The sequence below is a fragment of the Psammomys obesus genome, unplaced genomic scaffold, assembly GCF_907164565.1.
Source record: "Psammomys obesus unplaced genomic scaffold, mPsaObe1.curated_primary_1811, whole genome shotgun sequence".
In the NCBI taxonomy this organism is placed as follows: Eukaryota; Metazoa; Chordata; class Mammalia; order Rodentia; family Muridae; genus Psammomys; species Psammomys obesus.
In genome coordinates, this window is record NW_026596040.1 from 6252073 (window position 1) to 6313630 (window position 61558).

The following is a 61558-nucleotide window of genomic DNA, read 5'->3' on the forward strand; positions in this document are numbered from 1 at the left end:
GCCTTCTGTGGCCCGTGGGGAACTTTTCTCTATAATCATTTCTCCACCATATCTGTCAGGGGCTACGAAGGTCAGCTGGTATATTTTAAACCACTTTTCTGAATTAATTTCTATTCCTTTCAGCCCGTCCAAACCAAACGCTCCCAGCTCCCAAGCAGCTGCGTGTTCGACCAACGTTCAGCAAATATTTAGCACTAAATGGGAAAGGTTTGAATGTGAAGCAAGCTTTTAACCCTGAAGGAGAGTTTCAGCGCCTGGCAGCTCAATCTGGACTCTATGAAAGTGAAGAACTTTGATCATTTTGCCCACTGTGGAAAGCACAACTTCACTTTTACCAAGATATCTGATGACATTGTGAGAAAAAAAAAATCCATGGCTGTATTAACAGATTGTGGCTTTACTTAGGTCATATAACTAACACACACGTAGAACGATATTTATCCTCCGACTCCAGCGTAGCCTGTCTCCTCCTCTGACCTGAGAAGCAGAATGAAACTGAGCGTATGGGTTTGCATTGTAAGAGAATGTCCTAAGATACAGTGTCTAAACGTTAAGCCTTGCACATTTATACAACCACCAGTTGTGAACCAGAAACATTTTAAACACCGCTAATGCTTGCAGTAATGTTTGTGGGTGCTGCCTAGCGTGCAAAATGCCTACCTGTTTTCTCTCATAGGAATACTAACAAGGTATGAGTTACCTATCTGAGTGTTCCACAGGTTCACGTCAAAGGGAGAATAAAATTCGAATAGTTAAACAGGCTTGTCTCATCTTCACAAGAGTCTAGAACATTCTTCCCAGTCAAACTTGTGGTTTTCAAGTGTGACACACCACTCAGAGAAACCTGTGAATAACAAATTTCAAGACACAGGAGGATTGTTCCTGAGGAGTGTGTGAAGCTCACAGCTCAGGCAATTCCTTCTGAAAATGACTTACACTTCAAAGGCAACCACAGTGACATCAGCTATAGCCCCCAATTTGTGATTTATGTTGCCCAGAAAGAACTAATTCAGTGGAACAAGCGCCATCTCTAAAGACCCATCTCTAAGCATTGTGTATCTAATGGAAATTTCAAGACTGTTGGGATGTTTTGCCTCTCATGTTTCCCATATGAAGTAACTTGCTGTGGTAGACAGTCCAATTTTGTGACACCACCACCCCCCCCCCGAGTGCGCTAGCGCAGGACGATACAAATCCTTTCACAAAACTATCTTAAGCTACAACAATGGCCTTTTCTTTGCCGTGGGTCACTAGTCCACTGGCCGTGGGCTTTGCACAGTCTCCTCTATTCCTTTGATGAAAGATAGATTTTGACCTTTGCTAGCGTGTGGCCTACTTTTGCTTTACATCTGCACATAAACAGCATTTCTCCACACCACTCTCCACTTCTTTCAGAGCAGTCACAAAAGAGGCTTTGTGCTTGCTTTCAGAAGAGCTCAGCGGCATTCTTTGTAGGCTAACCTAGAGAACTTTGGACAGAATTCCACTTTAGTTTCCTTCTTTACAGCCGTAAGAATCCCTCCTGTCCTCCATCCTGGTGGGTTTGGGCTTCTTTAATTCACAACCATTATTATTATTATTATTATTATTATTATTATTATTATTATTATTATGGCCCTGTTCTATAGTGTATTTGCAAAGCTTCTGGTTGGTCTGGGCCCCTAAAGACCACTGTCAACTACTGCAATGGCCTCTGCTCATATAACCACTTCCAATTTTTAGTGTATTTATAGATGGGGGCACAGGCATGGACAACTTAACAGGAGCTGGTTCTCTCTTCCTCCCATGTAAGTTCCAGAGATGTAACTCAGGTTGTCAGGTTTAGTGGCAAGCGTCTTAACCTGTTGAGCTATCTTGATTCCCAGCAACAACTCCTAAAAAAAAACAACCAGTTGTTGAAAGTAACAGGGACAGCAACGCATGTGGGCTGTGACTTTCAGTAAATTATTTAACCTCTTAGCACTTTCCTCAGGCTCTGGCTGAAAGTGAAATTAAACATACTTTAAATGTTAACAGTACTCGAGAAAGAGAAGACAGTTAAAATTAATTCTTATGACGTTCAAAGCCCAAACTTAGAAGCTGATGTCCAGATGAAGAGGCAAACCACCCTTGCATGACTCCTACATTCCCCCAGCATTCATTTTGTTAGGTCATGAGTCTGCCAGGAAAAGGAATCAGCTAGAATGTGTTTCCTAAACGAACTGGAGAGTTTACTTGGGCATCTCCAAGCTTCACCAGGCCCTTCTCTTCCTGGAGGATAGAGACCCTTTTTTTTCTGTTCTTACCCTCATCTGCTTCATAAGATCTGTTTGCAGAAGATTCTGAAATGCACTCATAAAGTGTGACCTTAGCCAAGGGCATTTGTATAGAATGAGGAAACAAACTTTAAAGCAAAGTTAGGGCTGGAATGATGACGTAGGGATCAGTCTCCAGACTTACCAAATAAATGAAAAGAAAAAAAAAGTAATTACATTTTCTTTTTAAAAAAATAATTTATTTATTTTTATTATATGTGCATTGGTGTTTTGTCTGCATGTATGATTGTATGAGGGTGTTGGATTCCCTAGAACTGTAGTTACAGACAGTTATGAGCCGCCATGTGGGTCCTGGGATTTGAACCCCAGTTGTCTGGCAGAGCAGGCAGTGGTTTTTATTTTTAAGAAAGATTTATTTATTTATTATGTATACAGTGTTCTGTCTGCATGCCAGAAGAAGGCAGCAGATCTCATTGTAGATGGTTGGGAGCCACCATGTGGTTGCTGGGAATTGCCCTTTGGGCCTCTGGAAGAGCAGCTGGTGCTCTTTACCTCTGAGCCATCTCTCCAGCCCTCAGTCAGTGATCTTAACCCCTGAGCCATATCTTCAGCTCCAGTAATTACAGTTTCTATATATTTTATTTCCTGAGTAAAATGCTGTTCCTTAATTAGAGGTAAACTATATATTATATTTCTTTATAGCATTTGCTTCTGACTACTGTAGTTTGTATATCTCCTCAGAGTTTATGGCTTAGAAACTTGGCCCCCAATGCAGTAGTGTTGATAGGAAGGTCTTTAGGGAGGGACTGGGTGGTTGGGAGCTATTTGGCATTATCGAACCTACAGGTATGCAGACTCAGTACTTGTAAATACATATCCTAGGGAAGCTCTTTGAGTAAGAACATTCTACAACCTGCCTGACAGAGGTAAAGATCTAAAGAGACACGTGAGTCTCTCAGTCTATCGGACTGTTGAAATAGCCTGCCCCACAGAAATGAGAATTCCCCCAGGAATTTCACTCTGAGAAAAGAAGGCCCCAGCTAGCAGGGAAGCTTGTCAGCCAGAAAGAGATTTCACACAGGTGTACAAACTGGTCACCTTACAGTAAGAGTCTGAAGCCCAGATTCTGACAGTAGTGGGGACCATACCTTGACCGGGACTGCTTAGGTGTGCATAACCTTGGTCTACTATTTAAACTTCAGTTTCACTTCAGAACCCCAAAAATGGAGTTGAGAGGGTCACTGAATCTCTTTGTCCCTCTTTCCAATGAGGCCAATTTGAATAAAAATCTCCTTTTCTGCTCTCTGCTAATACTTTGGCTCTTTTAATTCAGTTGTTGAGGGTGGTGCCTGGACCTGACAAGGGACACAGATCATGAACACCAAATTTAACAGTAATTCCTTGCAGCATTTAAAAATATATTTATTTATTTATTTATTTATTTATTTATTTATTTATTTATTTATTATTGCTACATCATTCTGCCTGCTTGTGTGCCTGCAGACCAGAAGAGAGGAGCACCAGATCTCCTTATAGATGACTATGAGCCACCGTATGTTTTCTGGGATTTGAACTCAGAACCTTTGAAAGAACAGCCAGTGTTCATCTTTCCAGCCTGTTGCAGCATATTTTTTAAAGATGTATTTATTTATGTATATGAGATATCTTATGTACATGCTCCATCTGCACGTGCACCTGCATGCTAGAAGAGGGCATCAGATCACACTACAGGTGGTTGTGAGCCACCATGTGGTTGCTGAGAATGAACTCAAGACCTCTGGAAGAGCAGCTAGTGCTCTTAACTGCTGAGTCATCTTTTCAACCCCGCAGCATTTTTTTTTGTTTGTTTGTTTTAAAACCTGGGAAAAGCTGAATGTAATTTAAGTCTGCATCAATAGGAAAAAGAACTTGCCGGTATTAACTTTTAAGTAGCAGTTAAAATAAATGGCTAAGAGTACAGTATAAATCAGGTAGATTATAAATTTATAAATATGTTTGAAGAGAAAGGGATTTATACAATGATGAGTAGAGGAAAATAGCATTTAAATCCTGGGCCAGGGAGACAGCTCCATAGATAACGTCCTCAGTCCTCCATTCCTTGATGGGTAGAGACTGGAGCAGGGCCAGAGCACCCACAAAGTGCCAAACGGGGATGTGCTGTGTGACAGACTTGTTCTGGGGTTACATAACACATATTTCGACTCATCGCAGAAAAGGAGCCCCTGGCAGACCAAAGTAAAGTTTGCATCAATGTCCAATTTGGTGAGACTAGTGAATTTTTTATGGGGTTATCAACAGGAGTTTGCGGGGAGGCTTACTTACGAAGGGCAGGGATGACTCCTGTGTCACCAGAAAACCCACCCCAACCTACATGATGACTCCCCCAAGCTGCAACCCTGGAGCTTTCCCTACAGCTCGGAGGCAGCTCTTCAGCTGGAACGTCTCTGGCTAACTGTTTTTCACCATTTGGCTGTTCAGAATATCCACACCAGCAACTGCTTACTCTTCATTATACTGTTGAGAGGGGTCTTCACGAATCTTCCAAGTTGCTTTTTTAATCATGGAATGCTTAATAAATTTGCGCGTCATTCTTGCCCGGGGCCATGCCCTTCTTCTCTGTACCCTTCTGATTTTAGTATAAGCTCGGCAGAAGTGAGCACTCTTCCAAGTTTTTGTTCTCTGCACCGGTGGCTTTTTTGTGACTTCTCCTTCCCTTTAAGAGGAATGTTTCAATACGGAAAAGGGGTTGCAATTCAGAAGAACAAGCCATACAGCAGCACAGAAGCCCACCCGTAATGCCAGAACTTGGGAGTTGGAAACAGGATTCCTGTAACATGCTGGTTAACCAGAGTATCACATGGAGACCCTGTCTCAATAGATGAAGATGAGCATGATCAAGGAAGACATCTGACATCAACCTCTGACCTCCCATATACTTGCACACTCAGTGTGCACCCACACATGTGAACACATATACATGTACACACACACGCATATATATACACACACCATACACATACATGTCCAAAAAAATGAGTGTTATACACATTCCTGACAAGCCATATACTGATATGGTAAAAAAAAAAAAATTAAAAGATACTTGAGAATTAGATGCAATAGTTTATAGAATGCTTGATCAAGAAACGGAGAGAGGATTAACTAATATTTTTTTAAAGTACATTATGGTGTTCTAATGGAATGGGGAGCATATTTTATAAATGCTAAGGCTAAATTTATACAGGTCTATGAAAATAGTCTGAAGTCTTTAGAATGGCATGCATAGATGAATGGTATTATTTTTATTGACAGGACTGGGACAGTTCCATAAACAAAACAATGATCTATTTTATTTAGGAAGGCTGGCACATGTTGGTTTACCTGGGTTACTCTTTGTTCTTGTTGTATGTAAAACGACCCAGGTCAGGTTTGCATGGCTTAGAAGTCAACTGTTGAACATTATTGAATGTCACATTTTCAAGTTACTATAAAATGTTCAAAATGAATTGAAAGCATCTTCTATAGTTTCTAAGAACTTAAAATATAATACTATAAGTAAAACCAACAGGGAAGAATAGAGAGGGAGGGGCCAAGATGGTGGCACCTGGAGAACACCATGTCTGAGAAGTGGGACAACACACTCCGTGCAGTGACCAGGAGACTGAACTCTGGGCCCTAAAACAACAGCGATCGATCGTGTTTCCCAGGTGAGGGGAGGCTCCCACGGTGTGGGAATCGGTCGGGTCCACTCTCGGCTGCCCAGCCAGAACCCGGAAGAGAACCCAGCAACTCGGGCTTTGGGTCTCCGGGCTGGTGCTGCAAGCCTGCTTGTCCCGATCAATTTCCCAGGCTGATTGATGGGCACAAGGGTGCCTGAGGCTGGGAGTTCCAGTCGAAAAAAAACCCCACGGGGAAGCAAAGTTACCAGACTGGTCACTGGTCACCCAGTCTTTCCCTGGAAGGTCTCTCCGACCGTGGCGGGTACGTGCCGCCATCACAATTGAGCTCCCACCACGCACAGATTTCAGCTGCGCGCCCAGTTCAAAATCCCTACTCCCTCTTGGGAGGAGGCAGGAGGCATCCAGCAGAATCTGCCACAGACCACATTGTCTGTACCCCAACCCGAGATCGGGGCTGAGAAAACCCAATCCTTTTGGGCACTCCCCCAAACGCCGCCATAACCCTGCCGCAGCAGAGCAGAAGGATAAAGAGGCGCACAGCGGCTTCACAGTGCTGGAACTCCAGTGCTGCCGGCCACTCCTAGCAAACAAACTACAGCTCGGGATCTGGGACTGTGGTCATTCTACACGTCCTGAGATTATCCAGGGTCCAGCACAATAAGGTCTAGCAGCAGGTTCTATCACCGGCGCCCCCCCCCCCCCCCCCGCCGACCCCTGGCAGAGAAACGCCGGCTCAGGGCTCAGGATCCGACTGAGAAGCCCCAACCCCTGCTGGCACTCCCCTGAGAGCACCTCCATAAGCTTGTCCTAGCAGAGGAGAAGGTCAGAGGGGAAGGACAGAGAGGCAGCCTGCCAAGGACACAGCACCCTCTCTCCAGCTCACCCAGCGGCCCCTAGCAGAGAAACCCAAGCTCTGGATCTGAGGACACTCAACCCTACCTGGCACTCTCTTGGGATCAGCAAACACAGATTTTACCGCTAGGCTGCTTCTGGCAGAGAGATCTGGGCCCGGGATCTAGGATTGAGTACACTCATCCTAACTCTTTCCCGCGCCACCCAGGGACCAGTCAACATAACCCCTCCTGGCAGAGGGAAAGGACAAAGAGGCAGCACACAGGAAAGGTGGACACCGAGTCCTGCGGCCACAGTGTCACAGAGCTGACTGTTAGCCTACCCGTGCACTTCCGCAGCAGGACCAAAACAGAGAGTAGTGAGCAAGGGGAACCCCTGTGCATTCCAACTGGTCCTGCAAGAGAGTGAGTGAGCCTTCTAGGGAGAGATTGCCCCAGACCCAGGGCCTCTCCACAGAAGCAACCAGACAAGATCCCTGCCACCCATAACCCTAGTGTGGTCATCATAGGGATTCTTGGGATAGCGACCCCAACATTGAAGCCTCTGCCTTGCGGGTCCACCAGGGTAATCCAGGCAAACAATCCCTGGATCTCAGACAGAACTGAGTAATAGTGGCTTGCAGGCCACTGCAATAGTCAGAGAATCTGCGCATGCACACTGCGCCCGCTAAAAGCACATGCGAATAGCGCCAGCGTCACATTCCTTACTTAGGCAAAACTGAAAACACACTGCACACTCCCAAAGCAGTGAACCTCTCTCATCTTCCTGAAAAAACAGTCCAGAAAATAGAAAGAGAGGATCATAGCCCAAACTACAATCTCGAGGAACAATCAGTGAGGATTATAAATAACCAGATGGCTAGAGGCAGACGTAAGAACACTCCCAACAAACATCAGGACATAATAACTTCACCAGCAACCCCACAAAACAATGGACACTTCAATTCACTAGATATACAAGAAAACGACCTCAAAACTATGTTTCTCCAGCTATTAGAGGCCCATAAAGATGAAATGAACAAAGCCCTCAGAGAAGTAACCAAAGAAATCGAGACTAACCAAGAGGAAACAAATCGTGCTCTCAGAGAAATGACCAGGAAAATTGAGGCAAACAGAGAAGAAATGCACAAAGCTCTCAAAGAAATATCCACACAAATGAAGGCAAATAAAGAAGAAATAAACAAAGCTCTCATAGAAATATAGGCAATTATACCCAAAGAAGTAGAGGCACAATTAGTGATACATAGAGAGGAAACGGACAAAAAAATAGAAGCTATCATTGAAAAGCAGGAGTCCACATTCAAACAGATGAAGGAAATGGTGCAAGACATGAAAACAGAATTAGAATCAATAAAGAAAACACAAATAGAGAAAAACCAGGAGCTGGAGAACATAGAGAAAAGATCAGGAACTACAAAGAAAAGCATCACCAACAGAATACAAGAGATGGAAGAAAGAATCTCAGGAGCCAAAGATACACTTGCGGAATTTGATATGTCTCTCAAAGAAAAAATAAAATCAGAAAAGTTCCAAACACAAAACATCCAAGAAATCATGGACACCATAAAAAGACAAAACCTAAGAATAATAGGAGTAGAAGAAAAAGAAGACATCAGGCTCAAAGGTCCGGAAAATATTTTCAAGAAAATTATAGAAGAAAACTTTCCCAACTTAAAGAAGGAGATGGCCATAAACATACAAGAGGCCTACAGAACACCAAGTAGACTAGACCAGAAAAGAAATTCTTCACGTCACATCATAGTCAAAACACTGAACCTACAAAACAAAGAAAAAATTCTAAAAGCAGCAAGGGAAAAAGGCCAAGTAACATATGAAGGTAGACCTATCAGAATCACACCAGATTTCTCAACAGAAACTATGAAAGCCAGAAGGGCCTGGACAGAAATCATACAGTCCTTAAGGGACCACAGATTCCAACCCAGACTACTATACCCAGCAAAACTTTCAGTCAACATAGACGGAGAATTCAAGATATTCCAAGACAAAACCAAATTTAAACAATATCTACATAGTAACCCAGCTCTACAGAAGTTACTAGAAGGAAAACTCCAAACCAAAGAAAACAACTACATCGAAGGAAACAGAGGAAATAGATAACTACACAACAAAAAAACCAAAAGAAGACAAGCAATGAAACTCAGTGACACCACCAACACCACATCTAAAGTAAGTAACAATTGTTGGTCACTAGTTTCTATCAACATCAACGGACTCAACTCCCCATTTAAAAGACACAGACTAACAGAATGGTTGCAGAAGGACCGAGTTCCAGTTCCCAGCACCCACATGGCAACCCAAAGCTGCAGCTCTAGTTCCAGGGACTCCAATGTCCTTTTCTGGCTTCTCTGGGCACTGCAAGCACTTGATTTATACCCACACATGCAGGCAAAACATTCACAAACATAAAATAAAATAAATGTTTAAATAGTTAAAAGAAGGGCTTTACTCATGCTGCATTCTTGTTCCAGTCTGAGAAAGATGCACTTCCATCAAGTCTCAGCAGTGGATTTAACAGCAACTTATCTTAGGAGATATTTGGCCAGTGGTGAAGCTAAGAGTTTCAGAACTCCATACTTGGCTCCTTTCCTGCCCCAAGTTCTGAGCAAGTATACCAACAAAATGAGGATAATGATACTAGCTGCCTAATCAGAGTCTCGAGGCACTTACAGGAATGAAGAACACCTCACTCAAATGAGGAAGACAATACCTTACTGAATATATATGTCAGTGAGTTGCAATAGCCAGAGACTTAGAAAGACAAAATTGGAATCTACATTCTCTGCTTTTCTCATTCCTTTTTTCGCTTTTTTCCCCCCCTCTGGCTCTTTGTTGTGTGGTTTCCTCTATTTGCATTACATGCATATACTGTAATGAGAGTTATTATCCATAAAGACTCTAGGTATATTTTCTTTTTGTATTTACAATCCATTTCTTGAAATTTACACTGTAAGGGCATACATACACACCAATAGACTGCCCTGTAGTCTTAAGTGAAGCAGTTAGAGAAACATAGGTAAACCAGGAAGCCAAATATGGGCTCTCTGACATGGCTGCTTCTCACAGAAGGTTGCATGAGGAGAAGCTGGGGAGAAAGCAAAGCCAGGTGTTTAGACAGGAACAAGGAGAGGACCCAGGAGGTTTATAAAACACGCAAACTAAAGGTATTTTTCTTCTGCTAAAAAAGATATTAATGGGATAGTTAGTGAACTTTGTATAAATCTATTGACTTATTCCATCTTATATCATGATCAAATGTTAAAATCAAATGTGAGTTTGAGCCATGGATGAGTTAGTAGTGTGTATAATTTGGAAATGTAAAGCGAATGAGCACCCCCTGCTGGTAACAGCTAAAGGAGACTTCTGGCTTTCTTAATCAGGAACTGGCTGAGTCTAGGCAGGGAAGGCCTCTGCAGAGAGAGGTGGTGTCCGCTTTGCACAGTTAGGGCAAACCAAGATGATTACCTCAGCAGTCAGCGATCTGGGGAGTATTTCTTGGTTTTTCTTGCTGTTAGTAAGTAGTAATTCTTCTGAAGAATTCAATATGCGCTAAAATCTGTAGTTCTAAAGAAGCTAAACAACAAAGAAGACCCTAGGGAAGAGGCTGAAACTTCATCCAGAAGGAAAAAAAGTATAGACATTGGAAGTAGGAGAAGACAAAGGACAGGACAGGAGGCTTCCACAGGGGGCCTCTGAAAGACTATACCCATCAGGGTATTGAAGGAGATACTAAGACTCGTAGTCAAATTTTGGGCAGAGTGCCAGAAACCTTATGGAAGAAGAGGGAGATAGAAAGATCTGGAAGGGACAGGAACTCCACAAGGAGCCAACAACAGAGCCAAAAAACCTGGGCCCATGGGATCCTGCATAGACCGCTACTCCAACCAAGGACCATGCATAGAGAGGGCCTAGACCTCCTGCTTAATAATATAGTTTCTAAGACTTTATGTAATCAACAAGAAGAAACTGATAAGAGAATAAAAACTGTTGTAGAGATTGAACTGCTGTTTTTTAAAAACAACATCGTCACTTTTTAAATTTTTATTTATTTATTTATTTCCATTTATTTACTTTGTATCCCCGCTGCAGGCCCCCTCCCTTGTCTCCTCCCAGTCCTACCCACCCTCCCTCTTCTCCCCCTAAGCTCCTCCCCTAGTCCACTGATATGGGAGGACCTCCTCCCCTTCTATCTAACCCCAGTCTATGAGGTCTAATCAAGGTTGGCTGCATCATCTTCTTCTGTGGCCTGGCAAGGCTGCACCCCTCCAGGGGGAGGTGATCAAAAAGCCAGCCACTGAGTTCATGTCAGAGACAGCCCCTGTTCTCTTAACTAGGAAACCCTCTTGGAAAGTGAGCAGTCTATGAGCTTCCTCTGAGCAGGGGGTCTAGGTCCTCTCCATGCATGGTCCTTGGTTGGAGTAGCGGTCTCTGCAGGACCCCCTGGGCCCAGGTTTTTTGCCTTTGTTGTTCTCCTTGTGGAGTTCCTGTTCCCTCCAGGTCTTTCTATCTCCCTCTTCTTCCATAAGGTTTCTGGCATTCTGCCCAAAGTTTGACTGAGTCTTAGTATCTCCTTCGATACCCTGGCCAGAACCTGGAAACAAACCAGATGACCCTCAACTGAGGAGTGGATACAGAAATTGTGGCACATTTACATAATATAATACTAGTCAGCAATTAAAAATAAGGAAATCATACAATTTGCATGCAAATGGTGGGACCTAGAAAAGATCATCCTCAGTGAGGTAACCCAGAAAGACACATAGGGTAAATACTCATTCATAAGTGGATATTAGCCATATAATATAGGATAAACATACTAAAATCTATAGTCCTAAAGAAGCTAAACAACAATGAGGACCCTGGGAAAAGAGGCTGAAACCTCACTCAGAATGACAAACAGGATAGATATCAGAAGTAGGAGAAGACAAGTAACACAACATTGTCACTTAAAAAATATCCTTAAAGCCCATCGAGGTGGCACACTCCCATAATCCTAGCACTCAGGGAAGCAGAGGCAGGTTGATCTTTGTGAGTTCAAGTCCAGCCTTATCTACAAAGCAAGTCCAGGACAACAGCCAAGGCTACACAGACAAACCCTGTCTCAAAAAAGAAAAGAAAATACTTTAAATATTAAATATTATTAAACTTTTCCTGATGTTCTTCTTCATGTAAAAGAATGTTGTTTACCAGTAGCTTAGTACTTCCTTGCTTTTGCATTTTTCCCATTGACTGCTTTCTTTCTGAGCACCTATCAATGCATGCAGATAAGATGAGAAGAAGTAAAAGGGGGTAGATAAAAGAAAAGGAGAGACTTGCATTTGTTTTGTGCAAACATATTTATAAATATGCTTTTATTTAACATGGCATTTGTTTTTATTTTATTGTGCTGTCCTGGACTCATTTTGTAGATCAGGCTGGCCTCGAATTCACAGAGATCTGCCTGCCTCTGCCTTCCTGAGTGCTGGGATTAAAGGCGTGCACCACTATGGCCAGCTCAATTTTTTTAAAAACCAAATTAGCACTACCAAAATTTAGGGGTCCCAGCATCTCTTTTTCTCTCAACACCAAGTTTCAATTTATTGACACTTATCAATCTAAGAGCTTTGAAGAATGAGACAGGGTGAGGCTGGTAAGCTCTTTGTTCCTATACCACTGGTCCACAAGAATCAACATCAGTTGGCTTCATGCCACTGTTTCACTGCTATGATTTAGACTATGCTAAAGCTCTAAATAGGACAACTAATAAAAATAATCACTATGGTACCACCTTAGTCAATGCAAAGACAGTCAGCACAAATAAAATGTGTATATATGAAAGTAGGACAACTGAGGGGTCTTATCTTTACCAAGCTATAAGATCTATTGTCCAGATTTTCTATTGGCAGCATCAGCATTCCTTGGCCAGAGGGCTTTTTTCTCCCACCAGAGCACACCTTGCTATGTGGCAGGCAGGGCACACATGTCTAGGTGCGACCCTCTACTAATGACTGATGATGGAGTTTTGTATATAAAATCCCCACGTCTTAGTTACTTTTCAATTACTGTGAAGAAACACTATGACTAAGACAATTCATGAAAGAAAGAGTTTATTGGGCTTTCAGTTTTAGATCGTGATTCCATGACCATCATGGTTGGGAGCATGACAGCAGGCAGAAAGTCATGGTGCTAGGGCACTAATCAAGAGCTGACATGTTGAGGCAACAGCCACAAGGGAGAGAGAGAAGGAGAGAGAAGGGGGAGTGGGAAAGGGAGATGGGGAGAGAGAGATAGTGAGACAGAGAGAGAGAGAGAGAGATTTAACTGAGAATAATGTGGGCTCTTAAAAGCTTAAAGCCCACTTCCAGTGGCATAACTGCTCCACCAAGACCACACCTCCCAATCCTTCCCAAGGAACTCCACCACCTGTGGATCAGGCACTAAAACATATGAGCCTATATGGGGGCCCTTCTCATTCAGACCAGGATACCCCATCTTCTTCAGTGGATTAAACTGACGTGTGCTTTCCACTGGTCTCTAGAGTTTATTAGTGACAGACTAAGTTCTAGTCACTCTTAGCATTTTTGAAACCCTTAGTGCCTTTATCCTTGACTTGCCCTCCTTGTGATGGTATGTGCTTCCTAGAATTGCTTCCTTCATACTACTTGAACTCAACTCCTTTTCCAAGGCCTGCTTCTTATGAAACCTAAGACTTGTATTGTCTGATGAATAAAGAGGATGGATTACTACAGTCTGTGCTTCCCTCATTATTCTCAAAACGATTTAGAGCCTGGAAGCATTTTTCTCCTTGGGGAATTCATTCAGCCAAAAGGAATGCACAATATGAAAATCTTCCTGCTCTCTGATTGCTCTAGGCTCCATTTTGTTGTTAAACGGGTTTCCAGCTATTGTACTAGATTGCTATGATCTGTAACTCTTCACTCATACTTGCAAGTAAGGCCTTAAAACCAAAAACCAAGGGGCAGGAAAATTCTAAGAGCTGGAAGTAGTGGCTACCTGCCATGAAACGTTAGTGGCTGATGGAACAGGTATAACACCCACATGAACTCACTGTGACTATGACTTCCTTCACAAGGCCAGCACAAGAGCAAGTCAGCTGAAATCACTGCTTGAATTTTGGGAGAGTTTAAAAAAAATCCAGCCCTATTTAAGAAGCTTCTTAGACAATTCATGGCTTCAGAGGGGAGAGAGAGTAAGTTTTAGTTCTGGGACACTGCCCCTGAAAGACTAGGCATGGTCCAGCTCACACATTCACAGGCAGCGCCAAGTGGACTCAGTGGATGTGGGGTCAGGGGGAAGACAAGAGAAGTTGCAAAGGAAATGTAGGGGAGCAATTGGAAAAGACAAATGGAAGGTAGATTTGTTGAGAATATATATATATATTGGTAAAATTCTCAATGAAAATTATATGAAATTGCTGGGCAGTGGTGGCTCATGCCTCTAATCACAGCACTTTGAAGACAGAAACAGGCAGATCTCTGTGAATTCAAGGCTAGCCTGTCTACAGAGTTCCAAGATAGCCAGGGCTACACAGTGAAGACCTGTCTTGAAAAACCAAAAATAAAATAAAAATTATCTGAAAAAAAAAGTCATAGATAAACCTGTTAGAAAACAACTTTCATTGGCCCATGAGCACTAGACTCTGGCTTTACTCTTAAATGTGTGTGTGTGAATATAGTTAAGGACATAGAAAATTAATATGGAAGCTGAAAACAAATTTAATACCAAAGGCAGCTGAAAGGGATAATAAAGGGACAACTTTAAAATTATTACTTATTCTCTGATGGATGAGAAAATATTACATCAATGAAGCAAAACTATTGCATCACAAGAAAGGGGCAACTTAAAGAACAAAAGAGAACTTCAAAAACAAACAAACAAACAAACAAAAAAAACCCAAGGCCCCGAAAATACAAGATGAATTTGAGAGATTCTCCAAGAAAGAGCAAAAAGATAAATTTAGAAAACTGGAGTGTGAAAGCGATGATTGCAAATGTTTTACATCTCGAGCCCAGGTAGAAGGGATCCCTTCCATCGGCAGTTGAAGAGGCTAAGCTGAATGATCCAAAGCTGAAAATTAGTGACCTGGTTATATCTGAATAAAATAAACAAAATGTATGCAAGTTTCTCAGGCCGAGAATGAATGTAGACATACTAATGTAGGCAGCTCTTTCAGGAGTGTAGATAACTCATGCAAAGCCAGACAGTGGATTGAACAAAAATTAATAGAAAAAAGGGGGAAGTTAAATGGTAGAGCAAACTGAACCTGTGACAGAGGAGGTGTGTTGGGTGGGGGTGAGATCTGGGGAGGGAGGGGTCTGACGTGAGAGAGAGAACAGATGGATTCAATTTCTCCAAGTTTCCAGAATGAATTAGACTCCATTTAGCAACATGAGCAATGAATGAGAACAGGCAGGCAGAAGATGTGTGTTTGAAGAGGAGGGTAGGGGGAGGAATAGAGATCACAAGTGTAATCAGTTGTCATTTGGTGTCAAATAGAGAGATGAAGTTCCTATCTTCATTGACAGAACTTGTTAGGGTCAGAGCAGCGCAGGCGAGGTAACAAGTGGCTTGTCCTCTACAGGCTAATTAAAGAAACAAGCAACACTGAGGCACAGGAAGGCGATGATTTCGGTGTATGCACCCTGGGAAAGGGAACAAATAAAGAGGTCCCTTGAAACGGTTCCCTACAGTCTACGTTTGGAGTTCTGACATGAGATTTAGATTTAAATACCTGAAGACAAGAGATTTCCACAGTTAAGTAGTCCTGGTCAAGGTGTGTGCTTATCACTCACTCACTCACGCATCTTTGTCTCAGAACCAGTCTGTCCTGCAAAGGGGTCCCACAAGTGTTGAGAATAGGAGCCTCTTAGTAGTAGAAAGAGCACAGTCAAAGGTGGGAATCTTTGCTCCTTCTAGGAGCTAGAGGTGAACCACATTAAAACACACACACACACACACACACACACACACACACAACATTGGTTAACCATTATGGCGCAGGCTTGTAATTCTAATCCTAACATTCAAAAGGCTGAGGCAGGAGTACCACGAGTGCAAGGCCGGCCTGGACTACGTGGCGAGACCCTATCTGCAAACAAAAAGGGGATTAATATCTCTTCAGGGGCCTGAGCCTTTGGCCTAGAGGTAATAAAATCAGTGGTGAGCTGTGCGCAAAATACTTGGTGACAGCAATCGCGGACAATCTCTTTTTTTTAATAAGTGCTCTGGGCTTGCCGCCAAAGACAAGAGATGCCTGTTCAGTCGGTGGTGGTAAAGTTAGTCAATGTGACAAAGCCCGAGGCGTCGGGGCGCGTGTGTAGAGGGGCGGTGTCTCAAAACTTCCTAGTGGTACAGAAGAAAGCGCACAGCACACGCAGGCGCAAAACCAGCCGTCTCAGCTCAAAGGCGGCGGGAAGCTGCTCTCGGGAGCAGGAACTGAGCAGCCTGCAGAGCGATTGGAGCCCACGGACTAATAAACAAGCGTCTGATTGGCGTAGCGTGCGCAGGCGCGAGTGCTCCAGCTCTCCATTGGGCCCTTCCTGGCCGAGGGGCGTGGCTCCAGGGCTCCGCCCCTCGCCTAGGCCCAGCCTCGGGGTCCCGGGCGGAGGACTCCAGTGTCCGCGGGTCCGCGTCTCCGTGCTTCGCTGTGGTGCCGGCTGCCCGGAGCCGGGATGCGCTGCGCCTGCTGCGGGTCCTCATCATGGAGACCAAACGCCTGGAGATTCCCGGCAGCGTCCTGGACGATCTCTGCAGGTAGGAGTGGCTCCCCTCCGCCTCCGCGTCCCCTCAGCCCAGGGGAGGGCCCGACCTCTGTTCTCCCTCCTCGGCTCGGCCTCCTTATTCCCGGGCCCCACTTTGCGCCCCAGCCTTGGCCCTCCACCAGCCCTGGGTCTCAGCACTGAGCCCCGGACTCGGCTCTTCCGTCTTTGCGCTCGGCCTTGACCTCCATCCCACTCCCTCCGCCCGGTTCCCGCGTCCTCGGCCTCGGCCCTGCCTCATTCCCGGGTTCCGCTTTGCGCCCCCGAGTCGGCTCTTCCCCTTTCCCCGGCTCCTTTGCGCCCCGGGCCTCGATTCTTCCCCATCCCTGGGTCCGGCTTTGCGGTCCGGTCCTCGCTTTTGCCCAGCCCAGGGTCTTCCGCAGTCCCGGTCCGGGCTCTCCCCTAAGTCCCGCTTTCCAGCCCTGCTAGCTGGAGTCCGACGCGCATCCAGTCCCCGAAGTCTTTAGGTTTCTCTTTCTCTTAGCCCCTCCACCGTGTAGCATTGGAATCCTTCATTACTTACGTCTTTCTTTCCTTTTCTCTCTTTTACTGGTTTTTCGAGACAGGGTAGCCTTGGTTGTCCTGGACTCGCGTTGTAGACCAGTCTGGCCTCGAACTCACGGAGATCCCCCTGTCTCTGCTTCCCTGAGTTCTGGGCTTACAGGCGTGTGCCACCTCCCCCGGCTGGAATCCTTCTTTTTTTTTTTTTTTGCCTGTGACTTTAATCTATGGTTTTCTTCCTCTTCCCTTCGACTTTTCTCCAATTACGTAGGTAGAACCCACAGATTTAATTTCAGTTTTGTGATCTCCCTGGAACAACACAGGGAGCAGTTTTCTGACTGAGGCTTTCTTCGCATGTTTGCCCGTGACATTTTCTGTAAAGAATTAATTATTCTTTCCAGAATTTTCCCGGATTTATCTTTGAGAATTTGAGGAGACATCCAAGACTTCCTTCCCTTTAATCTCTTGATTCTCTAATTTGCAAGGAAATATTCATCCCCTGGGTCTTCACAGGAGTGAATTTCTGCGGTCTTGTCAAGCTGTAATTGCAGCCGGCCAAAAACACGCCCATGGTATTTCCTCGGTCGAAGGAAAGTTCCTGGTACATTGTTACTACCCAGTCGTTGCTAATGCGTTTGGACTGTGAAATAATTTATTAGATTGTGAATGCCGGCCTGTATTCACTTCCAGTCACCGTATCTGTGCTTAAAAACGAAACAGGGCTGTGCCACATTCAAGCTGTTTGCTTTTTTATTTTATTTTTTTAAAAAGTTTATTTCTAATTCTGTGTTTTGCGGTTGGAGAGCACATATGTGTGCAGGTATCTGCCCAGGCCGGAAGAGGGTGTCTGTTACCTGGAATTAGAGTTGGAGTCCTTGTGAACACCTGAAAGTGGGTGCTGGGAACTGAACTTGAACTCAGGCACTCTGAGCCATCTCTGCAGCCCCTTGCACGGATTATAATTTTAAGGGACAGAATTTGTTCGTGAAGATTTTGTTGGTGTTCCCCTCACGCATATTGAAACAACTCTAGTTGGTGCGGGGATTTCCATTTTTCTCTGGACAGATTTGAGGATTGATTTATACATATATCCTAATTTTGGAAATCAAGATTTGGAATCTTTTTCCTCTACACCATGTGAATGTAATGAGAAGTCAAGTCAAGCATTTTAAACGTTGCAGAAGTACATGTAGAATAAATTCATAGACCAGTTGTATAGTTAATAAGCTCTCAGCACTCAATGCTGTTACTCAACCTGTCCATTTAGATACTCTCCATTTCCAGAGTATCTGACTCTCTTCTGAGCTCTGTGGGCACCAGGTACACGTAGTACAAACAAGCAAAAACTCTTATCGTGCATACTTTTAAAGAAAGAATTAATGTCATTGTAATTCTTTGGTGTTGGAGGAGTTACAATTTTTGTTAATATGGTATTTGTGTCCATAAAAGTTACAAGGAATTTATTTTCTGTAAGAAAATATTTTAGTAATATTTATTTTAGTAAGAAAACAACAGTGCAATAAAAATCATTGGAAGAATTTGAATTTAAAGTGGGATTACAGGGTTGTGATTTTTATTTTCTTTAGTTTTCCCAGTGTGTTTGTTTTCACAGATGCACACTTTATCGTTGGAAAAACCTAAGAGTATGGGAAAGGGATTATGTGTAGGTTAATAAGGATGTAAGTTGACATAGAAAAGGATCAGGTAACTTTACACTTTTTTACAAGCATCTACAACTAGTCTTCCTAGGAGTATTTAGGCTAGTCTGTGTATTACCTGGGATTACATCATTTGAAGAAGTGATATTAGCTGTTGTGAATATCGTGTGGCTTTGTTCACAGAATAATTACATTCTGATGTGCAAGGAGTGTGTTAAACACCTAATAAGTGTCAAAGTGGTTGGTTCCAGGGAATGCTTAAGCTACTTTCTTAAATAAATCGTATCTTTTTAGCAGAGTGTGGTGCTCAACTGTTAGGGCTAGATGGTTGATAAACTAGTAACTAAACCAGCTGACCATTTCTTTAAACTAAAGATCTTAAAGTAATAGTTTTCAGATTGCTGTTTGTCTCTTTTGATTGATTTGTTTGTGGTTATATGTTAAAAATTCAAGCTCAAGTGTGAAACGCAAGCCGTAAGAGAATTACTATTGGAGGAATTGGGTGGTTGTCACTGTGCATGGTGGAAAGTTGCTGCTGTCCTTCCATCTTTCCCTGGGTTCTGTGGATATACCTCAGGTCTCCAGGCTTGCCATGCAGGCCTAGCTATCTCCCCAGCCCTTTTGTTTGCTTTGTATTACAGTTGTTTGGATTGCGATTCTCCAGCATAGTGCTTTTCAACCTTCCTAATGCTATGACCCTTTAATTTAGTTCTCCTGTTGTGGTAACCCCCAACCATAAAATTATTTTGTTGCTACTTCATAACTGTGATTTTGTTACTGCTACCAACATCATAATGTGGTACTTGCTATGCGACTCTAAAGGGGTTGCAGCCCACAGGTTGAGAACTGCTGCCCAGCACATCGACCTTTCTAATGTGTCCACGATTGCAGTTTCTTGCATCCCCACCCTCGCCCCACTCGTTTCTCTACCATGTCCTTATCCACGCTTCAGTTATAAAATGTGCTGTGTAGGATCTTTTTTCTCTGTAAACTTTCTGCTGTGCTGAGAAAAGAAGTATGCCAGAGGCATGAGGATAAAGTTAGTTTTCAGCCCCAACAGACACAAATTTCTATTCAAGAAAATAATGCTTCAGAAACAGAAGTTGAGTAAAAGAGGTTGAGTTCTTAGAGGACACCCCCCCACACACACACACCTCCATGAAAGGGAATTGGAATTCTTTTGTAACAGTTAATCTTGGGTGTGCAATTTGTATGCTGTCCATATCTACGTGGATATTTTACTGTTTTACTGAGTAGCAGACTAAAGATTTTGAGACAGGGTATCGTGTTTGTCAGGGCTGGCCTCTGACTTCATGAGATAGGGTGTCAATTGTACTATGGTGGCCTCTGACATTATACAGCTAAGGATGAGCTTGCATTCCTCATCTTGCTGTCTCTACCTTTTAGGCATGTGTGCCACCTTGTCCCATTTATTAAGTAGTAAATTTTATAGCACTAGTTGTCTTTTGTTACTGGCCATCTGGGATAGGTCATTAGGAGTTAGGCTCCATGTGTTTTTATAAGACCATCACAAGCCAGGCTCCCAGTAATCAAGGACTGATTGTTAATAAAAGCCTGGCTTAAGAGGCTACAATCCGACAAGACTGTCCTCACAGCTGGTGGGTGAGAAAGCACAATAGTATTTGCTTATGAGAGCTTGAGTTATGAGTTTGGCTGTGAGAGTGTTAGGGGTGATAGGTTCAGGCTTGCTGGAAACGTGTGCAAAGAGAGGTGGTTACTTAAATAAATTTGGATGGAGTGGCTGGGTGAGGGTTGCCTTCCAGTGAGGAGTTGAGACCCAGCAGAGGCGTCGGTCATCTGCAGGCACTGAGCTGTGTTACCTGAGGAGATAGGGGCCTCTAGGAGATGATGTAGGGGGTGTAGATGTATATATGGGTTGTGAGTAGGAGTTCTTTTATGAGAACAGGCCATAAAGATAGGCAAAAGTAGGCTAGGGAGGGCCTAGAGAGATGGCTCGGTTGTTGAGAGCACTTGTTGCCCTTCCAGAAGAACTAGGTCCAATTCTCAGCACCCACACGGCCACTAATAGCTGTCTGTCATGCCATCTTCTGGCATTTGTGAACACTGCGTGAATGTGTACAGGCGTACATGTAGGCAAAGTACTTGTCCGAGCACATGAAGTAAAAACCCAGAAATTACTGCCTAGCCCACCAGTAATACTCTGTATCAAGAAATAAGCTGGAAAGTTGGGTATGGTGGTACATGCCTTTAATCTCAGCATTCAGGAAGCACAGGCCAGCCTGGTCTACATGGTGAGTTCTAGGACAATGAGTTCTCAGAATGGAAAGAAAGAAGCTGGAGAGTGACACCTAATGTCAACCTTTGCCCTACACTTTGCATGCACACCATCACTCATGCACAAGTCATAAGATGGAAGGCAGGTGGGAAGTTGGGATGATGGGAGTGATTGTGAAGATGAGAGTAAACCCATGCCCAGTAGGCACATGTTGTTTCAGGTAAGTGGTGACCTTGGTCCAGAACAGTCTTAAGTCTTCCTGAAGGAAATGCTGAAGATGATTTAACTAATTGGGGTTGGTTCCTGTAGAATGTCTAGGGAATGAGAGGTGAGGGCTTTTAAAATTATACCACAGAATTAAAAAAGATGGGAGAATGGATCCTGGCCACCCACTGGGGTCTAGAGGTAATAGAAGCTACAGGCTTACCCAGGTCTCGGCAGAAGAGAAGACAGATCTAGAAGTCAGTAGTTTTTAGCATCTGGGGGATGACACAGACTCTGCTGTTTGATTGTAGTTGGACGTATGAGGTGGACTTGATAAGATTCAGTCTGATCAGGTTCCAGTGGACTTTTACCCTATGAAAGGGTTTTTAATAAAACCAATTGTCTGTGTTAATGTGAGGCTGCAGCCTCCAAAAGTGAAGTTGGTCTTGGGTCTGTATTTATCCTCCTGGCCTGGATCACCTGAGTATGCCTGTGACAGCATACTCAGACAACATGAGGTGTTAGGTTTGTCTCAAGGAAAGCCTACTGCAAGGGATTATTTGAAGTGGCAGAAGTGGATTGTGGACTAGACAGTAATGTGCCAGAGGGGAATGGACTAAGACTGTTAAGTCTCCAGTGGGAGTTTAGTGAGAGATCTCTTAGGAGTTGGAGTAGCCCTTTCAGTCTTCCCAGCAGATTGAGGGTGGATACCGGGGGTGCCTGGCCATAAAACTTAACTTTGAGCTTCATTCATTCCCTGAGTGAAACAAACATGAAACACAGGCCACTACCAGATTACAGATCTGGGAAGCCCAAACCAAAGAATGATATGTTCTCTGAGGACAGTGGTTAGCGCTGACACCCCTTTGTTTTATTGGAGAGTGTCTGTATCCCTCTAGTGACTATGGGAAGTAATAAGAGACCCCAGTCTGGAGGTAGGCAAGTGAGATGCTTTTGCTCTTCTCCCCCTTCTGTAGCTCCTCTGTGCTACTGAATAAGCAGTAGAAGGAGAGGGTTAGAGGATCTTCTCAAGATTGGCTTGAGAACAGATAGGAAAAACTTGAGAAATGAACCTTCAAGCCTGAAGAATGCCTGTGCCTCCTGTGAGGAGAAACTCAGAATTTGGAGCGACTTTGGCCTCCAATGTGTGGCTTGATGAAATGTTAAGGCTCTTCTTCCATTGTCAAGACTCGGGAAACTAGCTTATTTTCTGGGCTTTGTAACCATTCTGCTGGGGTGGTCATGAATTGGATTTTCTAAGGGTTGTAGTGTGTGCATGGGATTGGGAACTAAGGGATCAGGGAATGGAAGCTTAGCTGCCTGTTGATCTGTTTGGGTGCTATCTTGATGGGCTTTGATATATGTAATGGCTACCTGGATTGGAAGCCAGAAGACTTCTAGGAGGGCCAAAAATTTCATAGGTGTCTTTGTTATTTTTCTGTTGTGATGATAAAAACACCTTGAGTTTTTAAATATAGTTTATAGAAGAAATTTTTAGCAATTATAGGAGAAAGGATTTATTTGGCTTACTGTTCCAGAGGTGTAATTGTTTATGATGGAGCAGTGGAGATGGCAGGTGGCAAGCAGTTGAGAGAAAACTTGAGGTGGCACGTCTTTAAACTCTCAAAACCTGTCCCCAGTAATATACTTCTCCCAGCCACAACCCTCCAAACCTCCCCAAACTGGGCCAACAACTGCTCACCAAGTATTAACTATCTGAGCCCATGGGGGACATTCTCATTAAAACCACCAGAGCACGTTTAATCATCATATTTGGGGCACTAAGAGGTTCTGTTCTCTTCAGATTGCTGTATGTACGTGTTCATATGGAAGGCCATAAACTGGATTATGTAATTATGGATGTTCTCATCCCTGCCCCAGCTGGAAACCCTGGGAAGAGCAGTTAGTTCTGCCATTGAGGTTGGTGTGAATTTACCCAGCCTTAGGTTTACTGTCACAAACCTGAAGATCTGTGTCCTGCTACCATAAAACACAAACATCTCAGGTTAGGAAATGAGGAAATGTGAATCAGGCAGGGTCTTGTCTCCATACAGGACTGCTCCATAGAGACCTTGGGGTTAGGATCTAGCAGTAAGGTGGCAGAGTTTAAAGTTCAGCAGGTTTTGTAGTCCCCTCTGAGTTTACCGAAGAGTCTGGAATTTATCGGCTCTGTTACAGGAGACCTAGCGGATGGCCCACTAGGAATTGAAAGCTTAACTCAAGATCTTCCAATGATAGCATGGAGATCATCATTCTGTCCTGGGGTTAGAAGCTTCCCACCATGAGCCACAGTTGCCAGTGCACCAAGGCAAGAGAGCTCGCCTATGCCCCCAGGTATGCTGACCTGAAAAGATAAGCAGCTGCACTCTTGGAGGGCCCCCAAATTCACAGCACTGAGTTAAAATTCTAGACACCACTTCTTGAATTCCCACAGATAGAAGAAATGGTTAGTAAGAATAGAGAGCCAAAGCTAGGGCAAAAGAAAGTGTTTAAGGAGGTCTAGGGCCCACACCATTTCAGAGATCCCATCTAATGGCTCTTTCTCTGGTTTCGTAGAGGGATTGAACTCATAGAGGGAATTCTTCAAAATTGTGCCAAATCTAAAAAGGTCTTTAATAGTTTTATGAATAATTAAAATGAGATTCTTGTGGTACTGGAAAGGTTCCTTGTGCCCGAAGCTAGTCTAATTCCTAGAAGCTGACCTCTTACAAGGAGATTGGAGCATTATGAGAAACCTTATAGCTACATAAGACCAGTTTTAGGAGGCTCAGACAGCGCTCTTCTCTGAGAGAGTATGTCAGGGCTATAGATTAATAGATCATCTTTGCGCTGAAGGAGGCTACTTGCAGGGGAGATGTAAAGGAAGACAGATTTGACTAGGCACTATCCAAAAGGTGGGAGCTATCCCCAAAACTCCAGTGTGCTGCCAAGTAAGCTGAGGGGGTGATCCTAAGATGAGGAGGAAGCCGAGACCTGAGTCTGGGGAAACAAAGGAAAACATCCTTTAGGTCTGGCCAAGAACTAGGAGGTGCTGGAGGGCATGCCTCGAAGACATAGCAAGGATTGGGAACTACAGGCTGGATTAGGAGCACAATCACAGTGTGCTCCCCAGGTCCTAGACCATTCTGTGGGGGCCATCTGACTTTACTGCAGAGATAGAAGTGTTAATGAGGAATGTCATGTAAGTGCAGTGGTCAATGAGCCAGGAATTTACCCATGAGGTGCTCTAAGCTTTTCTACACTTGAGACGCTAAAGGAGAGTTAGCGATCCTTCCTTAAGGGTTGTTGTGATGGGAGTGGCTGTTATTGAATGTACAGAAGTGGAAGTATCCCAGACTTTTGGATGAGGTAGGGTCTATATTAGAAACTAAAGTATGGATCTCTAATCATGGAGCTCTGGGCCTTTATAGATTAGGGGACTCCGTGTTTAGAGTGCCAGAAGTCTGCAGTGCTGTAGTCTGAAGCCTTAAGTGAACCAGAAGTTTAGACATGATGTCCCCTCCCTAGGAGGAAGTGGGTTAGGACCATAAAGGATGAAGGGAAAACATGGTCTTTTCTCCTACACTTAAGTGTGCAGATTAGTTGAGGCTTGCCATCAGTACCAGTAAAGATTCTGGAGACCAGAAGGGTGGTCAGAGCAGAAAAGTTACTTCTGTATCCATTAGGTTGTAATTGTGGTCCCACACTCAGGGTTACTTATGGCTCATCCATAAAGATGGAGTACACAATAGCCTGTGTAGCCGCAGAACCCTTCAGTCCTCAAAAGGAGCCCTCTTTCCAGATTGGGTTCCTCATAGTCCAGGAACAGTCAGAAGCCCTTTGTCCTTTCCTGGTTTCATGTAGTGTGTGAAGTTCCTGGATGAAACTGCCAAGATGAAGAGAGGGATACTCTCAATTCCAGTGCTTTTCCGCTTTGCCAGTTGGAAACGTACACCTCAGCAGCCTTGAGCACTCCTGCTGAAATGCCCTACCTGCAGTAGCAGGAAAGAGTCCTTTGAGCTGAGGCTGTTAGTTCCCTTACTCAGCTGTAGACTGTTCCCTGTTAGCTGGTAGACTAGTGAGGGAGGCAGGGAATGTGCAGTTGCTTCTGTCCCACACTGAGCTTAATGTTTATCTCTGTGTGCCTCCCAGTTTGGCCCTCCTGATTCTCAAGGTTTCCCAGTTATTTCAGTATTTGAAGGCCGTGTCTAATCAAGTGAAAAGAGGAGTCAGACCCTGGTCTAGTGTATGAAGCTTTTGTCTGGTATCTAGAGAGGTGTGGCGTGTACAGCCAGTATGGCATGGCCTCCTAACTCAAAGGTCAGGTGTCAGCATGGTTTCAGCCAACCTAGAGCACTAGTCTCAGGAGCTCCCTGTGTTAATCTTCCATGGTCTGTTACAGTTAACAGTTGTGATAGCTGCCGTTTTTGTTCTCTGATAGTCCTAGTGACTCACTGCTCTATTTTTCCTTCACCAGCTTAGCATGACTAATGGGCTTCCATATCAGGCATAGTCAAGGAAGTGTGAGCCTCTTGAACTCAGGTACTTATTAAAGTCCAGCTATGGGACTTGTGATGTGTGTAACCGTATGGTTATGATATACTTGTCTTGCTAGGTCAGAAGACACTGAGCTCTTCTGTGTCTCTAATGAAGCACCAGGGGAAGGAAGGAGGGCATCCTGGCTAGACAGACCTAGTTTAAATTGTATTGGGGACAGGTCAGACATTGGAAAGGGAGTGTATACTCAGGTTCCTGTTAGCCACTTTGTGAAGGGAACTGATGTTCTCTGAGAGAGAGGGGATGGCTTTCAGTTACTTGCTGAGATCTCTACGTGGAGTTGCTAAGCAAACATGAGGTATCTGGGTAAGGAGGAGCGATTGGGAAGTACTCAGCTGGTGGAGTAGAAGGAGAGGCAGTCAGTGGAGGAATGGCTGCCAGCAAGGAAGCCTGGGACTAAGCAGCCCCTTGTATCCTAAGGACGAGTCTTTAACGATGCTCTCATTTGGTTTTTGTTGTTGTGATACAAGGTTTGGCTCACAGTGTAGTTACATCCTTCATTTTGGGGATGTTAATTCCATCACATCAGCAGTCAAAGAGCAAGGAGAACAAACACACTTTTGCTTGCTCTTTCTCAGTTTTTCTTCACTCTTACCTAGTTCCCGGCCCAACCTAGAGAATATTATCACTTAGGGTAGGTTGGGTTAGTTAATAATCCAAGGCAGTCTCCCACAGACATGAGAGGCCACAGGCCAACCTGATCTAGGTATTTCATTAGCTGAGGGACTCTTCCCAGGTGTATCTAGGTTGTCCTACTGATAGTTGAAGCCAACCAGCACAGGTTTTGTACACAACTGAGCAGAGAACAAATGCAGGAGAATGTAACCCAACCTAGAGTCCCGTGACAAGGTCCTAAATCATGGCAGAAGAAATCTAATTCTTAAACACAGTTTGAGCTCAGTGGACCATGAGGTGGTCACTGCAGTGTGCATGGATTGTTACATGTTGAGAGTGAGGCTCCCAGAAGAAGGCAGAGTTAGCTTTTATGCCCCAGAGTACTGTAGCCTGTCTAGGTCAGGTTCCTGCAATGGCAAATGAAAAGTAACCCTTTCCACAAGGGGCCTCAAAGGTACCTTGTTCTATGCCCTAGCAACCATGAGACCAATCAGGACTGACCTCATTTGTATTGTTGTGGGATGCATGGTGAGTCACAGTAGTTTTCTCATTGTTGTGATAAAATACCTGCCAAAAGCAACTTTAAAAAAGTATTTATTTTGTCTGAAAGTGTGTGGGCAGTGTGACACACAGTCCAATGTAGTAGTACAGCATGAGGCTGGTCATGAAAGCACAGCGCTGCATGCTGGTGCTCATGCTTTTTTTCAATTCAGTATAAATCCTAAACTGAATCCTAGACTTAATCCAAGTGCCCACCTCACTTAATCTTGAATCAACATCACGTGTGCCCAGAGGTTTGTCACCAAGGTAATTCTAGATTCTGTCATGGTGTTAACTCTCATTATTAACTATTGCCATCACCCTAACCAAGAGACTACAGTTCTAAAACAGTGCAAGTCTCATTGTCTTGTGAGCGCAGTTCTTTTGTTACTGGCCTTGCCCCCCTCTCTCTGGCTCTGTGCAATAGACTTTCTGCTCTGGTCTGAAGGGTGAATGCTTTCACCCCCAGCCTCAACCATACAGATGTTTCTTGTTGACACACTTGTGTGACAGTGAGACTCCCTTGAGAACCCTGTACCCTACCTGGCCTGTGTACTGTTAGCCTTTTCTTGAGTCAGTTGAGTTCTCTTTACCCTACCCTTCTATATCTAAAATGTATACTATCCATAACTTCTGATTAATAAATTCACTAACTTTGCTTTACTCTGGCTAGTCATAATAATTTTTTCCTGTGGTATAGTCAAGGACCCAGTTCTCTGAATAATGACCCAGAGCGCGGATATCCTCAGGCTTCAGGTCCAAGGCTGTATCTGCCTTCAGCCCATTGAAATGGTGACAGGTACTGAAAAGAGAGAATGAGACAAGGCCAGTGACTGCAGATAATTGTGGGACAGAAGACACTACAGGAAACAATCACAGACCACCTTGGTGTGGCTCTAAATTGCATTTTCTGACTGTAGTGTCATGAGCATGGTGATCTTTTAGTAGATGACAGTCTTCTAAGGCCTTTCTTGCTTGCCTTTAAAGTAGCATAAACCAGAGAACTGGGCAGAAGATTGTCAGATGGGGGGGGGGGGGCTGAAGAAAGAATGGAAAGTGGTCTTTTTGTTTTGAAATTGCTCTCCTTACCAGGTATCAAGGAGAAACTTCCAGAAGACTAGTAAATTTATATCAGTTTACATATGGGGGAGCTTCATAATTTTCTCTTCCTTATCAATGAAACTGGTTCTTGACAGTTTGACTGCTACCTATCTCTTGATTTCCGGGAAGGTCAGAAAACAATGTGGTATAGATTTGGTGCTTCTGTTTCATGCATCCAGGCTGGTTAGTTGGGGCCTACTACAGAAGTTCAGTCCCAAACAGTGGTCTTCTGTCATCTATCCTTAGCACATCTGAAACAGAAAGTCTCTCTCTCTCTCTCTCTCTCTCTCTCACACACACACACACACACACACACACACACACACCCACCGTGTTTCAGGAACATTTGTCAGTATCTGGAAATGGTTTAGTTATGACATCTTGGCAGGTAGTATACCCAGATAAGAGTCTGGGAACACTCTGCCTTGTGCAGGGCACCCCTCTTATTGGAACGACCTGGTTTGAAATGTCAGCAGTGCCATGCTCCAGCAGTGGTGGTGCACACCTTTAATCCCAGCACTCTGGAGGCAGAGGTAGGCAGGCTGATGAATCTCTGTGAGTTCCAGACCAATCTGGGCTACATAGTGAGACTCTTAACTCAAAAACAAAGCAAATAGAAAAGGAAAGCTGGGAAACTAGGCATTGTTTTGTTGAGAGAATGGGAAGAAGGAAGTTGTAGCGGAATGTTAATTTAGAAAATGGCTGTTTTGACAAGAGATCACATCCAAAGACCTAGGTCCATGTGATCTGGCTGGCAAGATATCATATCCAAAGGTCTTCTAGATCTGGTGATCCAGCTGGAATACAAACACTCCTTTAATCCAGGAGACAGGCAAACAGATTTGAGTTCTAGGCCAGCCTGGTATAAAAGCAAGTTTTGGGTAAAGAACAGCTTAGTTCCAGGTTTGGTGAAATATGCCTTTAATCCTAAACAATAAAGGTAAAGTTTGTGGTTTGTAGAAGGAAGCACCCATGTTTGAAAATGATGCTTAATTGAGTGGCAGGAAAGGTGACAAATCAAAGAAAGTTTTGACAGAGTAGGATATGCCCAACTCTCACTAGAAGAGAGGAAAGGGAAGCTACTTAAGGAGCAATGAGAGAGACAGAGAAGAGGCAGTTTTGCCAGGACAGTAATAGAGAGACAGGTTGCAGAGAACTCACTTGAAGACTCAGTGAGCAAAAGAATGAGAAGGAGACAGAAGATTAGAGCAGATTGCTGGAGCTATTTTGAGGCCAAGCAGAGCAATTCAGAGGCTGAGAGAAAAGCCAGATTGAATCAGTTAGCTGAGAGAGGAGTTTGAGCCAGAACAGCTAAGTTAAACCAGCCAGGGCAGAACGCAGTAAGAACAAGAAAGGATGAGCTTGTTAAGCAGTAAGTCTTAGAGGGCTGAAAACATTCTAGGCCTATGTTAGATTGTATGGAGGCTAGAAGCTTCCGGGACTAGGCCTTAGTTAGCAGACAGAGGCAGTAAGCCTCCAAGACAACCAGTGAAACAGGCAAATAAAAGTTCCTTTTACAGGAAACAGCATGGACTAGGAGCAGGAGTAGTTAGTTGAATCCTCTTCTGCTGTGGAAGCAGTTTTGAAAAGGCCCCAGAAATGTCAGTTTGTTTTATTGACCAGGCAAGAGGACTAGTTTCCAGTGATTTTTCTCAGTTTACCCAGATTATAATAGGCTGTTCCCAGTCTCATCTGAGCATGTGCAGAATAAACCTCAATGCTCATGCACAGTTTTATGGGGCCATTTTCCTGGAATTTTCCTACTTCTGGACTGCTAGGCCATCCTGTCTGCTGAACATTGGAAGGACCTTGTCTTGTCAGGCGCCTTGTTCCAAGAAGAGACTTTTGGAGTTGTCTCCTGTGGCTGTTGCTTGCCTACCAGAGTCCCCAGTCTCAGTAAGGGTATCCTGAAGAGATTTCAACTTTTTCCAAGCTTCCTCCTTTTGTATGTATTTATTTTTCAGAGTCCTCTGAAATAAGCTGCTCTATGTATTCTGTCCAGGTTCTGTGGTTATATCTTGATGACAGGGACAGAGAATTACTCACTTTTTAATAGGAATAAGAATCAGCATAAACATTTAAAAAGGTAAATTACAACTATCAGTAAAACTAACATTTTGCTAGACTGGTAATGAAAATCTGCAGAGATAGCATATACCATCAGGGAACAAATTTGGACATTTCATGATTCTGACAGAGCATAAGTGTGCTCGGAGGAGTCTGGTACGCTTAAGTAGGATGAGTAGGAGTTAGTGGGGTATACAGAGGAGGTGAGGGTAGATAGGATGAACAGTGCACCTAAGAACAAGGTCTCCTTACACAGAAAGATCCTCTTGCAGGTCTACCAATCATTTTTTATACACACACACACACACACACATACATACATGCATACATACATACATACATACATACATACATACATACATACATACACACACATATTTTATGTGTTCGTACTGTTGTTGATTTCTAATTTGAATGTGGTGTTGATGTTAAATTTTAAAATATTTTCTTTTGATTTTATTTGAAAATTAGAACTAAAATAATAATTTAAAAAAGCACTTGTTATCATAGCAATTAAATAATGTAATCCTACTGATGAGTTGAGTGGTAGCTCTTTTTTAATTAAAGTGATCCAAAAGGCCAGTACATTTATTTTACTTAGTTGAATTTGTTTCTAATACTTGAAGGGAAAAAGGAGTACTCAAAATGCTCAACTGTGAAAGAAGCAATTAGTAGGTGTTTCGTGACTGCTGCCATTCATAATCACCTAGATTGGTGTATTCTAACCTGTAACCTCACTAAAGATGGTGCTTATATTCATCACATAGATAAAACTACGGTGTGTTTCTGTATAAAAAGCACACACACCCTTTTTTTTTCCTCAGTGTAATTTTAAAAGTCAATTTTGGATTTGACAAAGTATTTGGAGATTAGTGTGGATCAAGGCTCTGCGGCTGGGCTGTTTGGAAAATCCAGAGTGTTAAATAGAGAAACTGTAGTGCCCACTTCTTTCACCCATGGTTGTCTTTTGTGTTGTTTCTATCTGGGCGCCACATGGATGTCAAGCCCTTTTGCTGGATTATGATATTAGCATGTATTTTTGGACTTGAAAAGAAATCCCAGTAGTTTCCTCTCTTGCTTTGTTAGGAAGCTCTTAATCTCTGTATTTGTGAGCAGTAGCTATACAACGCTTCAAAAAGTTCCATTACATATCCTCTCTTTCAAGTCCATTTCATCCTCACGACCCTCCTGCCTCAGTGTCCTTAGTGGTGGGATTACAGCCATTGCACTGCCACAACCAGCTCTCTAACACTTGCCCAGGGCAGTTCTTAGTTGACAGTGATCAGGGCTGCTCTTGGTCTCCTTCCTAAGTGGGTGGGTGGGGCAAGGAAGTAAATATATTAAACTAACTGTTTGTAAGCCTAAATTCTGTATGTTTTTGTTTTTGACAGCCGATTTATTTTGCATATTCCCAGCGAGGAAAGAGACAATGCAATCCGCGTTTGCTTCCAGATTGAGCTGGCCCATTGGTTTTACTTGGATTTCTACATGCAGAACACACCAGGATTACCTCAGTGCGGGATAAGAGACTTTGCCAAAGCTGATATCCTTGTTGTTGCTGCAATGATTGTCTTTCATTCTTTCTAGTAAAATATTTTAATACAAACTTCTTTTTGCTTTTCTTTGAGTTTTTTTTTAACTTCCAGATAACACATAATGAAAATAGAAATGTGCAGTTTTGTTGAAGTATATACTGATTAGTAATGAATTTGATTTTTTTTTTTTCGTAGAAATAACTAGCATATTTCTGGGACAGGTCTGGGTTTACTCTACTCTTCATAGGTCATTAGCCCATCAGGTCAAAGAAGCATTTCTTCCTCTATAAAGAAACTGCTTTATCAGACATACTGGTGCATGCTGTTAATCCCAGCACTCGGGAAGCAGAGGCAGGTGGAGTTCAAGGCCAGCCTGGTCTACAAAGTCTAGGACTCAAAAACAGACACAAAAGACAGTTTTAATGTAATAAAACATAAAAGATTTACCTGAATGTTTAAGATTATAAAATGAACTCTCTACATGGCAGGGGTAGGGGCTGCCGTATTAAATATTCTTAGAATCTAGAAGTAGGGTAGAAAGATTTTAGACAAAGCATTTTTAAAGGAGATACAGTTTCCTATATAGACACAAGCAGGGAGTGAGCAGGCTTGTGGAGTTGGAAGGTTCTAGAGAACTCAAAAAATACGCTAGTTGGGGCCAAGTGCAGGATTCTTGTAGGGCCACACTTATGGGTGGGGTAGGGGCTTTTAAATCTTGAGCAGGATGATTTGACTTCTTTGTAGGCTGTGTTCTTAGTCATTCAGTGTGCATTGTAGTGAATTTGTCCTCTCAGGTTCATTTTGTTAGAACTAGCCTTAGATAGGTACAAGTGACTCAAAATAAGAAACTACTAACCTCCCTGCCGCTACTCAAACACATAAAGTAAGAGATTTCTAGAGCTCTATAAAAACTGGATAACACACTGTTCTACTGACGTTAACATGGCAAGTGTTTGAGCAAAGGTAGGTGTTCGACATGTGAAAATAATATTCAAGATGGGTTTGGTTGACCACCTGAGCCAATGCAAGCACTAGTACTTGAGGCAGGAGTAGGGCTATGAGCCAAGAGTGTAGAGCCTCAGAAAGAACAGTTGACACAAGTACTTAGAACCCTTAATAGAATAGATATGAAGTTGATGATGAGTCACAGGAAAATAGGGTTGGATTTGAGTACTACTTTTGCTTGGTGACTAGTTCTATACAGACAGAAGACTTTGCTTTTAGGTGTTATGCCCTAGCTGTGGAAACATTAATAGCAAAATCCTTTGCTTTGGTCATTTTGTATATAGACTGATGTTTTTTCCAGAACAGCTGTACATTTTTGGGTTTCTGAGTAAGAATTTGCACATGAGTGTGCATGTAAGTTTCATACTTAACCTTAGTGTTACAGATATCAAAAACTTGGTGCAGTTTTCACTTTAGGTATATGGGGAGGGAACTTTTATTAAGAAGAAACTGCTTCGTTAAATAACTGAATGATCACTATGTGCTGGGCAGTTGGCAATGAACAAGATAGGCTTAACATTTAGGGTCCTGAGAGACAAAAAGAAATGCTCGAATTGTGGTGGTAAAGTAGACTAACCTCCAGAGAACATTGAAGAACAGTACCAGAGTGACCCCTTACTTGGCTTTTGGAGATCATGAATTTACTAAATTTCTTATGTTCCCAGTTCCCTTCTTCATTTAATAAATAACAATTGAGTGTTGCTTAATTAGTAAATTTGGAAATCCGGCTAGTTGTACATGCTTTGTTTAGGATAGATCTGTCATCTAGGAAAGAACAGATTAGTGTTAAGAATTGTGGAAAAATATTTTTGAGAATAGATAGAGGATTACTTAAAATCATTTTGGAAGAAGAACTTGACAAAGTGGAAAAGTAAGATGTTGTAGAGTAAATGGGAAAGAGATGCTGATAAGTAACTCACGGAAATATGCAGAGACCTGGTGGGGCATGTTTGAAAAGAAGCTATAGGTTTGCTTAGTTGTTTGTTTGTTTGTTTGTTTTTTGTTTTGTTTTGTTTTTGTACTGGGTTTTGAGGTTTGTTTGTTTTTTAACTCTTATGATGGTGACTTTACACCACAGAATTTTTAATGACTTTATAGAGTTAGACTTTTATTGGGAAATGATTTCAGTACCTTGGACTCTGAGGAACCACAGATGTTCATGGGATGGATAATGTATCCAGAGTTAGCCTTGAAAGTAGGAAATAATGATATGGAGGTTGACCATGTGTTTGTCTTTGAGTTCTGATGACATAGGTTGTTGACATCTGGACTTGTAGAGGGCTGTTTTAGTTCTTACTCAGCCATTAAACAAATAAACTTTGTGTTTCATATATTACATATGTTGCAGGGCTCATAAAATATATTTATGAAATGAATTAAATGACTTCATTTTACCCAAACTTCTTGTCACTGTATATAATAGTGTTTGGTTTCTGCTGTTATTAGTAGCTTATGAGGAATTCAAATAGTGTTATCAGTGTGTCCTGTGAAGTCAACTGGTAGGATTCATGTGTGTGGTCAGACATAATTGAAAATCCATTCATGCCACATAGGGTTAACATCGGTCAGAATAACAGTAGAATATACAAGTTTTTCAGCGCTTGATAACCATGAATAGCCCCTTAGATTGAAAAACTGTCATAAAATGTTTTTCTCTACATGCTTCATCCTGTTTCAGTCATGGGCCTTTGATGGATTGGGACATCAAAAGATCAAGCATACAGTTTTAGAGTGTTTTTTTTTTTCTATAAATTTGTTTTCTAATAATTTTACAGTTTTGTTCCTTAGGTACATGCTTAATATCTTCTGAAACTGACACCCACATTTTCCTTTGTAAACTTTAGTAAGCCCTCAGCTTTAATGTTAACAGAAATTAATGCATGCATATATGTGGTAAAGTCGTTCAGAAATGTCACGTGTACCTTATTCCTCATCTACTTCCCAGCAGCCTGCCCTTTATTTAACTTTATATTCCCGGCAGTTCCTTCCTTCTCGTGGAATGTATGTGCTTCTCCAGTGCTGTCATTTTGTGTGTGTGTGCGTGTGTGTGCGTGCCAACTCATGTGAGATAGAGTCACTAATGAGTATCTGAGTCAGAAACACAGCTTGGTTTGTGTTTGGGTTAAATATAAAAGTTAATTTGTTAAAGGAAAATGATTGTGCTGAGGGAAACGTAACCTGAGTGGCATATAAACCTGCATAATTTCATACAAAATGCAGTTGGTGTAAATAGGTCTGTTTCTGTATAGAATTTTGGGAAGACTATATATATATATATATATATATATATATATATATATATATATATATATATATATATTTGTGTGTGTGTGTGTGTGTGTGTGTGTGTGTGTGTGTACAGGTTTCTGGAGGCCAGAAGAGGGGGTGAGAGCCCTTGGAGCTGGAGGTACATGGCTGTGAGCCACACATGTGGGCACTGGGAACTGGACTGTGTGTGACTCTCTAGTGGGCAGCTAGTGCTCCTAGACACTGAGCATTGCTCCATCCTCTCCCTGTTGTAACTTTTTACGCTGAATTAAGGGAAAGGTAGTTTCCTTAACATTATGTGTACTCTTCAGTCATTGTCCATTTCTGCTGCCACAAGGTGAAGATGTGGAAAAAGTTTTAGATGAATGGAAGGAGTATAAAATGGGAGTACCAACATATGGTGCAATTATTCTTGATGAGACACTTGAGAATGTGAGTGTATTGCAACAAGATTTTTAGTGCAATGGTGACAACTGTTAATTTTTATCTTGACAACTTTCTTTAAGATTTATTTATTATGTATACAATGTTCTGCCTGCATGTACACCTGCACGCCAGAATAGGGCACCAGATCTCATAGATGGTTGTGAGCCATGTGGTTGCTGGGAATTGAGCTCTGGAAGAGCAGCCAGTGCTCTTAACCTCTTTTTTATGTAGTGTTCTAAATTGAGGTTTTAAAATACCCTTAGATTGTTATTGTTAAAGAACTAAATTTCTGATGTGCTGCCTGCATTCTGCATCTTGTACTGCATTTTGTACTTGTTACGGCTTATGTACTCTTGGACGATATTTAGGCCAAATGCTATACACAGTTCATTGGTAAATGAACTAAATTAAGAAATAAAAAGGAAAAATGCCTTTGGTTGGGAAGTGGAATGTGGGAAATGAAAGTAGGTGTCTTTGGTTTTGGTTTTTGACTTTCTGCTTGTTTGCAGGTGCTACTGGTTCAGGGTTACCTGGCAAAGTCAGGCTGGGGATTTCCCAAGGGAAAGGTAAATAAAGAAGAAGCGCCCCACGACTGTGCGGCCAGAGAGGTAAGCACTGCACTTGGCCGTCATATTTGGCTGCTAGCGCTCAAAGTTCTTCAAGTCTGCGTAGATTTACTCTTTTGGACTCTGGAGAAAGTTTAATTCTTATCCAAAATTCAAATGCATGGATACACTTAAGAGAGAGGCTTTTAGGCTGGAGAGATAGTTAACACTGATCAGTCTTGGGAAAGACCTGGGTTCAATTTCCAACATTTACATGCTGCCTCACAGCCATCTTCAACTCTAGTCTAAGGGATCCGATGGCCTCTGCTGGCCTCCTTGGATACCAGGCAGCATGCAAGTGTGCATAGATATGCAGACGAGAGACGTGTGTGCACATGTGTGAATAAGACACACCTCTTTCTCTGTTTCTTTTTGCATTTTTGGGCCATTTGTCTGTGTACTTTTAAAGCCTCTCCCTGGCTCTGTTTTTTATAATGGTGACTTTCACACTTTTTGCTTTAATTTTTCTTTTTTGAAAAACATTTCAACTTCTAACTGTATTCTCTATTCTCATTTTTCTTTTTCATAATCCAGAAAAATGTACAAATGTATTTTTCTAAGAAATTTACATTTTTCTCCTCAGAACTCATTCTAGCTTTATATTTGGCCTATACGATAGAGTTTTTAAATCCTATCTCACCACTAGCTTAGCTGGTTAAGGACAAGGACTTTATTCCTTGTCCTCTGGATTTGATTGATTGTTCTAAAATTATCCCTACCCAAAACATCCCTTCTTCTCCCCCTAACCAATGCAGACCCTAGCTTGGTGGATTTCTGTATTAGTGACTCTCCTTTGATGTGACAAAACACCTCACCTAGGCAACTTGATGGACGGAGAACTGGCTTGTATACCATGTTGTCAAGAGTCAAGAAAGGCAGTTAGCCTGTGGACCGTGCCACAGTGTCCCTGGCACACAAAGAATATGTGAAAATGGATATATATTTTGAAAAACAAGGAATCCGTGGTTTTTTAAATATATCTAGTTGTGGTTAACTTCTCTGACTTAGAGGAACAGGGACTGGCGAGACAGCTCAGCCCTCAAGAGCACTGACTGTTCTTCCTGAGAACCCTGGTTCACTTTCCAGCACCACAGTCACTCAAAACTGTCCGCAACTCTTTCTCAGAACACTCTGTCCTGGCCTCTTCAGGCACTGCACACAGCTGGTACATGACGTACATGCATACAAAACACCCGTACACATAAACTAAAATAAACCCAAACAGGGATTAATGTTCTAACTGCCAGAGTGAACTGCTTTAACTCTTCCTGCTGTCTTACACAAGTTATAAATAACTACTTACTGCTCTTTCAGAGATGTAGCCCCTAACTTTTAAAGTATAAGAGGAAAACTTAATTTCTTGAGAATTGTTTGTTTCTTACTTGACTAAGAAAAAAAAGATGAGCATTGACACTTATTGTTTGTGTGAAGATACCGGAAAGGAAGACAGACCAAAAGATGCCACTTTGATAAGTACTAAGTAAAGAGAAAACAAGGCTTGCTGCCTCAAAATGAGAAGGACCTCCTGCCGCATAGAGAGAAAATTTAATGCTTTTCATACTAACAACCTGATCCTTGCTGAGGCCTGCGGTTCCCCACGGTCTTTCCAGCAAAACAGGCCTTCCACCTTCTGTCCATTTATTCATTACTTTCTGTGGACGTGTAGCCTGATGTCACACACATAGGCCAAGGGGTTATCTGGAAGTTCGTCTCTGTGAAGATAGAAGACAATGGTCTCGTCTTCTCCTGGGTCTCCTCCGCATCAGTGCTCTAGCTTTCTTGGCTTTGAGCTCTTTTTTCCTGCAAACATTGCTGTCCCACCTTGGACTTGGCTTCTCTAAATACAACATCTGCTGCGCACCCTGTAACTGACGGTCATGGTTATGGGGCCTTAAAGAGCGGGCCATTGGCCTAAATCCACATAATGGCTCCTTGGGCGAGTGGCATTCCCTTCAGTGGATTTTTAAAAGGCAAACCTTGATTTTTTTATTACTGATTTCTGAATGATTGCCTCTGTCAGAGAGAGGTAAAGTTTGGGGACTTAGCTGGAATGCTACTGTTCAGTTTGCCAGAGCTGACTTAAAATATAGCTGACTGGGTAACTTGGACCACAGGAATTTATTACTTAGCAGAAGATCTGGAGACTAGAGATCCAAAGTTAGGGCTCCAACTCATTGAGTTTCATTGCAGGCTCTCTTCCTGGTTTGTAGGAATCCAGCCTCCAGCTGTGTGTCCATCCAGGTGGGCTTTTCTGGGTGTGTTCGGGTACCTGTCCAGAGAGCTGTTAGGGTCTTTTCTTAAACAAGATAAAAGGTTGAGTTTGTGCAATTGCCTCTTTGAGTACATTTCACTGAGTCCTAGAGTCGCAGTCACTCTTTCTGCCACTTGGTGGCACTGCAGTCCAATAGAAACAACTCTGTCCAAAAGCAGACAGAGAGAGAGAGAGAGAGAGAGAGAGAGAGAGAGAGAAAGAGAGAGAGAAAGAGAGAAAGAGAAAGAGAGAAAGAGACCTGGGTTCAGCCATCCGCTCCAGTGGGGGTGGGGAGGAACAAGACAAAAGCAGACAAGCAATCCAGTCTGGTTGGTACAACGTTATTATCCATTCTTTGCCTGTAGTTTATCCCTCTGATTTGTTTAATTTTTACTTATATTAACATAAGGAGGGGCTTGCACCTCATTTTCTAGCTACAGATTGGATTTAGGCTGATGTCTTGGTTTTGTTTTGACATAGGGTCTCAGCTATGTAACAGCCTGGTTTTGAACTCATGATCCTTTGTCTCAGCTTATAATGATTAAACATTTTATCAACATTTATTTCCAGGTCTTTGAGGAAACTGGTTTTGATATAAAAGACTATATTTGTAAGGATGACTACATTGAACTTCGAATCAATGATCAGCTCGCTCGCTTGTACATCATTCCAGGAGTTCCAAAAGACACAAAATTTAATCCCAAAACTAGAAGAGAAATTAAGGTATGTAAAAGTTGAGAATATTTATAGGTTGCTGGAGAGTTTGTTTTAGCTACTCTTTGATTGTAAACTAAATGCAGTTGTTTTATTTCAGAATATTGAATGGTTCTCCATTGAGAAATTGCCCTGTCATAGAAATGATATGACTCCTAAGTCCAAGCTTGGCTTGGCACCTAATAAGTTTTTCATGGCCATTCCCTTTATCAGGTATGTTCATTTCTTAAACTTTAAAACTGGCATCGATGCTGCTATTTTAGGTTTTTTTGTTTAATGAATTGTTAATGTTTCCATAGACCACTAAGGGACTGGCTGTCTCGAAGATTTGGAGATTCCTCAGACAGTGACAATGGTTTTTCCTCATCTAGTAGCACACCAGCTAAACCCACAGTGGAAAAATTGAGGTAAGGAAATGAGCTCATGAGATTGTGTTTTCTGGAGATTTTTAGTACAGCACCATCTTGATTTTTGAGACAGGGAGGTGTAAGATTCCTTCTTAGACACTCTGGTGAATCCCTGGTTTCATGTTATAAGATCATCTTTAGAAGCTTCAGATGAGATGAAAGGTGTTAGTGGAGAAAGATGCTTCAGGGAACATATTAAATGGTATGCTGGAAAAGATATGAACGGCTTAAAACCCTAGGAAAAGCGGGGCCAGGGTGTGTTAAGTATCTAATACCCTATGTTAGTGATGATTTAGTTCTTAGAGGTAGTTGAGTGGGGTTTATTGAGGTCTCTTTGCGCAAGAGGCGGGATATGCTAATGAATAATTTGTGAAAGTCAATGACAGATAAGACAGCTTTACAAAATGTATGCATGTGAATGTGTATGTGTGTGGCCACATGATGGGGTCAGAGGTCAGCCTCCAGTGTCATTCAGTTTTGTGTTTTTATATATTGCCTCTCACTGGCCTGGAGTTCCCAAGGATATGCCAGCTTTGCCTCCCCAGCTGTGGGATTACAAACACACGTCATCACCCTTGGCCTTTTTACATGGGTTCTGGGACGCCAGCTCAGGTTCACATGTTTGTATAGCACACACTTTACCAACTAGGCTAAGATATCTATCTCCCTGGCTTGCTGTCAGCTGAGATGTGAAGAAGGACTATTAATTACATGTGTGTAGACATTTACTTGGTTAGAACTTAGTACAGACTTGGGAAGTAACTTTGTTAAATACATATAATATATAATTTTTAAATTGTTTATTTTGTGTAAGTGTATGGATGTGTGCATAATGGTGGGAAGGGTAGTCACAGACAAACTTGCAAATGATTCTCTTCATGTGGCTTCCTGGGATCAAACTCAGTAATAATGAGCCTTGGCGACCTTTACCCGCCCCTTCTCACCGACCTCAGTTTATGCTTTTATTAGCAGCTTACTATGACTTTTTTGTCAGAGTTGTGAGTTTGGGTTTTTTGTTTGTTTGTTTTAGATTTATTTACTCATTTATTTTACTGATTTGGTAATCTTTTAACTAGGAATTTAATTTAAAAAAAATACAAGAAGACCACATTTATGGTTAATATATTCTAAATAAATACTATTTCATTTTTATTGGTTTTGTGGGAAAAAGAAATTGGATCAAATGATCCAGTTTTCTGTCTTTCAAAATCTCTATTATTACCAAAGCACTGCTACTAGAAATAAGAAAAACAGTCTAAGAATAGTCAGGAAGACAACAGTGTAGCTAAAAGGATAAAAGCAGATATTACCCAGAAGTCAACTAATGGAGACAGTGTTGCTCACTGGGAACATCTCCCCAGTCTGTGGTATGGTTACCCTGACTTTCAGTCTTCAGGTTTCTGTTCTTATTAGTAGGGAGAGGTGCTTGTGCTTTGAATGAACCTGGTTTTGCATATTCAGAAGTCGTTACCAGTGAAGTACTTTAAGTCTCCATGGTTTAAGGAGCTCTACAAAGTAACATAATTTCTCAGCTCTCATCTAACACTGATTGGGCCTATAACCAACCTTTTAAATCATATCCCTTACTGTGACATCTAGAAGGAGTGTGTTTTGTATCCTATTACAAAGAAAAGTCTATATACATTACTTTGCTTCAACTAAATGTGAAAAGAACTGTCTTTAGATTTAAATATATAGTTATATACAGGGAGAGGGTTGTGTAAATAATTCAGAAAAGCTAGGATAAAATGGTAGATTATTAGTATAAGAAATATTAATGCCAGCCACTTGTTTAAAAGGTGGGGATAACATAGTTGGCAAAGCTGATCAGAATTTCTGCTTTAAGCTGGACATAATAGTGCATGACTTTAATCCCAGCATTAAGAAGGCTGAGGCCAGTGAATCTGAGTTTAATGATAGCTTGGTCTACAGAACAAGTTCCAAGATAGCCAGGGCTACACAGAGATACCTTACTTGAAAAAAACCTTTATTTTCTGCCTTTATAACTTAAGATTATCAAGGGAAAAGGGAAGATAATAGAAAGTAAAATATACAGTTTGTAGTTAAACTATCTATCAAGGCTTTCAAAAAACTGCTAGTAAAAGTCTTCTTATCTTATTTTTTAATCTTGGTGTAGCCGAACTAAATTCCGCCACAGCCAGCAGCTGTTTCCTGAAGGTTCTCCTGGTGACCAGTGGGTAAAGCACAGGCAGCCACTGCAACAGAAGCCTCATAGCAACCACATGGAAGTGTCAGACCCTTTCAAGGCAAAGGTGAATGAATCACTCTGAAATTATTTTTTCTAAGGCTTTGATCATCTGGCTTTGAAATCATTTTCAGCTGAGGAATTGTGTGTAGCAGTTAGTGGCCCTCTGAATTGTTTGTCACCCATGGTCCCAGCTTGAAGAGGCCTGATACTCATTATCCTTCATAGCCTTGGAGTAAATCCAATGTAGTAAATATAGGGATGTGCCACTTGAGCCTTTTTATGTATGCCGCCAGTGAAAGGCTTTAAAGAAGACAGTCTCTGGGCCAAGATTAATGGAAAAAAGTAGCAGCATATTATAACTTGTTTTCACTGTTATATTATATAGTATGTGATTATACCACAGTTTATCTATTCTGCATTTCTAGAGTGTTACCTGAGGAAAAATAGCCACCAAAAAGTTCTATAAGATCCAACCCTGTTCTAAAACACTTGACCAGGCCCTTCCTTTTCTGTAGAAAATTCAAGTGCCTGTTAATTATAGAAAAGACTGATCAAGATTTATGCTTGGGGAAATGGAGATCAGTTATTGTCTCAGGATGGATTTGTTAATAAAACCAGAACAGAAAAATCACCATTGTTGTTGAGAGTACAGAGAACAGGGACCTTTGTACCATGCTCTTGAAAGTGTAAAAAGGGACAGCTGTCATGAAATGGCGTGGTGGTTTCCCACAATTTAAATGCCCATTTATCACATGACTCAGCAACCCTGCCCCTACATATATAAACAAATGAACCAAATACAGGGCTTTAATAGATAATTTTATGCTAGTGTTAATCACAGCATCATTCATAACACATTGCAGTACTGTTTCAGCCTTTAATGAATAAATTCTGAGACATCTACAATATAGATGGTCCTTGAAGACACTGGCTAAGTGAAATAAGGCAGGACCAACGGGACAAAAATTGTGTGGTTCTGTTATATGCCTACATAGGCAAATTCACAGCCACACAAGGTGCTAAGTAGCGATTATGGCTGGAAATAGCAGACCTCTTAAGTAGTTAACTTTTGTTTGGACCAGAATTTCTGTATTGAAGAATTAAAATGATTGGAAAGTGTGCTAGGGTCTGGTAACACAGGGCTTCCCTCATGTGCACACGGTCTTTGATCTCAGTGCTACACAAGAGAAAAACAACAACAGAAAAGCCTCTAGTGGAGGACAAATTATTGCTGGTGTTAACAAACATCTCATCTGATGCCACCAAGTTACACAGAAAAGAATGGTACAGGGAAGGAAATACTGCCAAGAGAAAAATGAAGTGGATATTCACTGTCCATTGCAATTAGGTTGTTCTTTGCCAGTTATTTCAGCAACAACCTAAGGTTTTTTTTTGTAAGTAAGTAGGTAGATGGAGATAAATTTTTTAAAGTAATAGTTACATTCATTATTCACAGTTCTCTTGTTTTTCAAATAGCTGTTTTTCAAATTTTGAAGCAGAAATTGATGTTTGAAAAAAATTGTGTCTAAACTTAAGACCAAAAAAGCCCAATTTTCAAAATACCAATCTTCATTATGTTGTAGAATATTATTCTCTCAGTGACACTTACTTGCTTATTATAATTTAACTGCTCGTGCCAACTGTTTATACTATTAAAAGTTGTGGGGGCTAGCAAGGTGGCTTTGTATGTAAACACTCACACACTAGCCTGAAACCATGTAAAGGTGAAAGGAGAAAACTGAGTCTGCAGTGATGTTTTCTGACCATCACCCACCTAGATGCACAGTCCCATACACATGCATGATGTAAAATAAGCTAGAAGGAGAAAGGAAGGCTGGCATGTGTGCTCTGGCCTTTCTTCCCAGCTCGGCCTCTCTCAGTCCTGTTGTGCCTTCCACTCACATCCTATTCCATGTGTCTTCATGCTGAGTTGACTCTGGACCCTTATGCTCTGTGTGAGCTTTACCACCGAGCTGTTCCCTGCCATGTTTTTGTGTTATAAACAGTTTTTAAAAAACATGGGATAAAGCAAGATGTGTAGAAAGGACCTAGAGAAAGATGTATTTGCTATTTCCTATTTCACAGAGATGTTCCTTTGCAAAGTAATCCAAGAAAATAAATTGTTACAGCACTGTATGGACATTTAGATGGTGCTTTATGAACTCTGTTCAATCGAGATAAGCATTCAAAGAGGTATACTTGTGTGGTGATACTGTAAATCTACATGTTCTTTCTGTTGGAAAAACAGAATCAAAATACAAGAGGGAATGGCAGAAAACAGTATCAAGACTCACCTAATCAGAAGAAGAGAGTGAACGGAGTTCACAGTCAGCCAGCGAAGCAGCAGAGTCCCTTGATGGTAAGAGCTCTGCTTGCTTCTTTCTTTGATTTGATTGCTTTTTAGTGGTAGGATTTTAATAAAATTTAATTTTGCGCTGTTGTCTTCATGAACTACCATTCTTAACTACAGGTTTGTAAGTTATATGGGTACTCCTCTACCAGCCCAGAGGCAGCCCTAGACACAGTGGCCTGTGCCCTCCCATTAGTCACTAATTAAGGAAATGCCCTCCTGACTTGTCGAGGTAAGCCTTTTTGAGGCCCATAGGGAATGACGAGTGACACATCAGTGACTCCTGCTGTGACTCCTTGAAAGATCTGATCCACTGCCCAGTGTTGATCTGCTGGGGACTCCCAGCACTACTGTGAAGTCTCAGAATGGATCCGAGGCTAGAGCGGTGACTGCCTTCCCCTTCACTGCTCCGTACAGATACTGGGGAAATGGAGTGCTTGTTGGAAGCATGTAGTCCTTACACTTTTAAGTACATGATAGACTTTTGTAATGTATGGCTTTAGTTCTAGGCTGAGGAAGGTGGATCAGAGTGCCAGGCCAGCCAGGGCTACATAGGCTCTGTCTCAAAGCAGTGAGAAAATGCAGAATGGACTGGTAGGGTGGCTCAGTAAAGGTGTGTGCCACCAAGCTGGTGATCTGGGTTTGAGCTCCAGGATCCACATGATAGGAGAAAACTGATTCACATGGATGCAGTGGCACACGTGCTCACATGCACTAGTTCGTACATGTACATCACCTTTAAGTAGTTTTGTTATTTCATAGGAATGGTCACACTGGGGAACTTGGTCTTTGAGCAGATGCTGTTGGGTGGGGGGCAGGGGAGAGAACAGTGCTCAGAAAAAGGCGCAGTTCCTGTTGGCCAGGTCCGCTAGCCATTGCTTAGGTTTGCATTTCAGCTAATGTTGCCAGGTATTAGAGGGTAGGTCCCAGGGACCAAAGGATGTCAGAAGTAGCAAAACACTCTAAATACCCTGCTAGCCTTTTGGGCAGGCTGTCTTCTAGGCATGGCCTTTGTTAATCCTCTTATCACATCCATAGGACTGGTTTGCAGCTGAACCTAGAGGTCCATATGTGCATTTCTGGTAAAATACTTGTGTTTATTGTAAGTATCCTAAAGGAGAGCACATGGTTAAATATATGGTAGAATTGACAGAAAAGGTTCCTCTTGAACACAGAATTGTTAAGCCATGTCTGGAGAGTGTGAATTAACTCATGTTACTAGACTGACTGGAGGGCAGGCTCACGGGCGAGAGCTGCACTGCTGTGTTGAGACTGGCATCCTGAGAGCCCCCGCCATAGGTCTTCAGCTGCTCCATAGGAATACATGTATTGATGAGGGGACGCCTCTTCCTCATATGTTAATATATAGATCTGATGATGAACCAGGAATGCTGAACTTAGTGTGGTCTGTTGCTTTGTTTTCTTGTAAGCTGAGCACTGAGGGAATGCAGAATTGAATTGTAACCTCGCCAGTACATCTATCTAAAGGCCTGCTGCCATTTTTGTCGCCTGTGACTTTTTTGTAGCCAAGGAAGCCAGGATTACAATTTTGTCTGACAGATTGAGTTGGCATGGTGTATTCTTGGTTATCAAAATGCTCGTGTAGCATGGGGTTTTTAGTTGGTTAACATTCACGGTGTGAGGGAAAGCATGGTACATCCTGTGTAATCTTAATTACCTAAGTGTATGTACGCTTGTAGGATCTAGGACGACACACTGAGCTGAGCTGCTTGTGACCGGGTGACTTAGCTCTTGGATTCTTGTGTTTTGCTTCCTGTAATGCACATATTAAAAAAGGTTCTTTTAAAAGCTTAAAAAAAAAAAAAAGCTTCTGTCTCCTGCTATTCAACCTTTCTTGTCCTCTTTTCTATGTGATACTGTAGAAGTTCTAGAGGGTGAGGAAGAACTGGGTACAGCTAATGGAATAGATAAAAAGTGGGGGTTTGGTGGTAACTAGGTACATAAAAATATATTCCGTAGTGAAAGATGCTGAAAACCCAGCATTGAGCTCCACAGCCTCTTGAGTGGCTGCCCTCATTGTACAAGAGTCATCCAGTTATATAGTCTAGTTAATTTTGTTGGATGGTGTGGTGGGATTTTTTTGGGAGGTGGGGCTAATAATAAAGTTTTTAAACATTTAAAGTCTTTAGGGGAAAAACAGTGGTAAATACAAAACAGAGAGCTGGAAATGACTGGGCCTGTGAAAAAGTGGTCAGTCATGCAAATCAAAGACTAGGAGTTCAAGTTCAAGGCCAGCCTGCAACTAAGATGTTGTCTTATAAATCAAACAACATCAGACAGGCAGAGTGAAGAGTTGGAATGCTGAATTGTGTATTACTGAGTATATTAACAAAGCATAAAATTTGGTACTTGTTTCTCACAGAGATTTTTTTTATGTCAGAAACCTGGACAGTTGCTTGGTTTCGAGAAGGAGAATGGAAAGGGAGAATGTAAACGTAAAAATTCCTTCCTTTACTCTCTGTTATGAGAACAGGAAAAAAGATGTAAATATCCAGGCAGTTGATATCAGGTGCACATTGTGGGTCTTTAGATTACGCCGAGTCGTAGAAGCAACGGTGGAAGTCTGCCCTTGAAGGAATGGTGCTCACATGCAGTTAGACTGTGAAGATTAGTTCTGCAGGGCTGTGTGCGCCTTGCATGTGGCAGGCCTGCGTGTGCTTCATAGCGCTGGGACCACGGGAGAGGATGTACAACAGTTGGGGTGGAAAGCTGCACAGTGCAGTGTTCACAGCCGTTGCTTCTGGTCCCCATATGTACTGATGTAGGGATATGTTCTCCAGGTTCTTTAAAGGAGGACTCTGAGAAAACCTACTGGGGATGATTAGATTCCTGGTTAATTTTCCTCTTGAGATGTTTGATCATGTTTCTCTTGAGTTTTAATAAGTAAAAATAACAAGACTGTGCTGTGCATGTTTCTGTTTTTAATAGAAATGTGAAAAGAAGCTGCATCCACGAAAACTTCAGGACAACTTTGAGACAGGCAAGCTATTTTCTTTTTTGAAAATCTGCCTGTGGGGCTGGGTTTCGTTTTACCAGCTGTGACATCAGTGGGCTTTGTGGTGATGAGAGTTACGTAGGAATAGCTGCCTATGTGCTTCAGAGATTTCACGCGTGAGAGTCTCTCAATAGAAACTGACTAGAAGGAGTCACTAAAAGTGATCGAGGTAACATTACTAGCTATTGAATGCACTTTCTTTTGTAAGTATCTGTCAGCACTGGCTTATGGGCTAGGAGAGTGGGAAATGTAATGAGGATGCCTCACTCTCATTCTCCTCTTGTCAGTAATGGGTCAACTGTTTAACATGCTCCTAAGCATAGCCATTGATTAAATAATGCCATTTCTCCTTCCTCAATTATGGAGTGTAGTGTGTCTGGTTCAGATACTGTCTTAGTCACTGCTCTGTTGCTGTGAAGACACCATGACAAAAGCAGCTCTTACAAAGAAAGCATTTAATTGGGGGCTTGCTTACTGTTTGAAAGGCTTATTAGTCCATTATCATTACGGTACCTGGCAGGTAGGCAGGCAGGGTGCTGGAGAAGTGGCTAAGAACTTTACATCCTGATCCACAGACAGCAGCCAAATAGAGAATTGGGCCTGGAGTAGATTTTGGAAACCTCAAAACCCATCCCCACTAACTCACTTCCTTCCATGATGCCACACCTCCTAATCCTTCTGAACAGTTCTTCATCTGGAGACTAAGCATGCAAATATGTCAGCCTGTGGATGTTATTCTCATGCAGACCACCAGAAAAACTAATCATAACGAATATAAAAAGTTATTTTAGTGCCACTCACGTTTGATTAATGTGTCACTTGAAAGTTACATTACACTGTTTATCTTAGGTGCTACTTTGAATGTATGAAATTTTCTTGTGCCATGGTTACATATTCATCGAAATAGAAAACTCCTAAGAAATGAAGAGTGCTGGGTGGTGTTGGCACACACCTTTAATCCCAGCACTTGGGAGACAGAGACAGGTGGTTCTCTGAGTTTGAGGCCAGCCTGATCTACAGAACGGATTCCAGAACAGCCAAGGCTACATAGAGAAACCCTGTCTCAAAGAGACTGAAAAAAGAAAAAGAAATGAAGAGCATTATTTTATTTATTTTTTAATCATTTAAACAGTTTTCAGATATGAATCCACCAATGACTCATCATTGATGGAACAATCCTGAAATGGTTAAGCTAATCCCCTCCATCTCCAGGAGCAGAGCTTGAAGTAATAGTGCAGACCCCTTAGTTGACTTTTTAGAAACGTGACTTAACCAATCACTAAAAAGATGAAAGCAAAAGCTGTCTTAAAAGAGATGTTCTGTGTCTGGGAACATATAGCTTAGTGGGTAGATGGACCTGAGTTCTGACCCTTAAAACGTACGTGTACGTGGTAGTGCACACGAGTAATCCCAGTGCCTCTGTGGCACCTGGGAAATAGTGGCAGGACTCCCAGAAGTGTAGGCAGTTAGCCTGGCCATGGCCATTGCAGAAGCAAACAGGCCCCACTGCACGGTGGAAGGCATGGACTGGTGCCTCGGCTTGCCGTCTGACCTCTGAGTGTGCCTCCATGCCCCATAACATGCCTGTGCTCGTGCTGTCACATAGATGTGTATGCACAGGTTAAAAATGAGCAAAGATGCCCTAACTTTACTGTGGAAAGCTCATCTTGTAACCATTGGCATTTAAATTGATGTGTTTCATATTTCTTTTGGCTTTTGGTCTTGTATCCAAAAGTCATTGTTAAGACTGAAAACAATCAAGAGCTTTTGAGGTTTTCTGTTTTGATCCATTGAGACTTGGTAACTTCAACTATATTTTGTTAAACATATAATCTTTACAGTTTTTTAAATAATTATAATTGTAATTTTCATACTAACCTGTTGAGCATAAATACATAAGCTAAAAATATGCCAATTTTGAGAGTGATATCAAGGGTCTTAAAAGGCCAGCTAAAAATCTGAATTAATAGAAATAAAGAAAAAACCAGCAATAGATAAGAGATTCCAATGAATACTGACCAAGGTGCTTAGGACTGAGTCAGATTATAGAAAGGTAAATATGCAGCCCACCTGGATTCCCTCTGAGTAGTGGAAGGGCAGTGTCTGGTAAACTTTCTTCTGAGTCACTGACTACTGATTTTGTTTCCTAAGCAGATGCCGTATATGACTTGCCATGTTCTGGTGAAGACCCATTGGCAGAACATGCTGAGGGACACTCTGTGGCATGTAACGGACATTGCAAGTTCCCATTTTCATCTAGAACCTTTTTGAGTTTCAAGTTTGACCAAAATGCCATCATGAAAATCTTGGACCTTTGATAACAGCTAGTGTATTGCAGAAGTCCCATGATCAGAGACCTGTTGCATTTGAGTGGGTGTCTCCTCAAGCCTTACCTTTCTCAGGTATTTGAAAGAAATGCAGGGAGGCAATGTTTCTAAAGAGATTTTTTTTGTACAGAAGAGAAACTAGAAAGAAACACAAGTTTGCACTGTAAATTCAGTTAAACTTTTTATATGGATTTACCGTTTCAGTGTTTGGAACCCAAGTTTTATTTGCCTGTGTTTTTTGTTTTTTTTTTTTGTTTGTTTTGTTTTTTTTTTTTTTGTCTTTTCCTTTTTTGAGGGCATTTATTTTGCGTGACTGTGGGTCTTATTTTTTTATTCTGATCAAGAAAAGAGTTGTTTTGATGGAATCATCAACAAGTAGCCAAGTTAATAGTATTTTATCTTCCCATCTTAGTGATTGCAAAAAGTTTGCTTATTGAGAATTTAAAAAGAAACTTAAAACCCCAATTACTAATGAGCATAAAAGCTGAACCGTGACATCAAGATTGCAGGCGTTTTGCTCATTTCTCTGCTTCTAACCACTGAGAATCGAATCCTTCTAGTTGGAGTTTTGTCAATTTGTTTAGTACCTCATCTTCAAAACAATACTCAGTTGCAAAGCAAACTCCTGAGCACTTCATCAAGAAGAAGCCCACAGCCTGGAGAGAGATGCAGTCAGTGGGGAGCTGATGACGTAATTTTGAATTATGACGTTTGCTGTTGGAAAACTTGTAGTGCTGGAGCAGAGAACATGGAAGCCAGGAGCTGGCAGTTGTTTGGGTCATGCCTTGACCATCCTGCCTCCAACTCCACAATTCAGTATTGTGCAATGATTATACTCATGTGAAACATGTATACATATTATAGTGTGTATGTTTGGAAAACTACATACTTAGTTTTATATTGCATCTCAGTGTTGATCTGTGGAAGCTGATGTTAATATTAGGTTCCTGTTTGCAGTAATAGCAGAGTGACATGCCTTTTATTAATATCCTGAAGCCCCTGGGTTACAAAGTAAGGAAGAAGGGGTTATGCAATTTACCCCAGCATGTCATTTCACTGGGGGACCCTTGGAGTAACGTACTTAGCTCACATCTAGGAATGTATTTCGGGCCTCTAGGATTCTTAAATCCAAACAAGAATGACAGTGCCTGCTTTACAAAGGGTCATCTCTAATGGAGGACAATCACCAGAGCTTTAAGGAGGCAATACAATTTTGGCTGCATCTGACCTCACTGAGAATATTTCCGGGGGGTGGGGGGGGGCTGTTTGTGCATGTCTGCACGTGCATCTGTCATGTGGGTTTTTAAGAGTTGTTTTTTACAAGTGGTATCCACAAAGTATATTCCTGCTTATAAATATTACTATAGAAATCTTTATTCTGTATATGCAGCCTATTTAACTGGGGTTCTACTTAACCCCATGGAACCTTTAAGAGAAGGGCTATTATTGTAAGGAATTTACTTGGTATTGCTACTTTAGCTTTTAAATGGCTGATTTTAAAGAAGAAGTTCTATTTATTAATGAACATGTCACTCGGTGCTGAGCAGGAGACTTCACAATAACAGTGTGTTCAGAATCTTTTATTCGACTACTTTGTGAACCCTTCTATGACCTTTGCTTTTAGTGCATTATCTGATTGTGTTTGGAAGCCGTTATTATTCTCCTCAGAAACACAGCTGCTTTGCTTGGGTCTTTTTGAGCCATATTTATATTTGGTCCCAGCATTCCAGATTTCTGTTAAATGGTTAAAGGAGTGAAAACTGAAGTTTGCTTGGCAATGCATCATTTTCACTCATCTGGAAAACATTTAAGTGTGTGTGTGTGTGTGTGTGTGTGTGTGTGTGTGTGTGTGTGTGAGAGAGAGAGAGAGAGAGAGAAATTCTTTTTCTTAAATGAGTACTTTAGTTGGTCTCTCTGGTTCTTGTAGAGGTTGGAGTTTTTCAGCTCTCAGTAGTATTAAAGCAAAAGCAATTAGTTACCAGAATATGGGACCTGTAAAGAGGTCAACTGTAAGAACCGACCGTTGATGTGCTGCTTTATTTAATGCACTGTGGAACAAAATGAGTGTGGTTGGGATGCAATTATGATAACTTCGGGTTTTAGCTTTCAGCAGTCTGAAGTCAAAAGCATGCTGAAAGAGGAATGAAGGTGTGTGTGCATGTGACTCACCTATGCAGAAAATATTAAGTTGGTGTACCTTGTTAATGTTCATCCGCTGTACTTACTCCTTCACTGTTCAGGTTATCTGAGAGATCATGTTTAGCACAGGGCTGGATTTCTTCACTGAGCTGTGTTAGCATTTCTTCATGGACTCTGGTAATGAGGGTGCTGAATATGCAATAATGTACTTCTGTGTAGTGCTGTGTTTAAAGACGCTAGATGGAACAGTAGATACATCGGCCTTATTATTTTTGTGTGTGAGGGGTAGGACTTTGAAATCACTTTTTAAATGTCCTTCGCCTCCAGCCGCATGTGTTCCAGGATGCAGTGCACTGTGAATCTTTTTAAATCTGAGTTGGTAGGTGCTCTTATGTGTAACTTCAGCAGTTTGAAGAATGTTAAATGACTTTGTCCTTAACCATTGTTCTCCAAGAGACAAAGGATACAGTTTACATACTTTTCTATAAGTTTCTGTTAAGAAATAGTGAATGAATGATTCAAGGATTTCAAACAGTGGTTCTGTTTTGAGACATGAGCATTGGGAGGGGCTGGCAAAACCCAGTGGATCTGATAGCTTGGGTGAAACTGATTAAATATGTTAAAAGATCTAAGTAGACCTTTGTACCAGTATATGAAAGATAGTCTCCCAGAACTGTCAGAAAAATTGTGGTCACTGCTTGCTGTTTTGACCTTTGAATATCGTTATTTTTATATTAGATACAGATAATGGAGCTATAGCGCAGATTAATACTGTGCTGTAAGACTTGGATATACTTCTTCTTTTGGAAGTTTTAATAATTTACATGTCATGTCAATAAACAACTCTAAGAGAATGACTATCAGAATCAAATTCCTTTATAAAATACTATGTTTTCTAAAAATGTTAAGGATTGGTACCTGTATTCATTAAAACATTTCATTACCAAAACCCTCACCAGTTCTGTTTCTCTAATAAGGAAAGAGGGAGACCTAGAAATGATGATTTGCTGAGCAGGTTTTCTTCCCATAATGCCTCCTGGCCTTCTCTGTACTTGTGTGTACCTGCTTGGAGATTTTAATGACAGCTGTTTTGTCTGTGTTCTCTGAGGCAGTATTTTCTTTGTATTATTATTTGTGGTTGTATTTATTAATGCTTCTTCCTCCTGGTTTTGAGTTGGATTCTTGTGTAGCCTGAGGAAAGAGGTTCAAATATGTCATAACATGAGTTGACCATCATCAAAGGGCACCACTATTGTGTCTAAAGGTATTCTTCACCTTTATGGGTGTAGTGTTACTCATTACAGCTTGGCAAAGCTGGGCTAGAATAGCTCATCCCTGGTGTCATGACACTTTAGAATACGTTTGTATCATTTCTTAAATGCCTAGAAATGGGCTTATCGTAGTCCTTCTCCACAACTTTGTCTCTCTACATAGAATTGTTATTCTTGAGGCCTGTGTCAGAGGGGCCAGATTGAGATTGGCAATATGAGATTTGTGCTAAGTAGATTGCCATTGCCAGGTGTGTTGGGAAGTTTTCTTGAAAAGAGCAGCTAGTCAGTAGCCGCTGTAGTCAGTAGCTGCTGGCAGAGTGTGGGGAGAAACTAGTGCATTCTAGCACTTGCACTCTCCAGGTGAGATCCGTGGCTGGCGCCCAGCCTTAGCAGAATCGAAAAGTACAGTCCTTGCCAGGCATTTTCCACTCCTTAGCGAAGTGTTGGCTAAGTATGATGGCCACGCAATCCATTGATTCTCGTGTAATTCTTCCCACTTTAATCACCAGCATTTGGGCCCTTTCTGTGTGGGTTCTGCTGAGCGCCAGGCCCTCTGGGTTTTGTTTACCTCTCTTTTTTTTTATGACTTTAATTTCTTTCTAATGGATGTTTTGCCATTCTATTTGTATGTGTGCCACATGTGTGCCTGATGTCCAAGGAGGCCAGAAAAGAGTGTCAGATGATTCCCCCTGGAACTAGAGTTACAGTGTTAGAGATGGAACATGGCTCCTCTGCCGGAACAGCCCGTGCTCTTAACCATCCTGCTGTTGATAACAAGATAGCCCAATGTGTGGCATAGTCATGTGTGCATGTGCGGGCAGCAGTTTCCTTGTGACAAACATCATTTGTCACTGAGGTAGCTAGTGAAAACTGAGGCCTGGGCCTAGCCTCCTGCATAGAACTGAATAGAGTAACATAGTTCTGATAGGGGTTTGTTTGTTTCAGTGTCCCCTGGTTATGTCTTTATATTTTGTGGTAAAGCTCAGAGACTTTATTTTGAGAAGTGTTTACACTGTAATATCTAATTTGAAATGAACAAAAGAGAGATTACGTTTATCTTGGGTCTTAGTGTAGCAGAGAGTTGGGTTCTGTCTGTGTAGCTGCCTGAATGCACAGTCTAAAAGGTATTTACTTCAGATGCTAGTAGTTAGGCAGTGTTAGTCAAGGGGTCTCTGGGGAAAGAAAGTACAGGAATCAGGTTCAGGGTATGACTTGCTGTTGCTGCTGCTGCTGCTGCTGCTGCTCCTCCTCCTCCTCCTCCTCCTCCTCCTCCTCCACCTCCTCCTCCTCCTCTTTTTAAGGTCTTAGTCCTCATCTTTATTTCTGAAGCGAAAATGTTCATCCCTCAACAGTCCATGGGTAGTGGGTTCAGGTGGGAAAATGTAAGCTGTGATAGTTCCTCTGAAAAACCATGCTTTTCTCCCCATGCAGTCTAGGCTTTCACAGGTGGGTGGACATGGCACATGGGTATAGAGAGCAGGCAGAGGGGATCCCAGGAAAACCTGCTGGGATACCTGGGCACTTCTGGTTCATTTTCATTGAGGGGAGAGTGGATGTGTCTGGTCCAGTAAAATCCTAAGAAATGGTTGTGTAGATTGCATCCTTGTTTAAATCTGAGTGCCTCGGCTATGAGCAGGGCAAGTCTCTTAGGCAGGGTCTTGTTGCTGCCACCTACCCGAGAGGGTCATCCAGGGAGCTCTCTAAGGCAGTTCGTGAGCAAAGGCCACTGGGAGGCTGTTTTCAGGAGGAAACCTCTGGGACCACACTCTTCTTGCTGGCCTGGCAGCCTGGGTGTGGAAGGTCTGTTGGCCTTGTGATTTCTTCGTGTCTGCTGCCTGTCTCTGCTTCATGACTCTAATGTGGTGCCTGGGCCACATCTTGGCCTCACAACTGCCCAGTCAACCACCATCACCCATCAGCCCACTCACCCATTCATCTACCTTTCTGTTTATCTGTTTAACTTCTCTTTATCATCTGTCACCTCTCATCTATATCTATATACCTACCATATGTCATTTATCTCTCAATCAGTCAACTGTCATATTTCTGTTTTTCTACTTATGTATCTTTATATGCTCTGTCATTTATATTTTTCTATCTATCATCTATGTAGTATTTGTTTTCTGTCTTCCTATCTTCTGCTGTCTATTTACTTATCCAACCATATAGATAGTCCATATTTTTTATGGACTAATCTTTTTTCAAGTATCTGGAGCCACTGAAGGTCTTGAGAACACCAGTATGAGTCTGACATAGATGCAAATATATCTGGATGTGTGGCCTGGGGTTTCTGAGATCACAAATTCACATGCCTTGTTTAGTAACAAGGCTGCCTAGTATTGTCTCTTCATTGGACCCTTTCTGCTATACTCGGGGGTTCCTGTCCTGTAACCAGGTGTCCTAGACCAGCAGCTCACTCACCTGTGGCATGTTCCAGAAAATCATCTTGAACACATGATCGTCTACTGTTTGTTGAAGAAAAGTCCCCAGAGCTAGGTTGGTATCTAAGTTTTGCTGATGGAAGGTGTCCTTCTCCATTTTTATTGTCATCCTCTTCGTGTTCGTCATGCTATTTACTCTTTGCTGTCCTCAGATCCCCCTGTCATATCTGCAGCTGCTGCTTGTTCCTCTTCCCCAATTGCAGTGTGGCCTTCCTGAGATTTGTGGGCTGATTTTTCTTTCTCCTGGTCTTCTCCCAGCTGCATGCACTGTTTGTCCCGTGTTGTAGTCTGCTTTATTTTCCCTTTCTCCTGTACTTGGGCCTTCATGTTCAGTAACTCATTGTCTTAGACCAGCAGGTCCTTCTCCAGTTGCAGGCTCCTTTCAGGCCTGTAATCACGTCTGTCTCCTCTTGTGTTTCCTGGCAAAAGGTGACTTGCTCTTCTTAATGGACATAAGTTCTTTAAAGGAAGGTAAGTCCCTTAGTATATGTTTGTCACAGGGGTTGAATAGTTTTGTTGATGTTGTGTTATTAGCTAGTTAGTTGAGTGCCATTTTTTGAGCATTTGTTTCAGTAATCGTCGGTCTTTCTGTTTGTGCTATATCTCTAATGCATCTGACACCATGAGAATTTGCCATAACATTTAAATTCTTGAGTCTCAAGTACATAGAAGGGCTATGCTCTCAAATCAATGTATATAGCTGTGAAATTGGTGAGGGAAAACACTTTGGTGCAGTTCTAGGATGAATTGGGCAGCATTTCCTAGCACTTAGCACTTAGTTTTTAGGATCGTGAACTTTTAAAGTAGAAGGTAGAACATTTTGGCTTTTAATTATTTGGCCCAAATGTCTAAAACAATAGTTCTAGATAGGTGAAACATTTGGGGCACCGTTGTACATTTTTAAGCCATTTCTCAAGCTTTAAGAAATTAGCACAGCTTTCGCAATATTCAGCGGAAGCACAAATGAAATAGGTGCCAGCTGTGGGCTTTGGAGGGTGGCATCTGCTAGCTGCGGATGGCTTGTGAGATGCAGTGACACTTCTGGAACATGAGCAGCAGTGTATGGCATGCACAGAGCCTTGGAAAAGCATGACAGAGTCCTGCAGGAGCCTGCATTTCACTGCTCTCTGGGTAGCTCATTTGGGGTTGTATTTAAATGTTGCACAGGTAACTATTAAGTGTCAAATGCAAGTATCCAAGGGAATGAGCCTTTCAATTTACATGTTTCAGATTAGGACAGGACTAACTCCCATTGTATAAATATTATTATTTTTTTCAGGTCAACAAATAGGGAAGAACAGTAAAACTCTTTAACTTTGGTGTAATTTTTAAAAACTATTTTTTAAATTTTCTCATGAGTTTTAAATCTTATGGTAGTTTTAAAAATGAGTATTAACTTACTAGTCTTACGTATAACTCAATCTGTTGGCTTCAATGAAACTGTAATGAATCTTTATGAATAGTCATGTATTTAGCTATTTTAAGTGATAATTCTCTTAATTAAGATAGTCTTAAATCAGGCCAGTCATGGTGGTGTGCACTAGCCAGGTTCACAGAGTCAGTTCCAGGACAGCCAGGGCTACACAGAAAAACCCTATGTCCAAAAAAAAAAAAAAAAAAAAAAAAAGGATAGTCTTAAAGCTGACAAATATGAAGCATACAGTTTAGTTTGGGTGCAAAAGTGAATAAAAGTTGTATATTTTTATGCACCGTAACTTTGGTTTAAAGTGGCTTATGCTGTGCTGTGAAGACCTGATGTCCCTGGACAGAGTAGTCTTCCAACACTCTGCTTGTACATTTGACTGGAAAAGGAATACCAATATATATTGAGTCACGGAAGCTACCAAAGCTGGTACAGTTAGTACATAAACTTGGATGAAATTACTTCATTTTAATGTTCAATGAAAAACTTAGGCTTTAGAATAATTTGTAAACTTTGTATGTTAGCTCATTTCATATAAGACAAACCCAATTAATGAAGAAACAATCTTTGCCTAACCACGTTTTATATTTCAATACTTGGAGAAAGATAATGTAAACCCGTTACATGATTATGTCTGTGATAGTATGAAAGTTTGCTTTATTGTGGTTATTAGTCAAATATTTAGGGAAACCAAAATGAACCCTCCCCAAATAGCCTGTTGGGTTTGCTGTAGTGTGACAACTTTTAGAGATGGATTTATTCAGCACCCCCTACCCCCACCACCACTACTTCAATGTCTGTGAAGTGATTGGAACTGGTTTTCATTTACATTGGTGTGACTTCATAGATTTCCAGTGACTCAGTCTGTGAAAGTGATTCTGGAGCACTGCACTTCCCAAGATGTGGGCTGACACCTGTGCCACTGAGAATGGCAGTGCTGTCTTTTTTACCATTAAGTGTGCTGTGACTTCTAAAAGCGTTTTGATGTAGTCCACACTAGTTGAGAAGCTAAAAACATTCGTTACAGAATGCACTGACAGTGACGGAAGGCTGCTCATACTGCCTTCTGTCAAATACTGTGTTAACTTTGGTCTAATTCAGGCTGTTGTAATGCATATGTAATGTAATCCATAAAATTGGCTGCTTAGGCCATGCTGGTTACTTCTTGTACCCTTCGTTCTACAAACCACTGTTACTGACCACTTCCTATAGTTTTAAGTCATTACTTTTACTGGTTATTACAGTGTGTTACTACCATCCCTCTGGACAAAAAAAAGTTTTGAATGTATAGGATAAATGTGAGAGGTTCTGTTTGCATTGATAGAAATATAAAAAGTAGAATCCATTCAGAAATGAAAGTGGACCAGAGGGTTTGTCACCTTTAGCTTAATGCAGTTTGGTTCTTAAGCAGGACTATAGTCATGAGTGGGATACAGAGCAGATATATAAAATGCAATGATTCTTAGACTTGACCAGAGCCCGGCTCACCAGCAGAGCACCCTGGTGTCCCCTGGGTCTCTGCTCTTTTAGAGTCCTCGGCTGTAGAACTATATTATCAAAAGTACTTTTGTGTAGCAAAAAGCTGCAGTTTTAACACTAATGATATGCTATGAAACTGCTTGCTATCTATCTTGTAGTTTACATTTGACTTTCTGATGCTTTTTTTCCCCGTTTTTATAGTCTTTTAAAAGATTGTTTAATAGAGAACCTTCTGTTGATGCTATTTGTAAAGGCAGCCAAATAAAAATTGGTGAGAAATAAGACTTTTGTTTTGTTGTTCTTTTGGCTGAAATACTCTTAGATGTACGGCCTGATTCAGTGTTAGCCCCTCGGTTTATATTTACATGTATGACAGGCAAACAGTTCTACAGAACGTCCTTACTCTTTAATTAAAACAAAGCACAGCATGGAATTAGAAATATTTATTCAGAATATAAGAATGTTTGTAAAATATTATAAATGTCTCTGTATAAATAAATGGAGTTTTTTTGTTTTAAACAATTCTATATCAAATAACACAAAGTAGCTATTTTACAGCAGCTAAAACTAAAGGCATCTGGAAACATTTAAAGCTACGAGTGAATCAAAAAAATTACCAGGTATATAGTACAGTGTTTGGTAGCCACTTTAAAATGAGACAGTACAAATGGAGGAGTGCTGACAGATGCAAACAGTCGCGTGTGCTTTCCTAACAGTACATTCAGGCAGGATTTTCTAATTCAAGTGGTATAAAAGCACATTTTCAGTTAATAAAAAAGTTAAAATTTCATGCAAAGTAAGATAGTATATCTAAAAGCAGATTAGAAATAGAAGTGAACATGTTTTTAATCTTTGCATCAGGTCCTAATGACATTGTGTTATCAGGGACTCTTGAAGTAGGTGTTCCGATAGGAGCAAAAGAACACTATGGACTCCACAAACAACAATCCCCACATTTCATCCATGGCAGAGAACAGGACAGCAGAAACAAAGCAGATCGTCTGTATGGGTAAGTTGTTCTCAACAGAAGCTGCTCTGTGCTGCTGAGCAGATAGCTGGGTAATTATCAGATGAGAGACTGGGAAAATCAAATGCTAAGTCAAGGGTATAGTTAAGGGTGTAGTTAGACAGCAGTGGTTGTTGCTGAGACTTAAATCTTTTTCTTTTCTATCTACACACATTCAAAATACCAGTGTGTGTTATGACTATGCTGGATTACCAAAATTGTAATGCTTGCCTATATGTGAAAATGTTTTTTTGTTTTTGTTTTTTTTTTACAAAAGCATGAGCAGTTATGTTGGGGTCACAGCATCTCAGATTGGCTCTTGTGAATACAAAGCTGTTTGGAAAATAAAGTGAAGTGAAATATGGGAGGCCACGGGTTCAGAGCTGAGTTTAACCTGACCTATATAAACATGGGGGATCCGTTGTGTGCACACCTCAAAGATGGTGATGTGTTTGTAGCAGGCCATCCATGCTCTACAAAGAGTTTGCACAGTTGTGGCCAAGGTGCTGTTTGTTCTATCATTCTTTGTCACTTGTTTTTTTGTCTTATAGGTTCCATTGGTGAAACAGAAAATTGAGTTCTCTATCTTATAGTTTTAGAAGCTACAGTGTACTGCAGAAAGAAACTACTAATGTTGCTTAAGCTCTTGCACCCATGCCCACCCCCATCCCTGCTAGGACCATACCCTAGGGCAGATCAGTGCAGAAATTTTAGCCACCAAAGAATTTGCTCTCTGTTGAGCTCTAAAAACAGTAAGTGTAGTTCAGTAGGTGATACCATACACTGAAAGTGGTTGTTTTTACTTAGGTCACTGTGTTCAGATAATGAGTATACATACTTCCAGTTAAACATTTACAATTGAAAGCATATATGGAAGGAAGTGTTTTGACAAATCAGAGTGGTGGTTTTGTTGCTGTCTTCTCTATCACTTAAACATGAGCGTGATAACCTGAACTCCTGGCAGCTCTGAAGTCGCTTACACAGTTTATATCGTTGCATAGAGTTCTTTCTATATAGGGGATACAGAAGTGTGGTAGTTTGTGATCCATGCCAGGGATGCAGGCACTCCAACACTGCAGCCAACTAGGAGACAGTTCTTTTCTGTTAAAGGAATGTCTGTCTGTAGGAACTAAAAGAATAGTCCAGGTCTCCCTCACAGTGGCAGGGTCCTTGCTAAACCCCTCTTTAACAGTTTTTAGAATAAACACCTAAGACTCTGACTTGGCCTGCTCTTCCTTATAGAGCCACACCAAAACTCTTAATTTAGTGTTCTCTAAAGCCCTTTTAAAATTTTGCTGCAGGCTGTGATGAAGACCTGGTGATTACATGCATCTGAAAAGAGCAGTAAGCACTTAGGCTAATAAAACCTTGAAGTGTCAGTTAAATGGAGCATCCAGTTTCATACAACACACATAAAAGTGAGTGAAAAGCCTTTGCTTCCACTGGTGACGTGTGGCACTCATCTAGATCTGGACTATACAGCCACAAAGATTGTTTCACCTGTTAATCACATGTCTGCCTTTGTGAGTCCAATGGAGACATTCTTACTGTCACAAGCAACTTGGGATTGTTCGTAGTAGCAGAGCCAGATGTCTCCTTTACTTATTACTGCTGCCCTAGTTGGGTTTGTGTGCTTCAGTTCAGAACTGTGAAATGGTTCCTTCTGCTCTGCCTTTCTTTTTATGAGCCAAAGTTGGCTTTGATTAGTAAAGGTGACTGCCTAAAGAGAACGACCCCTGAAGAATTAGGGGAAAATTCAAAATACGAAATTCCAAAGGTTTTTAACCCCATTCAAACTTGAAATCAACATAATTTTGTTTGCCCCAATAGACATGTTAATAGAAACCATTTTCTCTTTAAAAGTAGGTTCAGGAGGCACTGGGTTAAACAAAAAGGAAAATTACCCAGGCACCTGCTATCGTGTATTTATTCAGTATAGTTCAGTAGCTTTCACAGTTCACATAAACAAATGCCTGCTGCTTCCCTCTCAGCAAACATTGCCAATACTAAGGAAAAGACTGTAGGCCTTTCCCACTTATTCAAAAGTGTGGCACTTTATCCTTGCAGATTTCCACCAAGTCATCATGTATTTATGTACTTAGAAGCTCAGGTGTAGGCCTTTGATCATTGCTTCAGAGGCTTCCCTATGGAGGAACTATGGGCCTAGAAGTGTAGGTTCTAGGATTTAACTGGGGTGGTGTTGGGGGGACAAGGCTCAGCAGGCAGGCAAGCCATCATTCCTGCTTTGGCCTCACTTTGCATCTAAGCCTTCACTTAGAGCCCCACATGCTGGGATGGACAGAACAAGAAGCCTAACAACCATCCCTTACCTGGATTTGCTTGAAATCGCCACACCTGGAAGAACAGAACAGGAAGCCTAGCAGCCATTCTCTCACCCAGTCCCTTTCATGATGTCAGGAACTAAAGAGTCAGTGGTACACTATTGAGTAGGTGGGAACAATTTTGTATATTAAGGATCTTCTTGATGTCCAGCCGTGTAAAGCCTCTTTCTCTTAAAGAGGGAGGGCTCAGATGTACTTGTGCCTGGGTTTTGATTCATAATAGGAGCTATGTAGTACTGGGCTGGGAAAGAGCTAATACAGTTTTTTTTTTTTTTTTTTTTTTTTTTTTTTTTTTTTTTTTTTTTT

The 61558-nt window shown here is 41.8% G+C and overlaps 2 protein-coding genes and 1 non-coding gene across 3 annotated transcripts in view; 2 read left to right on the top strand and 1 right to left on the bottom strand.

Annotated features, from left to right (window-relative positions):
* Myot (myotilin) overlaps positions 1 to 296 on the top strand; it is a 15089-nt gene extending 14793 nt beyond the window's left edge. Inside the window, exon 9 of the mRNA XM_055622942.1 lies at positions 124 to 296. Within this exon, the coding sequence (XP_055478917.1) occupies positions 124 to 296 (173 nt within the window). The remainder of the gene's footprint in view (positions 1 to 123) is intronic.
* Positions 297 to 4809: 4513 nt separating this feature from the next.
* LOC129688230 (U6 spliceosomal RNA) lies at positions 4810 to 4913 on the bottom strand. Its single transcript, XR_008721885.1, has one exon. It is a non-coding gene; the product is annotated as a U6 spliceosomal RNA (small nuclear RNA).
* Positions 4914 to 16378: 11465 nt separating this feature from the next.
* Positions 16379 to 58186, top strand: Dcp2 (decapping mRNA 2). Its single transcript, XM_055622545.1, has 11 exons — positions 16379 to 16554; positions 31430 to 31581; positions 35151 to 35278; positions 35782 to 35880; positions 38699 to 38851; positions 38943 to 39055; positions 39142 to 39249; positions 41387 to 41522; positions 43707 to 43817; positions 46758 to 46809; positions 48979 to 58186. Exons 1-11 carry the CDS (start codon positions 16502 to 16504, stop codon positions 49140 to 49142), a joined length of 1269 nt encoding a protein of 422 aa, XP_055478520.1. The 5' UTR covers positions 16379 to 16501; the 3' UTR covers positions 49143 to 58186.
* Positions 58187 to 61558: the final 3372 nt, after the last annotated feature.

Bases quoted from the DNA above. Each gene is read 5' to 3' on its own strand.
- Dcp2 (XM_055622545.1), top strand. From the start codon at position 16,502: ATGGAGACCAAACGCCTGGAGATTCCCGGCAGCGTCCTGGACGATCTC. The intron at 31,582-35,150 runs ATATCCTTGTTG...CATTATGTGTAC, and splicing joins AAGAGACTTTGCCAAAGCTG to TCTTCAGTCATTGTCCATTT. The intron at 35,279-35,781 runs GTGAGTGTATTG...GCTTGTTTGCAG, and splicing joins TTGATGAGACACTTGAGAAT to GTGCTACTGGTTCAGGGTTA.